This window comes from Dasypus novemcinctus (genome assembly GCF_030445035.2).
Source record: "Dasypus novemcinctus isolate mDasNov1 chromosome 8 unlocalized genomic scaffold, mDasNov1.1.hap2 SUPER_8_unloc_1, whole genome shotgun sequence".
In the NCBI taxonomy this organism is placed as follows: Eukaryota; Metazoa; Chordata; class Mammalia; order Cingulata; family Dasypodidae; genus Dasypus; species Dasypus novemcinctus.
Genome location: NW_026688123.1, coordinates 1802801 through 1874889, shown reverse-complemented (window position 1 = coordinate 1874889; position 72089 = coordinate 1802801). Strand labels below are relative to the sequence as shown.

At 42.0% G+C, this 72089-nt stretch overlaps 1 long non-coding RNA gene and 1 pseudogene across 1 annotated transcript; both read right to left on the bottom strand.

The window, feature by feature from the left end:
- Positions 1-20914: 20914 nt before the first annotated feature.
- On the bottom strand, positions 20915-32163 carry LOC139438466 (uncharacterized). Its single transcript, XR_011648127.1, has 3 exons — positions 32085-32163; positions 29137-29256; positions 20915-21612 (listed from the first exon to the last, which is right to left on the bottom strand). It is a non-coding gene; the product is annotated as an uncharacterized lncRNA (long non-coding RNA).
- On the bottom strand, positions 23010-24043 carry LOC105745330 (nucleophosmin pseudogene; annotated as a pseudogene).
- Positions 32164-72089: the final 39926 nt, after the last annotated feature.

Below are 72089 nucleotides of genomic sequence, written 5' to 3'. Positions count from 1 at the left end.
GACAGGGTCAAGTCCTCATCATTCAGGGCCTTGTTTTCCCTTGAAGAAAATGGGTGATACTGGGTGCTCTCACCAGTGGCTGGTGTCCATGGCTCCTGTTGACTTAAGCAGCACATGGCAGGGGGCCCAGAGGGCAGTGGAGCATGAGGGTGGGGATGGGGTCTTGCTGGAATATTCAGCTGTGCCACACTTCCTCCAACACTGAGGCCAGCAGTAGTGAGACCTCGCACTCCAGTGCCCAGCTCCAGTGTGGATCCGACCTCAGCAGCGGGGATGCAGCTGCCTCCCACCCCATATATGTGGCCAAGGCCTCCAGCCATGATCAGGAAATCCACATGGACCTTGACCCTGAGTCCCCTGATGGCCAGAGAAGAAGGTGCCTGCCCACAGCTCCTCCCTAAGGGCTCCTCTCTAGTCCTCCCAGTGCCCGTGTTCCCTTCTCCACACCCACAAAAGGGGTGGGGGTCCCTCCTTGAGAGAGAGATTCTTAAAGCCCCCTGGAGACTATCGGCAGTCTGGAATTCCTCCAGCTCCAGGGCTTCTCCTGATCTTGCTGTCTCCCGCAGTTTGGGGACTCGACCCCCACTTCATGCCTGGACGTGCCAGGAGTCACCTCAGCCTCCATCAAAACCTCCTCCTCTACAGCTTGCCCCATGCCTGGGGCCACACTCTGCACCTCCAGAGCCTCGTGCCCGGGGCCACTCTACAACAAGCAGGTGGGCGACTCCTGCATCATCCACATCAGCCTGGATGTGTTCAATGGCAACAATTACAAGAGCCTGCTGGTGAGCTGGGCAGGTGCAGTCCCCGGGTCCAGTCACTGGGCCAGGCAGTGAATGGGGAATGGGTATATGTGCACTTCCTGTCCTCTTGGAGCTGCTATACCAGCAGGTTGGGAAGGACAGGCAATCAGATCCAGAAGGAGCAAAGACTGGGTACAAAGGCAGTCAGGGCTAAGCATGGTGGGTGGAGATTTGAAGCTTCCATTCTGAGGTCACACAGCCTGGGATGACCTCACTGGGGCAGCCTCTGAGGGGAAGGATGGGGGGCCAGCCCAGAGAGCCCCAAGCACAGCATGTGCCTGGACCATCTGAGGAGCAGTGAGGAGCACAGAGGTGAAGATGCAGAGGTTAGGGGTGAATGAGGTCAGAGAGGAGATAGGGCAGGGTCACGGGCCCTGTGGGGACAGACAGGGGAAGTCAAGTGACATCAGGCTGTGCAGTGAAGCAGCTGTCCCAGGGTGGTGGTGAGGGGACCTGGTCCTGAATAGATAGCAGATCCCACCATCCACCCTCACCTGCACACATGCTGACCCAGGTGAGGCACATCTGCCTGGGGCTACACTTCTCTGGCCACCTAGCGCTCAGGGGTGGTAAACTGTCACTTGAATGACACTTCATGTGAGACCTGCCTGTGCCCAGGCATTGGGGCCAGGCAGGTGAGGTCTGTCACCTTCTTAGTCTAGATGTCTGCTCCCGGATTCACTCATATTGTCCTTGAGGAGCTTTTCCAGGGTGCATATCCCAGGGGCAGTGAGCGACCTAGGTGTGCTGGGAGGAGGGGCAGCGAGCTGAGCGGGCTGTCCACACCCACCTCCACCATTCTCCTTTACGGGGCCCTGTGTCCTTGGGGCCTTGGACGGCCATAGGAGCTGGACAGGCTGAGGAAGAGGGAGAGGGCCCATCCTCAGAGAAGGAGCTGTGAGATGGGGGGAATTCATATTGGAGATGGGGGCTTGAAGGACTTGAGAAGACTTCCCCATTCCATGGCAGACTCCCAGGGGAGCATGAGAAGTCAGTTCATCCTCCCTTCACCCAGCCCTGCCTGGAGGCTCAGAGCCCTGTGCTTAGTGCTGACTGCCCCAAAGGCCTTCTGGTGGCTGCTCTTGAGGGAGCTGGCTCCAGGGTCAAGTCCTGATGGTCTGTCCTCTGACACTCCCCAGCTGACCTGGCAAGATAGGGCTCCAGCCGTGATCCGCTGGGCCATGGAGAAGCACAACCTGAAGGACAACCCAGAGGATTACAAGCTGGTGCAGCTGATTTCACAGGATCGAACTACATCAGCGGGATCATTGGAGAGGGCAGCAGGGGGGTCGGGGACAACCCCCACACTATATCCCAGCCCCCAGGACTGAGGCCTTCTGCTGCAGTGAACCTGCCAGAAGGGTGGTGGCCAGCATCCTACACACACCTCCACCTGTCCTAGGATGCCCTTAGAGCCCAGAGTGAACTCCCCTTTCAGACGCCATCTCCCAGTCTTGTACCCTCCCTGGACATGGCCCAGGCAGTGAGGAACTAGGAGAGGACTGTCATTTCAGGAGCCAAGAATAAGATCCTCTCCACTTGGCCATTGGCCATAAGGCCAAGTGCACAGGCTCCCCTTGCAGGACGTCCTCTGGCCAGGATATGATGTGTTGTGCATCTGTTAATAGTCATTACTGCTGTCGGCATGGATATTAAAATCCATGCATGTGTGACACTAAAAACAAAGCAAAACCACCTTAATCCCCCTTTGGAGCCTCTGCAGAGCCAAGTCAGTGTTCCCAAGACACACAGAGCCAGGCAGGCTCGGGTCTGAGTCCCTGGGGAGGTCACTGAGGACTTCTCTGCCTGGGTCTCAGTCCCAATGAGAGAAGACAGCAGGCAGTGTGGGAGCAAAGTATGCTCTGTGTCTTATGGGTAACTTCATTTATCTTTGGTGAGCTGACCATTCTTTCTCAAGCATTGAACTTGGGTACCATTCCTTACTCCCTGCAAGTTGTTTTTAAAATTTTCTTTCTTCCATCACCATCATGGTGAGATGGCCAGGGTGAGTGGGACCATGTCCTTCAGAAAAGGAAGACTGAGGCTAGAGGGGTAAGGAGGTAGGAAAAGAGGCCCACATTTGAGCAGGAGCAGGCATTCCAGTCCAGCAGGACCTCACAGCAGGCTTTGGGCCAGAGGACACAGGTGAAAATAGGATCAGGGAGGAAGTCCTTTCTTGCTGTGAGGTACCCCAAGTGGGAGGCCTCACTGACTTGCTGCTCAAGAGGCCTGGACTTGGCCGCTGTTTCCTGGGCTCCACTAGCCTTGGACCAAGGAGGGTAGGACTCAGGGGTGGTGTCTGCCTTCTATAAAGCTTGCTCCAACTCCAAGGTCACCTTCGGTGAAGGCCTCGGGGCATGGGGTACCCAGAATGGGGGGCCCTCTGACAGCGCTAGCTTGAGGTTACCAGGGGTGGAGCCTGGATTCTTTTGAAAAACATCCCTTGGGATCAAAACTTCTTGAGTCTTATCTTTGGGCAGGTGTCAATCAGAGGGGTCCTTGGTGGTCCTGGATCTGGACTGTGTGACTCATGTGTCTGGCTTGGACTGGCCCTCATGGGGACCAGAAGGGGTGGGGTGGTCTGTGGCCCCTAGTAGCACAGCTGACCACCCCTCTGCCCATCTCCACCAGAGCTGCGGATCCCTGACGATGCCAACACCTTTTATGCAATGGCCTCATCAGGAAACTATCATTTCCTCCTGACCAAGCAGAACTTTCCTATGGGGACAAACACCAATAAAGGAGGCTGCTTAACCATACTTCAAAGGATGGAGAAGAGACTCAAGTTACCAAAGAGCAAGTACTAACAGGCTACCAACATCAGGGTCAACCTTGGTCAGGAAGGTTAGCCATCCCAAACCTGAATATGTCAAGCCAGGTGAGCGCTGGTTTGTGGGAGGGTATATTTGAAGGAATGAGAGGATAATTGAATTTTTTGTGTATATAAATCCAAAAAATCACCTATCTTATGGATATAATATTTATTTTTTGAAATAGCAAATTCTATAATTGAATACCATTATTAAATCCTTTTTTCTAATGCAGCCAGGGAGTTGAGTTTTGGTTTTTCTTGTACTGTGGTGGTCTGAATGCACTATCTGCTCTCATGTGGTCCTTCAAGTGAGAAATCCTGCAGGGCGGCAGTGCCTTGTACACAGGAGAAGTGAGCAGGTCCAGGGAACATTTCCTGTTTTACTGAAGCAAACACACAAGCCACATTCCCAGAGTGATTTAGTCAGTGTTTGCTAAGGAAAAAGAACTGACAGGAAACATGTATAAATATTATGAAATTTTTATAAGATTGTCTCACATAACTATGGGATTGCACAAGTCCAAATTCCACAGGGCAGGCTGCAAAACAGGAACTCCCATGATGGCCAGGATGAATTCCCCTGGGGGCACTGGCTGGCTGAACTAGAGATTATAATTCCCTCTTTTGACTGTGGAAATCATCACTTCTCCGAGTAATGCTTTCATCTGATTGGATGAGACATCTCTCATACTCAAGAAAATCTCCTTGCTCAACTATAAATGGAAACAGCCATAAATTCAATCAACTTATTAATGATTTAAGTGCACAAACTGTCCTCACAGTAACAAGCCAGTGTGTGTGTGACCAAACTCACAAGCACCATTCCCAGGCCCATCTGACACCTGAGTGTGAGCACTGCACAGGGCAAGTGTGCACTTCAGCAGTGGCAGCATGGCCAGGAGGTGAGGCTGACCAGCTGACCTCCCTGGCATTAGAGCCACAGGACCTTCCTTAAGGCACAGCAGCCATCTCAGGATGGTCTTACATTGGAAATGGCCATTTCCTGACACAGTACAATGGCTGCCTGTATACAAAAGCATGTACAAAAGTAACACTGTTCTTAAATAACATCTGGTTTTGGGGAAATGTTTAAAAATGGTTCTGAAGTGTTGGGGATGATAAGGAAGCAGGTGGGAGATTCTAGGCAGCAGAAAATGTAAGTGTGAGCTTCCAGGTGGCAGTGAGTGTAGACCCCATGGGAAAGAGTGTGGAGACTGGCAGGTTGGGGCAGGGGTTGGTGGGGGGATAGGGGGTGAGAAGAAGGGTGCAGAAGAATGGCAGCCTGCAGGATTCCTACCAGGTCCTGTGGACTGGAGGCCCTGGAGAAAGAGGAAGCTTTAAGGAAACCAGAGTTTCCATCACCCTCTTGGAATATTCTTCCAAGGTAATAGGTAAGTGGGAGGAAGATACACAGGAAAAGACAAGGCTTAAGTTAAGGAGACCTGGATTCCTTTCTCTGAGTTCATTGTAGAGTAAGGTTAAGGAAAGAGGGGGTGTGTTTCCCATGTGGGTTGAAATGGTGTTTTCTTCTCTGCTCACCATTTTTTTCTTCTTATATTAACTGCTGTCAGTTGAAAAAAGGATCTTTTGTCAGGTTGAAAAAACTATCATTTTTTACCTAAGAGAACATTTGTGCCCAAGGTCAAGTCTCCCTCAGTGTCAGAGGAACAATTAGAGGCAAGAAAATCTTCAGTAAATTTCAGAGTCCTTGACAGAAGGCCAGAGTCCCAAAGTTGTGTTACTGGATTTTGTCCAGGTTCTTGGCTATGCTGCAGAAATGAATTTCAAGAGCATGCCAGGTGAATTATGTCAGGCATTTATTCAAGGAGGGAAGGATGAGAAATGGGAGAAAATAATAGATCATGGGTTCCAGGTAGAGAGGAGGGGGTTGAAAAGTGATAAAGAGGGCTGATTTACAGACTACAATTCTCCATTATAGATTATAAGTACCCAGGTTTACTTCTATGGCCACCATGGCAGAGGAAAAAGAGCAAGAGCAGGGCACAGAGGCAGGAACAGAGGAATGAAGGTAAGCATGAGCTCAGGCCTTGTGCCTGCTTTTCGAGCCATTAATTATTCCACCCCTTGGCTAATGGCAGGGGAGGAGTTCCAGCTGTTTGCTGTTTGATTGATTACTCCCCTAACAATCCCCCATGAGGGTCCAATGATCAAGTCCTTGGGGAATAGCCAGGGCTTCTCCTGGCTTCCAGATGAATTCTTGTTCTGGATGGCAGAATCTCATGAGGGTCTTCCAGCAGCCATCTTGGGGGTTACTGATGCCCCTATGGACTTCTTGCCAGGTTCCAGATCCATCTATTGATTCCCTATCTTACTAGCCACCTACAGTTGGATAGCAACCTGTAAAGACATTTTTCAGCAGAATCATAATGCATTATCAATGACTATTTGAAGACTATATGCACCAATTGGAAAAAATACATTGTTATTAGAACCAACTATTTTACTATGTATTTGTGTACCTTGACTGGTGAAAAATAAGTGCACATCTATAAAGAAGCATGTAGTTATACAAGGGTAAATGGCTTGTATTAGCAAAAGAGAAGATAACTATGTGCATGTCAATAAGGAACATTTTAATAAACAACAGGCATACATTATATGGAATATTATGTGATAATGAAAAATAATGGGAAAATATAATAATGAGATGGAGGTACATTTACCTACCTGAAGATATCTGTAAAAGCTTACATGTTAATAAAATGTGTGGAAGAACAATACCTATGATATATAATATAATGCACACATCTGTGTGTATATATACACATGTGTATATGTGTGTGTGACATGGTGTGTATGAGAGGGGATAGATTTGGCAGGTGGAAAGAGATGGGCAAGGGCAGAGGGTCTGAGCCCAACTGAGCATGTGAATGGCAGTCCTGGAGGAAAGCAGCAGGAGGTGTGCAGGGAAGGGAGAGTGCAGTTCTGAGCACAGGTCAGAAGTGCAGGAACCAAAATGGGGTGGAGGGCAGACAAGGGACCCACAATGCAGGCCTAAGGGGGGCAGGGCCTTGGAGGGAATACCCCAGGGACAAGGTCAAGGAGGGAAGGAGGACAAAAAGGGGAGAATGACTTTATCACAATCTCCCCCTGGTCCCACACTGGACTATATTTTCTAGAGTTTGGTTTGTTCAAAATTGCAAAATGTATTTTCTCAGATATAGAACCACCCCCCACAATTCATACAACAACTCTCCAATGTCACAAATGAGCTGTCATAGTAGTTCCCATGTACTAAGCACCATAGATACAAAATATCACGTGCATTGAAAATAAAAACAGGTAGGCATATTAAAGAGTTATTCACACAAATTAAACAGATGGACCAGTGACTGGACCTCTTGATCAAATCCCATTATTTTATTGATTTATTTATTTTTAAAGATTAGATTACATAAATGTTATATAGAAAATACAGGACATTCCCATTTGCCACTAGAGAAATTCTGTTAATCTTTAACTCCCCCATTCCCTATCCCCAACTTGACCCCTAATATATACTCCATCTTAGAATTATTATAGAATTATTTCATATTCATGAGCTCATATGGTATTGGTCCTTTTGTGTCTGGCTTATTTCACTCAACATGATATCTTTAAGGTTCATCCATTTTGTTGCATGAATGAGAACTCCATTCATTTTACTGGCTGAGTAATATTCCATTGTATGTATGTATCACGTTTTACTTACCCTTTCATTAGTGGATGGACATGTGGGCTGCTCCATCTTTTAGCAATTGTAAATCATGCTGCTATGAACACTGGTGTCCAAATAACTATTTGAGTCCCTGCTTTCAATTCTTTTGGGAATATACCTAGAAATGGGATTGCCAGGTGTTTTATTTATTTTTTTAAAGATTTATTTTATTTATTTCTCTCCCCTCCCCCCAGTTGTCTGTTCTCTGTGTCTATTTTCTATGTGTTCTTGTTTTTGTCCGCTTCTGTTGTTGTCAGTGGCACAGGAATCTGTGTTTCTTTTGGTTGCATCATCTTGTGTGTCAGTTCTGCGTGTGTGTGGAGCCATTCCTGGGCAGGCTGCACTTTCTTTCGCACTGGGCGACTCTCCTTACAGGGTGCACTCCTTGCACATGGGGCTCCCCTATGTGGGGGACACCCCTGCATAGCAGGGCACTCCCTGCATGCATCAGCACTGCACATGGGCCAGCTCCACACGGGTCAAGGAGGCCTGGGGTTTGAACCGCAGATCTCCTATGTGGTAGACGGACACCCTATCCACTGGGCCAAGTCTGCTTCCTGCCAGTTGTTTTAGTTTGCCAAAGCTGCCAATGCAAAAGTACCAGAAACAGGTTGGCTTTGTTAGTGGGGATTTATTAGGGTAAAAGCTTACAGTTCTGCAGCTGTGAAAATGTCCAAGTCAAAGCAGATCCTGGAATCATGCCACCTGCACAATGGCTGCTCTGCCAATCTCTGTCTGCCTTCTTCTCCAGGACCAGCTTATCTTCAGCTTTGAACTGATCCATCAGCCTTGACTCTTGGGTGCTACATTTTCCAGCTTCTCTACTGATTCCAGCCTCTGGAGTCTCTCTCTGCTGCTCTGGGCTTCTCTGTCTTTCTGCAGCTGTAGGCAATTCTGGAGTCCTTTCTCTCACATGGCAGGGGCAAAATGCTGTCTTTCTCTGTGTTTTTCTGTTTCCGTTTGCAGTTCTCAGTTTATATAAGACCCAGCAAGAGGGCAGAGACCTTACCTGAGTAATGCCTCACTCGTAGAGTCCAAAGATCCCAAAGCAGTTCAATCAAGGTTCCTTAACTGAATCTAATAGAAAAGGTCCCATTCCATGCACAAGAATGGGTTAGCTTTGGAGCATCATTTCCTAGGGTCCACAAAAGACTCAAACCAGGACTACATGTAATACAGTAACTTCTGGGGAACCACCAAACTGTTTTCAACAACAGCTGTACCTTTTTACAGCTCCACCAACAATGAATGAATGCTCCTGTTTTCCCACATTCTAACATCTGCTGTTTTCTTTTTTCCCCAATTGTAGCTGTTCTAGTGGTTGTGAATTGGTATCTCATTGAGTTTTGCATCACACAAATGGGTAATGATGGTAGCCATCTGCTCCTGTGTTTATTGGCTATTTGGATACTGTTTTTGGAGAACTGTCTATTCACGTTTTGCCCTGTTTTTGATTGGATTGTTTGTCTTTTTGTTGCTGGGTTGTAGGTTTTTGTTTTTGGTTTTTTTTTCCTCTCCCCATTCTGCCCCCCCCCCCAAGTTTGTCTGCTTTCTGTGTCCATTCGCTGTGTGTTCTTCTGTGACCCCTTCTATCCTTACCAGCAGCACTGGGAATCTGTGTTTCTTTTTGTTGTGTCATCTTGTTGTGTCAGCTCTCCATGTATGCAGCGCCATTCTTGGGCAGGCTGCAGTTTATTTTGTGCTGGGCAGTTCTCCTTATGGGGTGCACTCCTTATGCATGGGGCTCCCCTATGCAGGGGACACCACTGCATGGCAGGGCACTCCTTGTGCACATCAGCACTGCACATGGGCCAGCTGCACATGGGTCAAGGAGGCCGGGGGTTTGAACCTTGGACCCCCCATGTGGTAGGCCAATCCATTGGGCCAAGTCCACTTCCCAGGTTTTTGTTTTAAATTCCAGATATTAAACCCTGTTTTAGTTTCCTTGGCTGCTCAAGCAAATACCATTCAATGGACTGGCTTAAGCAGTGGGAATTTGTTAGCTGCCATACTGAGGCTACAAAATAGTCCAAATCAAGGTGTCATCAAGGTGATTCTTCCCTTTTATTTATTTATTTATTTTTCCAAATTCTACTCAATTTATTCATTTTTCAAAAGATATTATATTAAAAAAATATGAGGTCCCCATTCACCCCCACTGCCCCCACCCCACCACTCCCCCCACAGTAACACTCTCCCCCATCATCATGACACATCCATTGCATCTGGTGAGTATATCTCCGGGCATCACTGCACCCCATGTCCCATGTTCCACACCATAGCCCACACTCTCCCATGTTCCATCCAGTGGGCCATGGGAGGACATACAACGTCTGGCAATTGTCCCTGGAGCACCACCCAGGACAACTCCAAGTCCCAAGAATGCCTCCACATCTCATCTTTTCCTCCCATTCCTCACACCCAGCAGCCACCATGGCCACTTTTTCCACACCAATGCCACATTTTCTCGATTATTAACCACAATAGTTCATGAATAGGATATCATTAAGTCCACTCTGATCCTTACTATATTCCTCCTTCCTGTGGACCTTGACTTAGTTGTGTCCATTCCACATCTATGTCAAGAGGGGGTTTAGATTCCACAAGGATATTGAATGCAATCCTCCTGCTTTCAGTTGTAGGCAGTCTAGGCTAAATGGTGTGGTGGTTGACATTCTTCAACTCCATGTTAGCTGAGTGGGGTAAGTCCAATAAATCAGAGTGTAGGAGCTAAAGTCTGTTGAGGCTCAGGGCCTGGCTATCATATTGTCAGTCCAGAGATTCAAATCCCCTAGATATATTTTAAGCCCCAGCATCAAGTACAATTCCAATAGAGTAGCATGAAAGGCTTGTGAAAAGAGATCCCATCTGAGTCCAGCTCCATCATGCAGAAACACCAGCTCCAAAGAAGGGCCAACTGGCATGGCAGTGAACCCCATCTGCCATGACCATAGAACCTGTGGGTCTCTTTAGCCCTCAAAAGGACCAATATCTGGGGTTGTATCTACTTTATCTGTCTCTGAGACTCTGCTCAGGTATGCATAAAGGCAATCCTTCTGACAACCTCCAGGCTCTTTTTTAGAGACCCATAGCCATATGAACTCATTTGTCCTTTACATTTCCCCCTTACTTTAGGTCAACAGCATTTTTAACTCCTGTTATTATATGTAGACAGGGATATTCTGCTGGTCTGCGTTGAACCTTTAATTCAAGGTCATTTTCTAGTGACGTCATCAGCTGGTACTTGGTAGTGATCCTTTGGTGCCAGGGAGGCTCATCCCCGGGTGTCATGTCCCACACTGGGGATAAGGCATTGCATTTACATGCTGAGTTTGGCTTCGAGCCTGGCCACATTTGAGTAACACGGAGGCTGTCAGGAGGGAACTCTTAGGCACAGTGCTGCTCTAGGCGTAGTTCTTATTTCAGGTGTATAGGCTCACAAGCATAGTCATTAGTATCAGGGGCTCACTTTTGGACCCTCATTCCTTCCTGGTCCTTACCATTGCACCTGGGGGACTGCTGCTGCTCCCCTAGGGACCATGACAGAGCCCCCCCCCCCCCCTGGCCAGGAACCCAGTACCCCCCCAGCTGTTGTTTTTAATTGTTTCCATTATGAGTATATGCAAACATTTCCATGCACTCTGGACACATGCCCTATATAACTCCCTGTCAACCATATATTGCCTGTCAATAACATCCCATACCAGTATTCCTCTGCTGCCATTGTTGAACCACTCTGTGATCCAAAACTTCCTGAAAAGTGAAGCCCAATATAATTCCCTTAATAGCAAAATGGAATATAGCGATGAGTTTAAAGGTTAGATATAGAATACATATTGATTTGGAAAAATTCTACATCCTATCTTTTTCTTTTCTTTTTTCCTAATTATTGAGCTTCTCTTCACAAGAGCCCTAGGTCACAGTAATTCATATATACAATATACAGTACTCCCACATATCCATTATAAAACCTTTTCCCTTCCACAGTGATAATATTTTAACTTATTCATATCATATTTACTGAAACTGATGTACAGATATTGAGACAATAGCTTTCAAACAAGGTGACATTTGTGTTTACATTGTGGTTTATACTTTAGGCTATACAGTTTTCTAAATTTTTTAGTTATCCTATGTTTTACATTATGGTTTACATTATTAGTCTGTTGTCCCCTGTATGTTTTTGGTATAATATTACATGTTTTATATCCATCCTTGTGTACTTTTGTGAAACACTTCTTTTGCCCTCACATTTACTTTGGTTCTATCTATTCAATATCTATTTCCCCCTCCACTTGGGGCCCACAGTGACAGTCAATCTTCATTTCTTGAGGAGCCATGTTCAGAGATACTTGCAATAGTGTTGAGGGCTTGACTTGCTCAACTGCCCTAATGCCCTGGGAGCCACCCTTTCTCTTGAGAGATACAGTTCCCTCTATTTGATGGCATTAGTCCTTCCCAGGATGTGGGTCTACCTTCACTCTCATTATATGTGTCTCTACCCAATGGTATAACCCACTCTGCCAAAATGAGCATTCAGATATTCCCTAGGAGTCTGTCCTGCGTCAGATTGTCCCCTTTGAGTATCTTAAGCAGGTAACTTTCCTAATTATATTTTGATAAGGTTTTCTCAGCATTTTACTTTCAACCAACACCTGACAATCTCCTAAATTCATATGTTGCCCCACCCTCCCCCCAATTTTTTGGGCAATATTATCCCTCTGCCCAATCCTAGCCCCCTTCAAACCCACAAAGCCCCACCCAAAGGTAACCCTATGCCCCCATTTTATCTCTTCCTTGTGCACATACTTACTGCCAGGTTATCATAGATTTCACCCATGTAGATGTCAGCTTACATCTTTCCTCTACCCCCCGATTTCCTGTAAGTCTATCTTCCAGTCTCTAGCTCTTGGAGGCAACTTGCTTATTTTATATCATTGAGGTCATGTAGTATTTGTCCTTTAATGCCTGGGTTGCTTCACTCAACATAAGGTTCTCAAGATTCATCCATGTTATCAGGTGTGTTTGTAGTGTATTTGTTCTTAAAGCCGAGTAGTAGTCCATTGTATGTATATACCACATTTTATTGACCCACTCATCTGTTGATGAGCATTTGGCTTGATTCCAACTTTTGGTGATAGTGAACAATGCTGCTATGAACATTGGTGTGCATATATTGGTTTGTGTCCTTGTTTTCAGTTCTGCTGGGTATATCCCCAGGAATTGTATTGCTGGGTCATATGGCAAATCTATGGTAGGTTTTTTGAGAAACTGCCAAACTGTCCTCCAGAATGGTTGGATCCTTCTGCATTCCCACCAGCAGTGGATGACTGTTCCCATTTCTTCACATCCTCTCCAGCATTTGTATTTTTTTGTTTTTTTCATAGCTGCCAATCTTATGGGAGTAAGATGGTATCTCATGGTAGTTTTGATTTGCATTTCCCTGATAGCTAAAGATTTGGAGCATTTTTTCATGTGCCTTTTAGCCATTTGTATTTCTTCTTTGGAGAAGTGTTTGTTTAAATCTTTTCCCCATTTTTAAATGGGTTATCTTTTTATTTTCAAGATATAGGAGTTCTTTATATATGCAAGTTATAAGTCTCTTATCGGATATATGGTTGCCAAATATTTTCTCCCATTGTGTAGACTCCCTTTTCCCTTTCTTGACAAACTCCTTTGAGGTGCAGAAGACTTTAATTTTGAGGAAGTCCCATTTATCTATTTGTTCTTTTGCTGCTCGTGCTTTTGGTGTGATGTTCATGAAGCCATTTCCTGTTACAAGGTCTTGTAGATGTTTCCCTACACTGCTTTCCAAGGTCTTTATGGTCTTGGCTCTTATATTTAGGTCTTTGATCCATCTTGAGTTGATCTTTGTATAAGGTGTGAGATGGTAATCCTCTTTCATTCTTCTACATATGGATATCCAGTTCTCCAGGCACCATTTGATGAAGAGGCCATTCTCTCCCAGTTGAGATGGTTTGGTGGCTTTATCAAATATTATATGGCTATATATATGAAGTTTTATATCAGAACTTTCAATTCGATTCCATTGGTCTGTGTCTCTCCTTATGCCAATGTCATGCTGTTTTCACTACTGTAGCTTTGTAGTATGATATGAAGTCTGGTAGTGTGATTCCTCCAATTTCATTTTTCTTTTTCATTATGTCTTTGGCTATTCGGGGCCTCTTTCCTTTCCAAATAAATTTCATAGATAGTTTTTCTAGTTCCGTAAAGAAGGCTGTGTTGATTTTTATTGGGATTGCATTGAATGTGTAGATCAGTTTTGGTAGGATAGACATCTTAATAATATTTAGTCTTCTTAACCATGAACAGGGAATATTCTTCCATTTATTTAGGTCTTCTTTGATTTCCTTGAACAGTCTTATATAGTTCTCAGTGTATAAGTTTTTTACATCTTTAGTTAAATTTATTCCTAAATAATTGATTTTTTAATTTACTATTATGAATGGTATTTGTTTCTTGATTTCATCCTGATCTTGCCCATTATTGGTGTACAGAAATGCTATTGATTTTTGCGCATTGATCTTATAACCTGTGACTTTACTAAACTCATTTATGAATTCTAGAAGCTTTGTTGTAGGCCTCTTGGGGTTTTCTATATATAGGATGTCATCTGCAAATAATGAAATTTTGACTTCTTCCTTTCCAATTTGAATGCCTTTTATATCTGGTTCTTGCCTCAGTGCTCAAGCAAGTACTTCTAAGACAATGTTAAATAGAAGGGGAGACAGTGGGCATCCTTGTCTTGTTCCTGACTTTAAAGGGAAGGATTGTAGGATTTCTCCATTGTAAACAATGTTGGCTGTAGGTTTTTCATATATAATCTTAATCATGTTCAAAAAATTTCCTTGTATTCCAATGTTTTGGAGTGTTTTTATCAAGAAAGGGAGCTGTATTTTGTCAAATGCTTTTTCTGCATCTATAGAGATAATTGTGATTTTTTTTCCTTAAATCAGTTTATATGGTGTATTACGTTGATTGATTTTCTTATGTTGAACCATCCTTGCATAATTGGAATGAATCCCACTTGGTTGTGGTGTATAATTCATTTAATGTGTTGTTGAATATGATTAGCAAGTATTTTGTTAAGTACTTTTGCATCTAGTTCCTTAGAGAAATTGGTCTGTAATTTTCCTTTCTTGTGGTGTCTTTGTTTGGCTTTGGTACTAGGGTAATGTTGGCATCATAGAATGAGTTCAGTAATGTTCCTTCTGTTTCAATTTTTTGGAAGAGTTTCAGCAGGATTGGTGTTAGTTCTTTCCAGAATGTTTTGTAGAATTCACCTGTGAAGCTGTCTGGTCCTGGGCTCTTCTTAGCTGGGAGGTTTTTAATGGCTGATTCTATCTCTTTACTTGTGATTGGTTTGTTGAGATCATCAGTTTCTTCTTTCATCAATATAGGCTGCTTATGTGTTTCTAGGAATTTGTCCATTTCCTCTGAATTGTCATTTTTGTTGGAATATAGTTTTTCAAAGTATCCTCTTTTGATAGTCTTTATTTCTGTGGGGTCAGTGGTGATATCTCCTTTCCCATTTCTTATTTTGTGTATTTGCATCTTCTCTCTTTTTTTCTTTGTTAGTCATGCTAAATGTTTGTCAATTTTATTGATCTTCTCAAAAAACCAGCTCTTGGTCTTGTTTATCTTTTCAAGTGCATTCTTATTTTCTATTTCATTTAGTTCTGCTCTTATCTTTGTTCTTTCCTTCCTTCTTCTTTCTGTTGGATTACTTTGTTGTTTTTTTTCTAATTCCCCCAAATTTGCAGTTAGTTCTTCAATTTTTGCTCTTTCTTCCTTTTTGATATATGAATTTATGGCTATAAATTTCCCTCTCAGTACTGCTTTTGCTGAATCCCATAAATTTTGGTATGTTGTGTTATCATTATCATTTGTTTCAAGGTAGTCATTGATTTCTTTTGAGATTTCCTCTTTGACCCACTGTTTTTCTAAGAGTGTGCTGTTTAATTTCCATATCTTGGTGTGAAATCTGGGCCTCTAGCCCTTGCGGATCTCCAGCTTCACTCCACTGTGGTCAGAGATATTACTTTGTATGATTTTGATCTTTCTGAATTCATTAAGCCTTTTTTTGTGGACTTGCATATGGTCTATCTTGGAGAATGATCCATGTGCATTTGAGAAAAATATATATCCTGCTGTGTTTGGGTGTAATGATCTATATATGTTTATTAGATCCAGCTCCTCTAATATACTGTTCAAATATGTTTTTTCTTTAGTGATTCTCTTTTGAGATGTTCTGTCCAGAGTTGATAGTGGTGTATTAAAATCCCCCACTATAATTGTAGATGTATCTATTCTTTCACTTAATTTTTCCAGCGTTTGCCTCACGTATTTAGAGGCGTCTTTGTTAGGAGCATAAATATTTATGATTGTTTGTTTTTCTTGACAGATTGTCCCTTTCACTAACATGTAGTATCCTCCTTTGTCTCTCACAATTGTTTCACATTTAAAGTCTATTTTGTCTGATATTAATATAACTACTCCTGCCTTTTTTTGGTTATTGTTTGCTTGTAAGATTGTTTTCCAACCATTCACTTTCAGCCTCCATGAGTCTCTGGGTCTAAGATGTGTCTCTTGTAGACAGCATATAGATGGGTCATATTTCCTTATCCAATGTCCCAGTCTGAATCTTTTGAAAGGTGAGTTTAATCCATTGACAGTCAGTGTTATTACTTTCAAGAAATTATTTATGTTAGCCATATTTTTTTAAAAATTTTTTTATTTTTTATTGACTTTGTAATAATATTACATTAAAAATATATATGTGAGGTCCCATTCAACCCCATCCCCCCACCCCCCCTCTCCCCCCCCCCAACAACACTCGTTCCCATCATCATGACACATCCATTGGATTTGGTAAGTACATCTTTGGGCCCCTCTGCACCTCATATACATTGGTTCACATCATAGCCCATACTCTCCTCCATTCCATCCAGTGGGCCCTGTGAGGATTTACAATGTCCGGTGATTGCCTCTGAAGTACCATCCAGGGCAGCTCCATGTCCCAAAGACACCTCCACCTCTCATCTCTTCCTGCCTTTCCCCATACCCTTTGTCCACTATGTCCACTTTTCCCATTCCAATGCCACCTCTTCTATGTGGACATTGGATTGGTTGTGTCCATTGCACCTCTATGTCAAGAGGAGGCTCAGATTCCACATGGATGCTGGATGCAATCCTCCCATTTTCAGTTGTAATCACTCTAGGCTCCATGGTGTGGTGGTTGTCCTTCTTCAACTCCATCTTAGCTGAGTGTGGCAAGTCCAATAAATCAGATTGTAGGTGCTGCAGTCTGTTGAGGTTCAGGTCCTGGCTATCACATTGTCAGTCCAGAGATTCAAATCCCCTAAATATATCTTAAACCCCAACATTAACTGCACCTCCAGCACATTGGCATGAAAGTCTTATGAAGGGAGATCCCATCTGAGTCCAGATTCATCACACATAAACACCATTTCCAAAGAGGGGCCATCTGCCCTGGTAGTTAACCCCATCAGCCATGACCATAACTCCCATGGGTCTCTTTAGCCCTCAAAGGAACCAATATCTGGGGGTTGTATCTGCTTTATCTGTCTCTCTGACTCTGCTCAGTTGTGCATGAGGGCAAACCTTCTGCCAGCCTCCAGACTCTTTTTTAGAAACTCGTAGCCATATAAACTCATTTCTCCTTTCCATTTCCCCCTTACTTTAGGTCAAACAGCATTTTAAAGTCATGGTATTTTATGTAGACATGGATATTCTGCTGATCCGCATTGAACCTTCCGTATAAGGTCCTTTTCCAGTTGCATCATCAGTTGGTAGTTGATAGTGGTCCCTCGTTGCCAGGGAGGCTCATCCCCGGGTGTCATGTCCCACGCTGGGGGGAAGGCATTGCATTTACATGCTGAGTTTGGCTTCGAGACTGGCCACATTTGAGTAACATGAAGGCTGACAGGAGGAAATTCCCAGGCACAAAGTTGCTCTAGGCCTTGTTCTTATTTTGGGTTTATCAGCTCACAAGCATAGTCATTAGCATCAGGGGCTCACTGTTGAACCCTCACTCCCTCCCGGTCCCCGCCACTGTACCTGGGAGACTGTCGCTGCTCCCCTAGGGACCACGACAGAGCACCACTGTTAGCCATATTTTGATTAGACTTGTGTTTGTCATATTTTGTTTGTTTTTTTTTTCTTCTCTTTTTGTCTTTTTTGTTGCTCTTACACTCTCCTCCAACTCTGCCTGTCCTGTTTTTTTCCTTTTTTTCCTGCAGAACTCCCTTTAGAATTTCTTGAAGGGGAGGTTTCTTGTTGGCATACTCTTTCAGTTTCTGTTTATCTGTGAATATTTTGAACTCTCCATCATTTTTGAATGCTAATTTAGCTGGATAGAGTATTCTTGGTTGGAAATATTTTTCTTTTAGTACCTTGTCTATATCATACCACTGCCTTCTTGCCTCCATGGTTTCAGATGAAAAATCAGCATTTAATCATATGGAGCTTCCCTTGTATGTGATGGTTTTCTTTTCTCTTGCTGATTTTAGAATTTTCTCTGTCTTGAGCGTTGGATAATTTGACAAGTATATGTCTTGGAGTGGGTCTGTTGGGGTTTATGATGATTGGGGTGTGCTGTGCTTCTTGGATATGTACATCTGTCTCTTTCATTGGGGAAGTTTTCAGCCATTATTTCCTGCAACACTCCTTCTGACCCCTTTCCCTTCTCTTTTCCTTCTGGGATGCCTACAATACGTATGTTTGTGTGTTTTGCATTGCCATTCAGGCCCCTAAGTCCTAGCTGGATTTTTTCTTTTTATCAATCAATTCTACTATATGTTTGATTTCCAATGTACTGTCTTCCACATCACTAATTCTCTGCTCTGCCTCTTCTAATCTGCTGATATTTGCTGCGAGTGTATTTATGATTTCTTGAACTGTGGTGTTCATTCCCATCATATCTGTTATCTTTTTGTGTATGTCTGCAATTTCCCCTCCAAATATTGTCTTCATGTTGTTAATCTCTTTCTTTACTTCATTAAATTTGTCGGTGATATATGTTCTGAGATCTTTAATTACTTGTGCAAAGTCCTGTTCCCCTTCCTGGTTTTTAGTTTGTTCATTGTATTCAGCCATGTTTTCCTGATTACTGGTTTGGTTTGTAGATTTTTGTTGCTGTCTGGTCATCATTTTATCTTGATGGGTTTAATCAGTTCCTTAGCTTCTTTGTCTAGTCTTGGGATTAATTTGCTGTTGTTTTTGCATAAGTGTTATATCTTCTCTTTGTCACTATGTTCTTCTTATTCTAATTTCTTATTGCTGGCTGAGTTCACTTTGAAGGAAAGTATTAGGGCCAGGGAAAGGCAATTGTGTAAGCAAGGAAAAAGTGTAAAGTAGTATTGGTGATAAATGTTAACAGAGCAACAATATGAGATCTGGGAGGATGGATATTAGATTCATGTAAGTTGTGTAGAGTTATAGCAGTAGGTAGAGTACCTATAATGAGGTAGTTGACTGAATATGGGAGGAATATGGTGTGAACTAAAAAAGCTAGTGTTTTCATGAGAGAGGGAAAGAGAAAAGAAAGACAATATTTTCAAGAGTGGATAAAAGACAGAAAACAAAACAAAGGTATTAGAAATTAAAAATTAGATACTTTGGGGATCAAAGAAAGGGAGGTGGAATATAGGAGAGACAGTAAATGATGGAGGATATCAAAATGTAGGGGAAAGGGGATAATGTAGGTAGCCAAAATCAATTCACACAGAAATGAGGCAATGGAGGATGAGTTAACCCAGCAAATGTGAGGTGTTCCCTGCAGCACCTATTGTATAATTAAGATAAAATAAAATAAGAAGAAAATGAGGGACAAGAAAGGGAAAAAAAAAAGAGAAGAAAGAAAGAAAGAAAAAGGGGGTGGGTAAAGGTAGGGGAACAAGTAAGGAAAAGAAAAAAAGATATAGAACAACCACAACAGCAATAACAAAAAAAAAACCCTAAATAACTGAAAAAAAAAGACTTTGGGGGACACAATTGGAGAAAAGACTAGGAGATAATGCAATGTTAGCAATCAGGACAATAAAAAATAAAAAAATAAAATAAAAAACAAAACAAAAAAGAAAAAATGCAAATGTTGAGGGCTAGGACATTCAAGGACCTCAGATGGACCTCATGGAGTGATGGATTCAGGGATGGAAAGTCTGTGATATTGAAGACTCAATAGGTGTGAGTCTCTAGGGTGTGGGCCACCAGGGTTTAGGGGACTCAGACCTGGCAACCTCAAATCTGGTTAACAGGGAGCCTGGGAGCACCGCAGTACAACACAGACTTCAGGGATCCCCGCAGCTGGGTGCCAACCCTATGGGAGAGGTCACAGCCACAAACTTTGACCTATGTTTCTGAACCCCACAATTCACCCACTCACTCGGGTCTCTTCTGTGGCTGTATCACCAATTCGACTTCAGGACACCTTCCACCCTGTAAGCCCCTGGAATGGCTACCTGTGGGCACCTCTACACTGCAGCCAATTTAATGATGCAGAATAGTAGCCAGGCCCAGGGATGGGGCTCCAGCCAGAAATGCTGATAGCAGAGCCCAAACCTGAAATTCCCATGCTTTGCAAAATATTCCCCTAATGAGCTTCCAGACATCTTCCACCCTGCCAGTCCCTGAAACAGCCTCCTGGTGATGTCTCTTTATTATGAACAATTTAAGGCTGCTGCATATTGGCAGCTGGCCCTGGGGGGTGGGGCTCTAGCCAGAAGCACTATTATTTGTGTCCACAATCAAAAATTCCCCACCTCACAATGAAACTCCCATTTGTCTCCCCAAATCGGTCTGCAAAGGCCTCCTGCCCTGTTAGCCCCCCAATAGCCCACTCAGGGCTTATGGATTCTCCAGGAATCGCCACCGCAATGCCGATGCCGCAGCTCCACCCACCCCAGGAGGGAGCATCCCGCATGCAGCTCCCTCCTCCATGTAATAGAGCCTCAATTTTATCTTATACATGAATTTTCTGTTACCTTCCCACCAAATCGATGTCCAGACACCCCCTGTACTGCAAAATCCCAGAAGCACCTGTTCCTGAAGAATTTCCAATGCTGCCCAGTCACTTCTTTGCAGGAGAGATTATCAGGTATGCTCACTCAGCCACCATCTTGCCCCACCTCCTCTTCCCTTTTAATGATGGGAATTCCAGGGTTTGCTGCCATGACTCTTGGTCCTGGGCTTCTCTGTCACATGGCAATATGCATGGACACCTCCTCTGGACTCTCCAGTTCTTTCCAGGTTCCAGAGACCTTCAACTTCTTGGTTCCTGTGACTTTCTATCTACTGAATCTCACTCTGAGTATAAAGGACTCCAGTAATAGAATAAGGCCCATCCTGATTACCTTGGGCCACATCTTACCTGTAGTAACTGCATCAAAATATCCTGCTAATTGGTTCACATTCACAGAAATGGATTCAGTTTAAAAACATGTGTGACTGGGATACACAGCTGAAAACCACCACACTTCACCCTTTGGACCAAAAGACATGTTTTCTCTCCACCATGTGCAAAATATATTCACTCCACCATAACATACCAAAGACTTTAAGTCATTTCAGAATCAATGGAAAGTACAGTCACATGAAAATCGGTTATAAGTGTGGTCTGTCTTGGAGCAAAATTCCCCTTGGTCTGTTAACCTGTGAAATCTAGAAAACAAGTTTTCTTCCAATATTCAATGGAAAGACGAGCATAGGATAGATATAACCATTTTAACAGGGAGAAATTGGAAGGAAACAGACATCACTGCTCCCAAACAATCTGCAATCCAGCAGGGCAACCTCCATTAGCTTTCACAGTCTAAGAGTTTTCTGTAGATCCATGTTCTTCACTCCAGGCCTGGTGGAGTCTCACCCCATTTAAGTGCTTGTATGATGGCCACAGTATCACCCAAAACTAGGGTGAAATCTCCACCCTTTAAGAACATCAGCATATTGGTGAGGCTCTCTACAAACCCTGTGGCACAGTCCCCACAATCTCTGAGCATTGCGGTGGCAGCACTCTACCCGAACAATGGGGCAGAAGTCATGCCACCTCTGAGTGCATGGGAGGGTAACTGCCCCCTCCAAGTGATGGGGTTTATGCACCCTTTTTCAACACATGTGTAGGTCCCCTCTCTTGTCCAGAAGATATATCTTTGGTCCAGACTTGGCTTCCATGTTTCTGCCCATTCTTCCTTCAATTTGTCCATTCGTTGTGCCTTTCTGTTCTTGCTGGAAGTAGTTCACTGAAAAAAATTTCACAAAAATTACTTGTCAGCTTTGCATACAGTTCAATGGATCCAAAACATCAGACAACAGAACTTTCCACAGATCTTTCATGCATAACTACATTTCCAATCTTTACCTCCATTGAAATGGCTGACTGGTTCTATATTCAGTGAAACCATCACATGGAGCTGTTTTCTCTGAGAACGTGCTTTCTGAAAGCTCAAGAAGACCTCTCATAAACTACTTTTGGCCCTATTCATGGAGTATACAATGTCGATAGGCTTAGAAATTTCCAAAACATCAATTTCTGGTTTCTTTGTTCTTATGAATCAATTTCAGCTTATTGATTTCCTCTCACATTTTACTATAAGCTACAATGAAAATCCAGGCTGTGCTTTCCATACTGAGCTTGACAATGTCTTCAGCAAAATAGTCAAGCTCATTGCTTCCAAGTTCTGCCTTCTGTTGACATCAGAACTCAATTTATCCAAGTTCTCTCCATTTGAAAACAAGGAATACCTTTCCTTCAGATTCCAATAATGCATTCATCATTTCCTTCTAAGGCTCTTTGGAAGTGCCTTTAGCATTCTGATTTTTACCAACAGTCATTTGAAAGCAGTCTAGCCTTTTTCTATCAAACACCTTATAATTCTTCCAGCATCTAGTTATTATCCAGTTCCAAAGCTGTTTCTACATTTTGGTATTTGCTTGAGTAGGACTCCACTTTCCTGGTACCAAAATCTGTTTTGGATTTCTTCATTGCTCAAGCAAATACCATGCATTGGGTTGTCTTCAACAATTGGAATTTATTGGCTCTTAGTATTGAGGCTAGGGAAAGTCCAACTCAAGGTGTTATCAAAGCACCCCCTATGCTCTGTAGAGAGATCCAAGAATTTACATTTTGCTGATTTGTGGAACAATGCCCTGTATATTTCTTTTATTTTTAAACATTGCTAAAATACTGAGTTTATATCATACATATATTTTGTGTCCCCACTATATATTTTGTGTCCCCACTACCACTATGTCCTATTAAAACCCTCCATGCATACTTAAAACCAAGAAAAGGGTGCAGTTCCATATTTAAAAACTAAATAGGCATTTTTTTATTTTATTTTTTCATTTTTAAAAAAATATTACATTAAAAAAATATGAGGTCCCCATTCACCCCCACCGCCCCCACCCCACCACTCCCCCCACAGTAACACTCTCCCCCATCATCATGACACATCCATTGCATCTGGTGAGTACATCTCTGGGCATCACTGCACCCCATGGCCTGTGGTCCACAGCATAGCCCACACTCTTAAATAGGCATTTTGAATAACACATTCTTGGAAAGGAATCTGGACAACATTTATCAGACACAGTAGGGAAAGTGCTCACTCTGCATCATAGAAAGGACAGCCAGATATCATCTGTTACAGAAATGAAATAAGACAGACATTTTTAACCAACTGTTTAAGCTATTTTCTGAAAGAGACTTCCTCCACTGCCAGAGATCTTGAATAGCTTCCTGGTCAGTCATCCAGAAGCAGTTCTTCATGTAATTGATGAATTTGACTCCCACTTTGGTAAGAGAACCACCTTTTCCTATCCTTGCTTGCATTTTTGCTTTAATATCTTCTACAGAACTAGATCCGTTCAGTGATTTAGGAACTTTTTCCTGTTTTTGAAGGATTCTTGACCTGATTTTAAAATTTTTAAAGTTTTTTTAATTTTTAAAAATTTATTTATCTCCCCTTCCCTGCCTGCCCCCCCTCCCACCCAGTTGTCTGCTCTCTGTGTCCATTCACTGTGTCCTTTTGATTTTGATATTGATTGTTTTGATTCTTTTCCACCCTGGTTTGACTTTTGTGCATTTTTGGCTGGGGTTTCTCTGATAGTTTTTTTCACTGAAGATGTTCTTCTGTTTCCTCCTCCTCAAAATCATCATTATCATCATGTTAATCACCATCTTCATCTTCATTATCATTGTAATCATCTTTATCAGCAAGTTTTACCTATTTTTGTGGAACCCTGCTATCACTTCCAGAGGCAGATTGCTTTCAAGGTATGCTTAAGAGTTTCACATCTTCTCTTCATCTTCTTTCTCTGCATCTTCCTCCACAGCTACTAAGTGCTGTCCACTAATAGGCACTCACCTGGAACCACACTTCAAACAAAAGACAACAGGTTTTATTTTCATGCCTCCAAGGGAAACCATCAGTTGTACAGAAATGTTACTTTAATTGGACTGCCTTCATAATTCATTGTCTCTGCTTCAACAACATGCAATTCATTCTTTGTACCAGTCCCTAAACTGACCAGTCTTAAAGATAACTGGTGCTCATTTTCATCATTATCCACCCTAAAGCGATAATCTTGGTCAGCCTTTAGTTTCCAATTAAAAAAAAAATAGTTCTGGGGCCTCAGGGAGCTCATGTCCATGTCCATCAAATCTTCCATGGGGTGCTAGCACCCACTTAGGTGGGAGAGAAGTCAGATGGAGATAGTCAACTGTTGTTCCAGAGTTAGGAGGTCCATCCTACAGGATGGAATCACACCCAGGATACAGGTGTTTTTAGGTCTAGTTGATCTTCTGTCTGGTCGTTCTATCTGTTGATGTGAGTGGGTACTATTATTGTAGATACATCCATTTCTCCCTTCAGTTTTGCAAGGGTTTGCCTCAGGTGTCTTGTAGCACCCTTGTTAGGTGTACAGATATTTATGATTACTATTTCTTCCTGGTGGATTATTCCTTTTGGTAATAGGTAATGACCTTCAGCATATTTTATAACATTTGCATTTAAAGTGTGTTTTGTCTAATATTAGTATAGCTACCCCTGCTCTTTTGGCTTTCTGCTTTCATGAAATATCTTTTCCCAACCTTTCACTTTCATCTTATTTGAATCCTTGGGTCTAAAATGAATCTCTTCTAGATAGCATTTGGATGGATTATTTTTTTAATCCATGCTATCAGGCAGTATTCTTTTGATTGGGAAGTTTAATCCACTAACATTTAATATTATTCAAAGGCACCACTTACCTTGACCATTTTGTCCTTTGACTTTCATATGTCATATCTTATTTTAATAATTTTACTCTTTTGATTTCCCTTTCTGATAGTCTTCATTTCTACACTCTCCACCAAGCCTCTATCTCATGTCTTTTTCTTTCAGCCAGCAGAACTCCCTTTATTATTTCTTTTAGAGCCATCCTCTTGTTTAGTAACTCTTTTAGTTTCTTTTTATCTGGGAATATTTTAAACTCACCCTCATTATAGCAGTACAATTTGGCTGGATAAAGAACTCTTGGCTTTCAGTTTTTCAGCATCTTAAATACATTGCACTACTGTCTTTTTGCCTCCATAGTTTCTGATGACAAATCTGTACTCAGTCTTTTTGAATCTCCCTTGTATTTGATGGATCATTTTCTCTTGCTTTAAGAATTCTCTATTTATCTCTTGCATTTTTACATCCTCAATGTATGAGTCTCTAAGTAGATCTGTTTTGAATACATTGTGCTTCTTGGATAAATATATTTCTATCTCATAAGACTTGGGAAATGATTATCCATTATTTCCTCAAATATTCTTTCTTTCCTTTTTCCCTACTCTTCTCTTTCTGAAATTCACATGACACATACATTGGTGCACTTTGTGCTATCATTCAATTCCCTGAGCCCCTGTTCAAATTTTTGCCATCATATTCTCTCTGTTCTTCTGTTCTTTTCAATTTCAGCTATTCTGTCTTTCAATTCATTTATTCTTTCTTCTGGCATTTAAAACACATTGCTTTATGCCTCTAAAGTATTTTTAGTCTCCATTGTGCCTTTCATTCCCATAAACACACTTATGTTTCTATTCAAGCTTTCAAATTCTTTGAGCATACCCAGTGTCTTCTTTTTTTCTCTCTCTTTTTTTCTTTTAAATATTACATTAAAAAATATGAGGACAAATGAGTTTATATAGCTATGAGGCTCCAAAAAAGAGTTGGGAGGTCATCAGAGGGGTGAGGCTTATGCACACCTCAGCAGGGTACCAGAGACAGCCAAGGTAGATGGAAACCCAGGTGCTGGTTCTCCTGAGGGCTGCAGAGACCCACCGGTTCTATGGTTATGGCAGATGGCCCAGTGTCTTCTTAATGTCATTTATCTCTTTACCCACATTTTCCTTCAGCTCCTTAAATTGATTCAGATTCGTTTGAACATCATTTATTAATTGTTTCAAAGCTAGTGTGTAATCTGGTGTTTAGATTTATTCCTTTGACTGGGCCAAATTTTCCTGTTTCTTAGTATGGCTCATAGTTCCTTGCTGATGTCTAGGCATCTAATTATGATGGAGAGTTTACTCTGATGTCCAGTTTCTTTGTCTTGCCTAGGATATAATTGTTGTTTCCAGTCTTTGTGTGATGGCTCCTCTTCGATTCTTGATTCAACTTCTTCTAGCACCTCAAAGGGCTTTGTAAAAGAGTGAAAAGGCAGCCACATCAATGTGAGGAAATATTTGGAAATCATATATCTGATAGGGATTCAATATGCATGTACATAGGGAGGTTCTGCTACTCAACAATAAAAAGACAAATGACCTGATTTTAAAAATGGGCAAAACACTTGAGTAGGCATTTGTATAAAGAAGAAACACAAGTGGCAAAAAGTGTTCAACATCTCTGGCAATTAGGGAAAATCAAATCAAAACTACAATGAGATATTACTTCACACCTATTAGAATGACCACTGTTAATAAGACAGAAAACTATAAGTGTTGGAAAGAATGTGCAGAGGTAGGAATGCTTATTCATTGTTGACAGGACTGTAGAATGGTACAGTCACTATGGAGGACTGTTTGACAGTTCCCAAGGAAGTTGCATATACATTTGCCATATGACCAAGCAATACAACTACTAGGTATATAAATGGAAGATGACTGCAGTGACACAGACTTCTGCAAACTGAGGTTCATAGCAGCCTTATTCATATTGCCAAAATAATGAAGAAACACAGGTGTCCAAAAACTGATAAATGAATAAACAAACTATGGTGCATACATATGGTGGAATATTATACAGCTGTTAAGAATAAATGAAGTCATAAATCATAGGACAACATGATGAACCTGGAGAACATTAAGTTGAGTGAAGCAAGCCAGACACAGAAGGACAAATATTGTATGATTCTGCTATTATGAGCTAAATATATTATATAAACTCATGGATTTAATAATAGAATATAGGTCACTAGAAAATAGAATAAGGTTAGAGAATGGAAAGCTGAGGTTTAGTCTGGGCAGAATTAGTAAAAACATTGTTTGTAAATCTTTGGAAATGAGTAGAAATGGTAAAAGTATGTCCTCCTGTTTGTAACTATAGTGCTCACCTATGGGTATGATAATAGTTGAAAAGGAAAGTCCTAGGGAATATATATGGCTAGAAGGAAAGCTAACTAATGTAACATGGTAATGAATATCATAGTGAAGCAAGATCATGTGAAATATGAGTATGTGTAATATTGCATACATTAAACTATTTTTTGAAACTGAACACAGGTATGTTAATGTTAAAATATTTAACTATCATGCAAAAATACAAACTATGGGCAGTAGTCTACAGTAATACATGAATAATCTTTCACTAATTATAAAAACATGAACTGTACAAAGTGAAAGAAACTAGAGAAAGGTACAACATATTGTTTGACTCCATCAATATAAAATATACATACAAATAGAGAGACAGAAACAGAATACCAACTATGGATAGCAGATGAAGGGTAGATTGAGAAGTGTTTATTAAGGGGTAGAGTTTTTTGTTTATTTGCCTGTTTATTATTATTTTATTATTGGAATAATGCTTTAATAAGAAATGAAGTGATAAATGCACAACTATGTGATCATACCAAATACCACTGACTGTACACTTTGAATGGATTTTATGATTTATGAATATGTATCAATAAAAATGATTTCAAAAGAACTGTGAAGAATTAAAAGGTGCCTGCAGCCTGCACAAAATAGCACTCTGAAAATAAGGGCCCAAGTAGAATACACAATGTTTCCTCTTGATAACTGAGTTTCAGCCCCAGATAAAATAATCCAAAAATGTAAAGAGTTAAAGTTTAAAATAATAAGAAGAAAGAGCTAAAGATTAGGAGTTTCCATGCTCTGAGGAAGAACTAAAGGCATCAGAAATGGAAATCTCCTAATTTTTTGAGTTAGTGCTCTGATTGGTTGGCATCAGATCTTTGACCATAGTATTTGAGAAAAATATAACACCAAGAAAAGAACACATAAATAGCTGAATGTTGGAAGAAGGCATACTTATGCTGGTTCTGCCAAGGGAAAGGAAGCACAACATTTTTTTGACACCTGGAAATACACCCTAGTTATCAATCAACTGATTATTTTTTATTATTTATTATATAACTTGTTCATTAAACTTAACTGGGGTTATGACCTATAAACAGAAATGTGCATAAATCATAAGTCTACAGATCCAGGAATTTCCACAAAGAGAAGAGCCCCATGAAATCACTCCCCAGTCAACAAGGAGACATAGTCAACACCCCAAGACTCTCCCAATCACGAGGCCCCTGTGTCTCCCCAGAGAAAACTGGGATAAGGACTTCCCAAACCTTAGTAGAGTTTTGCCTCTTTTGAATTTGACATAAATAGAAACATAGTGTATGAGAAAAAACCCTGTCCAGGGACCCACTTATGTGGTGCAGACCAGTTCCCAAGGGCTTGGAGTAGAGGACTGGGAAGACAGCAAGAACCCTCTTATTTTTTCCTGGTGTGCACTTTCCTGGCATGACAGCAGATGGCGCTCTTTGACAAGCAAACCTCTCTGCTCAAACAAACTCTGCTCAAGCCCAGTGGAGAATGCATTCAATGAAACCATGAGCTGTCGGGTGGTGCCTAAGCAATGTCTGGGAAAGGTCCCCTCTAGGTGGGCCAAGCCTCACAGTACCAATACACTCATTACTTCTCAGCTGCCCCCTCAGCTTTCCCAGGGAGGAAACAAATCTCTCCCCTCTGTATCAACAGCAGTCAGTCCTGGTCAATAAGGAGGGGCTTTGAGAATTTGGGCTATCTTTAGCTCTCCACCAGCACCCAGGTGGGGACAGTGGCACAGCCATGCCCAGTCTGGACAGGTGGAAAGTGTGGCACCCAGCAGGCCAGATTTGTCAGCCAGAAGTTGGACTAGCAGTAAGCTTGTCCCTGCCCCTCCCCTTTCCTGGGGACATGGACCTGGCAGCCCTCTCATCCATAGCCATCCACCAGGGACAGGAATACCCAGAGCTGTGTGCTCTGTGAGTGGGGTTGGGTACCTCCAGTGGCAGTGGCCTGAGTTACTCAAGGATCCTCTCTGCAGAGTCTCCTTCTCCTCACCCCTCTCTCTTCTGGGGGCTGCCTAGCCCTCTCCTGATCTCCAGATCCCTAGAACTGTTCTTCCAGACAGTTGCTGCCTGTCCTCTCGCCATTTTTCGGGAGAGAAGTGATCCCTGTAACTGTGTGGTCTTCTATATTCTCACATTCAGATGAATGTGTTGAATTCATGACTTACCCCTATTTGGATGATCAGCTCTCACATGTATGAAGCTTTCCATTGATGTCATGGTGGGTGTGTTCTTGAAGATATGCTGCATGGATATCATCTCTTGTTTACCAAGGCCTTCTTCCCTGCCTGAAATAATGACAAAAATTAAATTGGTAGAGGGTGATGGACTAACAGGCAGAGCTGAACTCTCTCACAAAAACAATGGAGAAAGAGCCAAAAGCTGGCTGAGGGAGCTGCTTTGGGGAATCAGCAGACCAAGACAGTGCTACACAAGTGCAACACCAAGGAGGGTGAGGGACAGGGATGAAGAAGCTGAAAAGACAAACATGAAACACCAAGCCCTGTGGTGGCCAGGAAGAGCTCCTACCCCCATGCACAAGATATTGAGCTTTGTTAAAACCCCTAGCTCACTACAGCCAGCTGAGAGGGAACACATCTTCCTCCCTGTCAGCTGTTTCAAGGGAAAAGGGAGAGGAGGTGAGGTGCTCTTCTTCAGTGAATTCTGCCTGCAGAGCCCCCTTTGAACCTCCAATCTGGAGATTCAACACAGGAACACAAGCAAGTTGAGACCGACACTGGAAAGGTGTGAGGACTACCGCCATCTCTTGGTCGGTCTGGAGATTGCATGGATAAACACTTCACACAGTCTGTATCCAACCCCTGGGAGAGAATCTTTGCCCCACTAGTGAGTCTTTGACCCGATTTTGAAAACTTAAGCTGGGCAATTTTAAAGACTGTGTATAAGTTGAACCAACTGTCTAAGAAGTGCTGTTAAAAAAAACCATAAAAACAATAGGCAAGACAGAGAAATCAGCCATTGGAGTAAATTCACCAACATATTCAGATGCCTAGACATCAGCAAAAACATTACAAACCGTACTAGGAAACAGGAAGTGATGGCCCAGCCAAAAGGACAAGTCGGTTATCCTGAAGACATACAGGATTTAAGACAATAAATCTGTCATAATCACACAACTCTTCCAAATCAATTCAAAGAATTTAAGGAAACTATGACTAAAGAAATAAAGGATATTAAGAAGACCTTGGAGGAGTGGAGGTGGCTCAAGTGATTTGGTGCCTCTCTCCCATATGGGAGGTCTCAGGTTCAGATCCATAAAAAAAAAGATAAAGAGACACAGAGAGCACACAATGAGCAGACAGCAAGCATAAACAACAAAGGGAGAGGGAGAAATAAAATCTTTTTAAAAAAGAAGACACTGGGAAAGTATAAAGAATAATTTCAAAGCCTGCTAAGAAAAATAACAGAATGTATGGGAATGAAAGACATGATAGATTAAATTAAAAATACATTACAGGCATATAAAAGCAGATTTGAATTGCTTGAAGACAGATTTCATGATTTTGAAGACAGAACATCTGTACTGGAAAACAGAGGAGAACAGAAAGAGAACAGAGTCAAAAAAGAAAAAAAAAATGGAACAGAGTCTCAGGGAATTGAATGACAACAGGAAACGCTCAAACATTTGTTATTATTGGAGTCCCAGAAGGAAAAGTGACTGGAAAAGGGGCAGAAAGAATATCTGAAGAAATAATGTCCAAAAACTTGCCAAGCCCTATGGAGGACACAAATATCAATGTCCAAAAAGGACAACACACCCCAAAGGGAATAAATCCGAAGAGATCTACCCCGAGACACACACTATTCAGAAAGACAACTATCAAAGCTAAAGAGAGGATTCTGAAAGCAGCAAGAGAAAAGCAAAGCATCCCATGCAAGGGAAACTTGAGAAGATTAAGAGGGGACCTCTCATCAGAAACCAGGGAGGCGAGAAGGAAGGAGTACGATGTATTAAGGTACTGAAGGAGAAAAACTGCCAGCCAAGAACACTGTATCCAGCAAAGCTGTCCTTCAAAAATGACGGTTGGTTCAAAGTCTTCAAAGACAAACAAAAACTCATAGAATATGTTACCAAAAGACCAGATTTTCAAAAGATACTAACGGGGGGTGCTGCAGCCTGAAAGGTAAAAATAAAAGGGCCAGAGTTTGCAGAAGTGTTTATAAATGAAGATTATTAGGAAGGCTAAACTAAAGTATGAGAAGACAGACAACAGAACGATATGAGAGCAGACAGACAAAGAACAAGAGGATGCAGCAAGTCATGCCTGTACAGGAATAGCACTGAATGTTAATGATTGAACTCCCCTAGCAAAAGACATAGACTGACAGAAGGGATTAAAAAGCACGTGAACTCTGCATATGTTGCTACAAGAGACCCAGCTCAAGTGTAAGGGCACCACCAGGTTAAAAGCGAAAGGTTGGAAGAAGGTATTCCATGCAAATAGTAACCAAAGAAGAGCTTCAGTAGACCGGAGCAACGCAATTTAAGAATCTTACAGAATGAGAAACAAGTGCTCAGTGGAACTGGCGCAAGGGCCAGGCGGGGCGGGAGTGTCCGCAATTGTCGGCTGCAGGGAGCCCAGCTCTGGGCGGCTTTGGGCAGGCAAAGGAGTGGAGGGGGGGGGGGAGGGGGGAGAGGAGAGGAGACCCTGCTGCAGCAGAACCGCGCAGAGCCCGCGCACAGTGCCCTGACTTGGCGCCCCGCTGCGGAGCCCCAGCTGCCCGGCACTGCCCGGGACCCCGCGGCGGCCCAGAGGTCTAGGGCGCGCCCTCTGCTCACAGCCCACGGGGTCCCGGGGACCCTGCCACGCGGATCCCACCCAGACGGCCTCCGCCCGGCTTCCGACACCCCACGTGCGCGGGCAAACCCCGGGCTGTGCCCTCAGGACCTCGGCGCAGCCCCCGCCTGCTCAGTCCCCGGACGGCCCCGCGCCCACCCCACCACCACGCACAACCCCACTCCCACCCCGCCCGCCCCGCAGGACCCAGCTTTCCTACCCCCCACCGCCGCGCCCCCCGGCGTCCCTGCGGCGCCTCCTCCCCAGCCCGCGGGCCCGACCCCCCGGGGCGCCGCCCACCTGCAGACCCGACTCACCCCGGCCAGAGGCAGGGGGCGCCCGAGGCAGGCTGCGGCCAGCACCGCGCCTCGGTCCCGCACGCTCGCCCCGGGCCCGCCCCCTCGTCTCCCCGCCCCGCGCCCCCGCGCCCCGGGCCCGCCCCCTCGTCTCCCCGCCCCGCGCCCCGGGCCCGCCCCTCGTCTCCCCGCCCCCGCGCCCCGGGCCCGCCCCTCGTCTCCCCGCCCCCTCGTCTCCCCGCCCCGCGCCCCGGGCCCGCCCCCTCGTCTCCCCGCCCCGCGCCCCGGGCCCGCCCCCTCGTCTCCCCGCCCCTCGTCTCCCCGCCCCCTCGTCTCCCCGCCCCGCGCCCCGGGCCCGCCCCCTCGTCTCCCCGGCCCGGCCCGCACTGCGGGCTGCAGCGCCCAGAGCCCTGAGCGCCGCGGGGCGGGGCAGGTCCGGGGCTGGGGGGCAGGCGGCGCGCCCCCTCCCAGGGGCAGTGGCGGGGCCTCCGCTCCCCCTGAGCTGCTGGGCCAGGTCCTCAGGAGCGGCGCCTGCCTGTCTGGTTCGGTGCAGCGGCAGTGGTGACAGGGACTGTGCGCGACCTCGACCGAAGGGGCCAGCGCACAGCGCGGGGTCCCTCCCCGCCCTCGACCCTCCCCTCTGGAGGAATTGTAGGACGAGTCGACGTTGACCAACAGCGTCGGTGCAGGGAGACGGGTGTGAAAACCCAGCGCCCTCAGGGCTCTGACGGTTCCCTCGTCTTGAACCCACTTTCCCGCGGGAGCTCCGGGACTCGGGGTCCCCCGGCCTGCCGCCAGCCCTCCTCCGTCTCCTGGGCTGTCTTCCTATTTCCCCGAAGTCTTTATGCTGAAGGGCTCCAGACCTCCTCTCTTCTCCAGCTGTGAACCCCACACCCAGGAATGTAAATTCCACCTAAAACCGTCTCTGCGCCAGGAATTCCCAAATTTATACCCACAGCCCAGCGCGCGCCACATTCAGGACAGATGCCCACCAGGGGGCAGGGCGGAGGGCGGGCCACGGAGAGAGGGAGGGAGGGAGAGGGGGAAGGGGGAGAGAGGAAGAGAGGGATGAGGGTGACAGGGGAAGAGGGAGGGGAGAGGGAGAGGGGGAGAGAGGAAGAGAGGAAGACAGGGATGGGGGAGAGGGGGAGAGGGAGAAGGAATGGGAGGAATGAGGAGATAAGGGAGAGGGGGAGAGAGGAAGAGAGGAAGACAGGGATGAGGGCGACGGGGAAGAGGGCGGGGAGAGGGACAGGGGGAGGGGGAGAGAGAGGGGAGAGAGTGGTAGAGGGAGAGAGGGAGAGGGAAAGAGGGAGAAGGGGAGAGAGGAAGAGAGGTGGAAGAGGGAGAGGGGGAGAGAGGGAGAGGGGGGCAGATAGAGAGGGGGAGAGGGGACGATGGGGAGAAAGAGGGAGAAGGGGAGAGGGAAAGCGGGAGAGAGGGGGAGAGGGGGAGAGAGGGAAAGAGAAAGGGAAGGAAAGGGGAAGAGAGGGAGAGAGGGAAGGAAAGGGAGAGGGGGGAGATAGAGAGGGGGAGAGAGACGGAAGGGGGAGAGATGGGGAGTAGGAGGAGGGAGAGGGGGAGAGGGGGAGAGAGGAATAGGGACGAGAGGGAGAGGGGGAGAGAGGGAGAGGGGGGCAGGTAGGGGGAGAGGGGGCAATGGGGAGACGAGAGGGAAAGGGGGAGAGGGAGAGAGGAGAGAGGGAAGGATAAAGGGAAGGAAAGGGGGAGAGAGGGAGAGGGGGAGAGGGAGGGAGAGGGAGAGGGGGATAGAGAGGGGGGAGAGAGAGAGGCAGGGGGGGAGAGAGGGAGAGAGGGAGAGGGGGAGAGAGAGAGGGAGAGGGGGAGAGAGAGAAGGAAGAGAGGGAAAGAGAGAGGGAGAGAGGGAAGGAGAGAGGGAGAGAGGGAAGGAGACAGGGGAGAGAGAGGGACAGAGGAAGGGAGAGAGAGGGAGCGAGCGCGCCAGGCCGGCGTGTCACCCGCCCTCGCAGGCGGCCCCCTCCACCCTGACCAGGCCGGACCAGCTCAGCTCCCCGACAGGAGCAGAGCCGGCAGCTGAGGGGTCCCCCGAGGCCGCCGCGGATCCTGCAGGGCCCGCGCCCGCGTCCCGCCAGCCTCCCGCTGCCAGCCCGAGGGGAGGCGGCCGAGGCAGGCGCTCAGCGGGGCGCTGCACTGCGGGCACCGGGCGGGGGCCCCCGCCCCACACTCCACGGGACTCGGGCACCCCCAATGCGGGTTCCAGTCATCACCTGGAAACTCGCCACCGTTTTTCTTCTGGATTCTGAGGCTTTCCGTTAGCCTCATAGATATTTCTGAGGTGGCGTGGCTCTCAGCCCTTCCAGGACGCGCGGCTCCGTCTGTTTTCTCCCGCGGAGGCCACGGCCCTTTCACTATCACGACTCAGCCCTTTGAAGCGCAAAGGTGTTGAAGGCTGAGGAAGCCCCATTTCTCCTTTTCCCTTCATCCCTCCTGCTCTCAGTGGAACGTTTAGGAAGCCACCACCTCCGCCAAGTCTTGAAGGCATGCCTGTGTTTTCTTGGATGAATTTTATGGTTCTACTCTTATATTTAGGTCTTTGATCCATTGAGTTAGTTTTTGTATAAGGATTGAGATAGGGATCCACTTTCTTTCTTTTGGATATGACTATCAAGTTCTCCCAACACCATTTTTTAATAAACTGCTCTGCCCTAGCTGGGGGGCTTGACTGCCTTGTCAAAAATCACCTGACCTGTGATGCCAGGGTCTGTTTCTGAGCCGTTCATTCAGTTCCATTCAGATATAGATATAATATCTATAGATATAGATAGAATATAATATAATAGATATAGATATAATATAGATATTCAGGTCTATATGAATATCTTTATGCCAGTATCATGTTCTTTTTACCATTGTAGATAGGTGATGTATTTTTAAATTTTAATTATAGGTGGAATATAGCATTTACTCTTTTTCTGATTGTTCCCTTTATTTTTAAAGAAGTTTTAAATTACATAAAAGTTACATACATATAGGGAAATGCCATATACCCCATCCCCTTCTCTTCATATATTATCCCATTAGTAACATCTTTGATGAGTATGCTATATTTGTTACATTTGATGAACAAATATTGAAGCATTGCTACTAAGCATTTCCATTGTATACATTATGGTTTACACTTTGCATTGTACAATTTTACAGGTTTTGACAGTGTATAATGGCCTGTATCTGTCATTGCAAAATCCTGCAGAACAATTCCAATGCTCTAAAAATGCCCTGTGTTCCACCTATTCTTCCTTCCCCCTCCACTCGGAACTTACGGTAACCACTAAGTTTCAATTATGTAAAATAAGGTTCAGAGTTACGTGCATTAATATTGAGGGCCTCATATATTGGTCTGTTTTCTTTTATTAGGCACTGCCTATGGAGAGATTATTGCCCCTCTATTTGAGAACGTAGCAGGACTCCCCGGGATAGGGGTTTATTATTTCTTGTTTACTGTGTGAATCTGTGTGAATCTTCACCCACTCAGGCACACCCTTTCCCATGTATCGCCCACCACTGACACCCAGAACCAATGACCCTCCCCTGCCATGTTTGCCAAAAGAACATTCCCGCCACTTTAGTTTCAAGCACAGACTTACACATCCCCAGAGTTCACCTGTTTCTTCCTCCAGTTCTCCCGCAGTTGCACGGACAGTTCCACCCGGCCCACATCCTGATTGGCCTCACACTCCAGCACTGTCCACCCACCCGTCTGGGCTCCACCTTCACCCATCTAATTCATCACAGGCTCTGCCCAGGGTGAGCATCCACTCACCCAGGACCCTCCCTTCTGTCTCCTGATAACCTCAACTCTATATGCTTAGGTCCTATCAGTGAAGTTAGTGACACGATTCAACCAAGTTTTGTTTTTTTTTAAGATTTATTTATTTATTTATTTCTCTCCCCTTCTCCCCCACCCCGGTTGTCTGTTCTTTGTGTCTATTTGCTGCATCTTCTTTGTCCGCTTCTGTTGTTGTCAGCAGCACGGGAATCTGTGTTTCTTTTCATTGCATCATCTTGTGTCAGCTCTCTTTCACGCTGGGTGGCTCTCCTTACAGGGCGCACTCCTTGCGCGTGGGGCTCCCCTATGCGGCGGACCCCCTGCATAGCAGGGCACTCCTTGCGCGCATCAGCACTGCGCATGGGCCAGCTCCACACGGGTCAAGGAGGCCCGGGGTTTGAACAGCGGACCTCCCATGTGGTGGATGGACGCCCTAACCACTGGGCCAAGTCCGCCACCGCAACCAAGTTTTTATGTTTTTATTCAAGTGTATTTTTAAATTTTTAATTATTCTTTATATTTTCAATTATTAAATGTACAAAATAAAGTTTAAACAAAATAAGGTCTTCAGGACTCGACCATGTTGTCACATGTCAATATTTCATCCCCTCTTAAAGTTGAGTAAAACCGTTGTATGGAAATACCACATTTCGCATATCCATTCACATGTTGATGGCCACTTGGGTTGAGTCCAAGTTTTGGCAATAGTGAATAATACTGCTATGAACACTGGTGTGCATAAATCTGTTCCTGTCCCTACTTTTCTTCTTCTGGGCATATGCCAGAAGTGAGAATGCTGATCGTATGGCAATTGTACAGTTATCTTCCTTAGGGACTGCAACACCATCCTCCACAGAGGCTGCTCCATTCTACAATCCCACCAGCAGGTATGATGGTTACTTTTCCTCTGCGTCCTCTCTAATATTCTTACTTTTCTGATTTTTTTTTCTGTTTTTTAAATCATTCTATTTTGTTTTAGTTTTCTGTTTTTTGATAGTAAGACACTAATCGGTATAAGGTGGTATCTCACTGTAGTTTTGATTAGCATTTCCCTAATTAGCTAATGATGTTGAGCATCTTTTCATGTGCTTTTTAGCCATTTATATGTATCTCCTCTTTGGAAAAGTGTCTATTCAAATGTCTTGCCCATTTTTAAAAAACAGGTTGCCTTTTAATTCTTGAGTTGTAGGATTTTTTATTTATGCTTGATATTAAGCCCTTATTGGAGAAATTGTCCCCAAATATTTTCACCCATGCCATAGGTTGACTTTCCACTTTCTCAACAAACTCTTTTGAAGGGCAGACATTTTTTTATCTTGAGGAGGTCCCATTCATCCCTTTTTCCTTTTGTTGCATGCAATTTGAGTGTAAAGTTCTGGGGATGGGAGACAGGCACCAGAATTTTAAAATCCCAAAAGTATTTCAAACTGTAGAGAGAACTGATATCGACTGACTCAAAGATGAGAGGCCACATGGGAAACATCTACCTCTACAACATGGAGATGGTCACAAATATAAAATTTCCATATATTTTAATTACAGCATTTCCTCTGTAAATTTTTTTAATTTTGAGTTTGTTTGTTTACAATTGTTTAAATGACAGTGGAAGACAGCAGAAAACATGTGTTTTGCTGGTACTGGAAATACAAGTCTTAAAAAATTATAAGCAATTGATTCAATTCACCAAAGGCTAATTTTTCTCATGCTATTCTTTTCACAATTGAATTAAAACATACATTTCTCAATTAAATGTGCAGGATACATACAAACTTTTTTGAATCATACAATATGTTGCACAATATATTTGGTTCATAATAAAGCAAATATAGCCAGATGGCTTCCTTTGCTCAACATAATGTTCTCCAGGTTCATCCATGTTGGCATATGCTTTACTACTTCATTTCTTCTTACAGCTACATAACATTTCTTCATGTGAATACACCACAGGTTGTTTATCCATTCCTCAGATGATGGACACCTGAATTATTTCCATCTTTTGGCAATTGTCAGTAATGGCACTATGAACTTCTGTGTGCAGATTTCTGTTCACATCACTGCTCAATTCTTCTGGATATATATCCAATAGTGGTATTGCAGGGTCAGGTGGCAAGTCTATGTTCAACTTCCTTAGGAACTACCAAACAATCCTCCACACTGACTGTACCATTCCATATTCTCTAAAACAGTGAATAGTATTCTTATCTCTCCACATCCTCTCCAACACTTGTACTTCTCTGTCTTTTTAATAGTGGACATTCTGATAGGTGTGAAACGATATCTCATTGTAGTTTTGACTGGCATTTCCTAATCATAGTGATTATGAGCTTTTCCTTATGTTTTTTTGCTATTTGTGTTTTTTCTTAGAACAAATGTCTATTCAAGACTTTTGCCCATTTTTCATTTCATCTTTTTATTGTTGAGTTGTAACATCTCTTTATATATCCTGGATATTAAAATCTTATGGGACATGTGATTTCCAAATATTTTCTCCCATTGAATTGGCTACCTTTTTATCATTTTGACAAAGTCTGATAAGGTGCAAAAGTGTTTAATTTTGAGGAGGTCCCATTTATTTACTTTCTTTTGTTGCATATGTTTTGGGTGAAAGGGCAAAGAAACCATCAAACACTACAAGATCTTGAAGATGTTTCCCTACATTTTCTTCTAGGAGTTTTAGGGTCTTAGGTTTTATATTTAGGTCTTTGGTTCATTTTGAGTTGACTCTTGTACAGGGAGTGAGATAGGGGTCCTCTTTCATTCTTTTGGTTATGGATATCCTGTTGTCTCAGCACCATTTGTTGAAGAGACTCTTTTGTGCCATTAACATTAACTTGGTAGAATTGTCAAAAATGGTTTATTTCTGGGTTCTCAAATCTATTCCACTGATAGGTGTGTCTGTCTTTATGCCAAGACCATTCTGTTTTGACCATTATAGCTTTGTAATATATTTCAAGGTCAGGCAGTGTAATTCCTCCCATGTTGCTCTTCTGTTTTAGAATGCTTTTGGTCATTCATGTTAACTTTCCCTTCCAAATGAATTTATTAATTGCCTTTTCTCATTCTGTAAAGTACACTGTTGGGATTTTGATAGGTATTGCATGGAAACTGTAGATCAATTTAGGTAAGACTGATATCTTCATGATACATATTCTTCCAATCCTTGAACTCGGAAAGGCTTTCCATTTGTTTAGGTCTTTTAAAATTTCTTTTAGCATTGTTTTGTATTTTTCTGCATATAGGTCCTGTACTTCTTCAGTTAAATTAATTCATAGGTATTTGAGTCATTTTGTTGCTACTGTAAGTGGAATTTTTCACCTGAATTCCTCCTCAGACTGTTCAGTACTCATGTATAAATACATTACTGATTTTTTCATATTGATGTATCCTGTCACTTTGCTGAACTCATTTATTAGCTCAAGAAGCTTTGTCATCGGTACTTCAGAATTTTCTAAATACAGGATCATGTCATCTGCAAACAGTTAGAGTTTAACTTCCTCCATTCCTATTAGGATGTCTTTAATTATTTTTTTCTTTCCTAATTGCCCTAGCTAGAACTTCCTGTACAATAGTAAATAACAATGGTGACAGTGGGCATCCTTGTCTTGTTCCCAATCTTAGAGGAAGCTTTCAACTTTTCCCCATTGAGTATGATGATGGGTCTGGGTTTTTCATATATGCTTTTTAACATATTGAGGAATTTTTCTTTTACTCCTATCTTTTGAGGTGTTTTTATCAAAATAGGATGGTGAATTTTGTCAAATATCTTTTCTGCATCAATTGCCATGATTGTATGCATTTTTCCCTTTGATTTCTTAATGTGGTGTATTATGCTGATTGATTTTCTTATGTCGAACCAGCCTTGCATACCAGGAATAAATCCCACTTGGTTGTGATGTATATGTCTTTTGATAGGCTATTGGATTCTCTTTGCAAGTATTTTGCTGAGAATTTTTACATCTATGTTCATTAGAGAGATTGGTCTCTAGTTTTCTTTCCTTGTAGTAGCTTTATATGGCTTTCTTATTAGGGTGATGTTGGCTTCATAAAATGTGTTAGGTAATTTTCCCTCCTCTTCAATTTTTTGGAAGAGTTTATATAGGATTGGTGTTAATTCTATTTGAAGTACTTGGTAGAATTCATCTGTGAAGCCATCTGGTCCTGGACTTTTCATTGCTGGAAGATTTTTGATGACAGTTTCAATCTTAAATGTGATTGGTTTGTTAAGTTATTGTATTTCTTGTAGTGTCAGTGTAGGTTGTATGTGCATTTCTAAGAATGTGTACATTTCATTTCGGTTGTTTCTTTTGTTGACAAACAGGTTCTCATAATATCCTCTTATAGTCCTTTTTATTTTGGAGGGGTCAGTTGTAAATTTCCCCTTTTCATTTCTGATTATATTTATTTGCATCTCTTCTCTTTTTTTCTTTGTTAGTGTAGCTAAGGGTTTTTCAATTTTATTGGTCCTCTCAAAGAACCATCTTTTGGTTTTGTTCTCAATTTCATTTATTTCTGTTCCAATCTTTATTATTTCTTCCTTTCTGCTTGCTCTAGAATTGGTTTGCTTTTCTTTTTTTTTTTTTTTTTTGTTTCTCTAGTTGTTCAGTTAAATCTTTGAGTTTACCTCTATCTTCTTTTTTAATATAGGCATATAAGGTTATGAATTTCTCTATCAAGACTGCCTTCACTGTATCCCATAAGTTTTAATAAGTTGTGTTCTTATTTAATTTGTCTCAACATATTTACTGATTTCACTTGCAATTTCCTCTTTGACTACTGATTATTTAGGAGTGTATTCTTCAGGCTCCACACATTTGTGAATTTACTTTTTTCATGTCTATTACTGATTCCCAGTTTCATTCCATTATGATCTGAGAAGGTGCATTGTATAATTTCAAACTTTTTATATTTATTGAGAACTGCATTGTGCCCTAACATGTGGTCTATCCTGGAGAAAGATCCATGGGTACTGGAGAAGAAAGTATAATCTACGAGTTTGAGTGCAATGTTCTGTATATGTCTGTTAGGTCTAGCTCATTTATCATATTGTTCAGGCTCTCTGTTTCCTTGTTGACTTTCTATCTATTTGTTCTATCTAATGATGTGAGTGGTGCATTGAAGTATCCAATGATTATTCTAGAGGTGTCTATTTCTCCCTTAAGTTTTGCCAGAGTTGATGAATGCAAAGCTATGTAATTAGGCTGAGAGCCATGAGTTGTACGTTATGGATTGAGCATGTGGAGCAGAGTTAATAAAACTTTAAAAAGAAAGAAATCTAGCATGAATGTCATTCAATTCCTTGCTTAGGTGTTAATAATTTGGAAGATTTTCTTGAATATTCAAATCCAACACTGGTGCCTACACTGGGCTCTATTCAACAAATGGTGCTGGGAAAACAATAGCCAAATCCAAAAGAAAGAAAGATGACCCCTATCTCACACCTTACACAAAAATTAACTCAAAACATATCAAAGGTCTAAATATAAAACCAACAACCATAAAAATCCTAGAAGATGTTTAGAGAAACATCTTCAAGATATTGTCGTGGGTGGTGGTTTCTTAAACCTTACATGCAAAGCACAAGCAACAAAGGAAAATATAGATAAATGGGAACTCTCACAATTAAACACTTTTCTACCTCAAAGGACTTTGTCATAAGGGTGAAAAGGCAGGCAAGTCAATGGGAGAAAATATTTGGCAATCACATATCAAATAAGTATTTAATATCCATGATATATAAAGATTATATAGCTCAACAAAAAAAAGACAAACTACTGGATTTTAAAAATGGGCAAAAGACTTGAAAAAGACAATTTTTCAAAGAGGAAATACAAATGGAGAAAAAACGCATGAAATATTGCTCAATATCATTAGAGATTAGGGAAATTTAAAAAAAAAAACTAAAATGAGAGGGAAGCGCCTGTGGCTCAATCAATTGGGCTCCTGTCTACTATATGGGAGGACCTGGGTTCACATCCTGGGGCCTCCTTGTGAAAGAAGGCTGGCCCACATGCTGCAGAGTGCCATCTGGCCTGCAAGCACCACTGAGTGCCACCCAGCCCACAAATGCTACAGAGTGCTGCCCAGCCTGCAAGTGTTGTGGAGAGCTGATTCAGTAAGGTGATGCAAGAAAAAAAAGGGAGAAAAGCAAAAACATGAAGAACATGCAGCTAATGGACACAGAGTAGACAGCAAGCAAGCAACAAGGGGGGGTAATAAATAAAAATAAATACAGACACAGAAGAAGACACAGTGAATGGACACAGAGACCAGAAAGCATGCAAAAAAAAAAAAAAAGCCACAAAGGGGGGGGATTAAAAAAACAACTAAAATGAGAGGGAATTATGGAAAGATGGTATTAGACTAGGCAGGCAAGACTCAATTCTCTCACAAAAACAATGGAGAAAGGGCCAAAAGCTATCTGAGGGAACTGCTTTGGGGGTCAGCAAACCAGTACAGTGATACACAAATCCCAGGAGGGTAAGGTACAGGAGGAGGAAGAACTGAAAACAACATATGTCAGTTCCCAAAGGCCTACAGTGTCTGGGCTGGGTCCCCTCCCCCATCCCAAAGATATTAAGCTGGGGTAAAACCCCTAGCTCACTGCAGCTGACTGAAAGGGGAACAGACATCTTCCTCCCTTTCAGCTCTTTCAAGGCAAAATGGAGGGGGAGCTGGAGAGGCTTTTCATCAGTGAATTTGGCCAGCAGAGCCCAGTAAGAAAACTCTGGACAGACCTAGACACAGGAAAGCCAAGATCGAAACCTCCATGGAAATGTGTGCTGTTCAGCGCCATCTGCTGACACATCTGAAAATTGCATGGGAAAAGAAGTGTCTGATTCTCCCTGTATCCTCTATATCCTAACCCCTGGAAGAGAATCTGTATCCCATTAGTGAATTCCTGGTCCTATTTTGATAACCTAAGATGAGTGATTTGTTTTGTTTTTTTTTAATGGGAGAACACAAATGTAGTCTCCCACTATCACAAATTAGGCAGGAGATTTTCCCATGCTTGGAGAAATTGCACCTCCAGAGTGGAAAGGATAGGCCTTACCCTGGGGAAAACCACCTTCAGGATCTTTGTTTCTCTCCTGCTGGGTAAGTAGAGAGAAATTTTAAGAATGTAGAATAAGTTGAAACAAATACCAAAGAAGAGTTATGGAAAAAATTAAAAAGCAAAAGAGAATTTGGTCATCAGAGTAAATTCACCAACCTATTCAGATGGCTAGACCTCAGCAAATAATGAAAAGCCATACTAGGACACAGGAAGAGATGGCTCAGCCAAAGAAATAAATGAAATGACCTGAAGAGATATAGAATTTAAGACAATTCATAAGTGATAATCACACAGCTCTCCCAAATCAATCCAAATAACTTAAAGAAAATATGACTAAAGAAATACAGGATATTAAGAAGATACAGACTGAGCATAAAGAACAATTTGAAAGCCTGCAAAAAAAAAGTAACAGAACTTATGGAAATGAAAGACAAGATGGATGAGATTAAAAATACATTAGTGACACATATGAGCAGATTTTAATAACTCTAAGAATTAGTGGTTTCAAAGTCACAGCATCTGAACTGGAAAAGTCAGGAGAACAGAGAGGAAGAGAATGGAAAAAATGAAACTGAGACTCAGGAAATTGAATAGAAATTGGATGGGAAGCAGACTTGGCCCAGTGGATAGGGCATCTGTCTACCATATGGGAGGTCCGTGGTTCAAACCCAAGGCCTCCTTGACCCGTTTGGAGCTGCCCCATGCACAGTGCTGATATGCACAAGGAGTGCCCTGCCATGCAGGGGTGCCCCCCACATAGGGGAGCCCCATGCACAAGGAGTGTGCCCCATAAGGAGAGCAGCCCAGTGTGAAAGAAAATTCAGCCTGCCCAAGAATGGCACCGCATACTGCTGACACAACAAGATGACGGAACAAAAAGAAACACAGATTGCTGAGCCACTGACAACAACAGAAGCAGACAAAAACAAGAACACACAGCAAATTGACACAGAGAACACACAACTGGGGTAGGGGTGAAGGGGAGAGAAATAAATAAAATAAAAAATAAAAATAAATAAAAATAAAAATTGGAAATGTTTATGTACACTGTCAGTGCTCCAGAAGAAGAGACTGGGAATGGGAGAGGAAGACTATTTGAGGAAATAATGATTGAAAACTACCCAACCCTTATGAAAGACATAAATATCAATATCCAAGAAGGACAATGCACCCCAAACACAATAAATCTGAACAGGCCTACCGTGAGATACCTACTACTCAGAATGACAAATATCAGAGATAGGGGATTCTGAAAGTATCAGGAGAAAAGCAAAGCAATACATACAAAGGATACTCAATAAGCTTAAGTGCCAAACGCTCATCAGAAACCATGGAGGAGAGATGAATTCTATATCTGGCAAAATTGTACTTCAAAAATGAGGGTGAGTTCAATGTCTTCACAGACAAATAAAAATTGGTGAAGTATGTTACCAGAAGACCAGAATTATAAGAGATACTAAAGGGAGTACTAAAGCCTGCAAGGAAAAAACATGGGTGAGAACTGGAGAAGTATATAGGAAAGAAGATTATTAAGAAGGGTAAAGTAAAGGGGAAAAAGACAGAGAATAGAATGATATGAGAGAAGTGAAGGACAAAAGGGATGAAGTAATGCCATTATAGTAAGAACATTAAATGTTAATGGCTTAAACTCCACAATCAAAAGACAGAGACTGATAGAATGAATTTTTTAAAAATGAGCCATCTATATGTTTTCTAAAAAAAATATAAGGTCACAAGCAGGTTAAAGGTAAAAAGTTGGAAAAAGATATTTCATGCAAATAGTAACCAAAAGAGACTGGAGTAGTCATATTAGTATTGGAGAAGTAGATTTCAAGTGCAAAACTGCTATTAAGGATGAAGATGGTCATTATATATTTTATTTATTTTGTTTTTTTACATATATTTTTAAAAAGGTAATTCTCCAAGAAGAAATAGCTATACTAAATATTTATGCACCTAACATGAGTGACCAAAGATACATGAGGAACACACTGGTAAAACGGAAGGGAGAAATAGATGCCTCTATAATAATAGTTGGAGGCTTCAATATACTCCTCTCAGTATTGGATAGAACATCAGGACAGAGGGTAAATAAAGTAAGAGAATGAGAATAATATTATAAATGAACTAGACCTAACAAACACCCATGGAGCACTGCACCCCCAAACAGGAGGGTATACTTTACTTTTCAAGTGCTCATTGATCCTTCTCCAAGAGAGAACATTTGCTGGGTCACAAGACAAGTCTCAATAAATTTACAAAGAGTGAAATTATACAAAATACTTTCTCTGATCATAACAGAATGAAGTGGAAATCAGTAATGAATGGAAAAAGCAAAATTCATAAATATATGGAGATTAAACAACAATTTCAAAGAAATTGCAAGAGAATTCAACAAATATTTTGAGATGAATGAAATGAGAACACAACATATCAAAGGTTATAGGACACTGCAAAGACAGTATTAGATTGAAAAAGAAGACAGACCTAAATTGAAGATCTAACTGCATGCCTGTAAGAAATAGGAAAAAAAAAAAAAAAAACCAGCAAACTAACGCCAAACCAAGTCAAAGGAAAGAAATAGTAAAGATCAGAGCAGAAATAAATGAAATCAAGAACAAAGAAACAATATAGGGAGATAACAAAACCAAAAGTTGTTTTTTTGAGGTCGACAAAATCAACAAACCCTTAGCTAGACTGACAAATAATAAGAGAGAAGACACAAATAACTATAAACAAGAAATGGAAGGAGGGGACATTACTACTGATCCTGCAGAAATAAGAGAGATCATAAGAGGATATTATGAACAACTGTATATGAAAAAAACAGACAATGTTGACGAGATGGATAAATTTGTAGAAACATTTGAGTCACCTACATGGACACTGGAAGAAGTAGAAGAGCACAACATAGTGTAAGAGATAGAAACAGTCATCAAAAACCTCCAAAGAATGAAAAGCCCAGGACCAGATGCCTTCGCAGGTGAATTCTACCAACCATTCAAAGATGATCTAATACCAATTTTGCTCAAGCTCTTCAAAAAAAACTTGAGAAGGAAAGAATACTACCAGACTCATTCCATGAAACCATCATCACCCTAATACCAAAACTAGGGAAAGATGCTAAAAAAGTTAAGAAATTCCAGACGGATATCTCTAATGAATAGAAATTTTAAAATCCTGAACAAAATACTTGCAAAAAGAATCCAAAAGCACATTAAAGAATCATACACCATGATCAAGCGAGTGTTACCCCAGGTATGGAAGGGTGCTTCAACAGAGTAAAATCAGTTGGTGTAATAAGCCATATTAATAAGTTGAAGAAGAAAATCACATGATCCTCTTGATTGATGCAGAAAAGGTATTTCACAAAATATAGCACGCTTTCTTGATAAAAACACTCCAAAGATAGGACTAGAAGGAAACTTCCTCAATATGGTAAAGGGCATATACGAAAAACCTACAGCTACCATTGAACTCAATGGAAGGAAAAACCTTCCTGCTTAGTTCTAGAACAAGACTAGGAGGCCTCCTGACACCACTGTTATTCAATATGTGCTATAAAAAGACAAACTAAACAATAAAAAAATGGGCAAATGACTTGAAATGATAATTGTCTGAGGAAGAAATACAAATGGCAAATAAACACATGAAAACATGTTCAACGTCACTAGCAATTAGGGAAATGCAAATTAAAACTACAATGAGATCTAATTTCACACCTATTGGATTGGCTGCCATAAAATGTCAGAAACTGTAAATGTTGGAGAGGATGTGGAGAGACAGTGATGCTTATTCATTGTTGGTGGTAATGTATAATGTTACAGCTACTGTGGAGGACTGTTGGCAGTTCCTAAGGAGGTTGTAAATAGATTTGCAAAGTGACCTGACAATATCATTACTAGCTGTACACCCAGAAGGACTGAGAGCAGAGACAGAGATGTCTGCACACCAAGGTTCACACTGGCACTATGCACAATTGCCAGAGCTGGAAACAACCCATGTACCCATCACCTGATGAATGGACAAACAATCACAGTGTGTGCACATGATGGAATGCTAAGCAGCTGTAAGAAGAAATGAAGTGAAGCATATGACAGACAACATGGATGAATGTCGAGGACATTATTTTGAGTAAAGCATGCCAGACATGATAGGATAAATACTATATGGTTACACTATTATGAACTAAATATATTGTGTAAACTCAAGGAGTTAATAATGAGAATACAGGTCACCAGAAAACAGAATGAAGCGAAAGAATGGAAAGCTGAGGGTTAATCTGTGGCAAGTTGGTAAAAAGGTTGTTTGGAAATCTTAGGAAATGAATAGAAATGGTGAGAGCACATCACAGTGTTTGTAACTAGCAGAGCTATTATATGGGTTTGACAGTGGTTGAAAGGGTAAGTCCAAGGGCATGTACATTACTAGAAGGAAAGTGAAAAACTGTAACATGGGACTGTATAACACAGTAAAACCTCATGTAAAACACAAATACGGGTGATATTGTATATATAAAACTTTTTACAAAATATAAATAAAAATAACCTAGAAAAAATGAAAAAGAATAGCAGCTATGCATGGCAGGGAAAGCAAAAAGAGTAGAGAGGTGCTGAGATTTTTGTTTTCTTTTTATTATTATTCCTATTATTATTGGAATGATGAAACTGCTCTAAAAATGACTGAAGTGATGAATGCAAAACTATGTGTTTACACCAAGTACTACTTATTGAATACATTGGATCGATTTATGCTTTAGGAATATATATCAATAAAAATGATTTCTTAAAAAAACCACAATGGGGGATCACTTCACACCAATTACGATGGATTCTATTAAAAAGTCAGAAATCTGTAAGTGTTGGAGAGGATGTGGAGAGATAGGATCCTTATTCACTGTTGGTGGAACGTAGAATGGTACTACAACTGAGGAGGACTGCCTGACAGTTCCTAAGGAAGTTGAACATAGACTTGTGGTGGGACCTGGCAATACCATTACTAGCTACATACCCAGAAGGACTGAGAGCTGGGACACCAAGAGACATCTACCTGCTGATGTTCTTAGTGGCTTTATTCATTATTGCCAGAAGTTGGAAACAATCTATGTGTCAATCAACTGATGAATGGATAAACTGTGGTGTATATACACGATGGAATATTATGCAGTAGTCAGAAAAAATGAAGTCATGAAGCACATGACAACATGGATGAACCTATAAGACATTATTTTGAGTGAAGCAAGACCCACACAAAAGGACAAATAGTGTATCATTGTGCTATTAAGAAATATAAGGTCCTCGAGATTCATCCATGTTATCCCATGTATTAGTACTGTATTCCTTAGTATTGTATTCCTTCTTATAGCTGAGTGATATTGCATTGTTTGTATATACCACATTTTGTTTATCCATTCATCTGTTGATGGGCATTTGCGCTGATTCCAACTTTTGGCAATAGTGAATAATGCTGCTAGGTATATTGGTGTGCATTTATCTGTTCATGTCCTTGCTTTCAAATGGAATTGCTGGATCATATGCCAGATCTATAGTAGGTTTTGTGAGCAACTGCCAAACTGTCCTCCACAATCACTGCACCATTGTACATTCCCACCAGCAGTGCACCAGTTTTCCCAATCTTCTACATCTTCTCCACCACTTGTAGTCCACTGTTTTTTTAATAGCTGCCAGTCTAATGGGTGTAAGATGATATCTCAATGCAATTTTGATTTACATTTCCCTAATAGCTAGCGATGTTGAGCATCTTTTTATGTTGTTTTTAGCCATTTGTATTTCTTCTTTGGAGAAGTGTCTATACAAATCACTTGCCCATTTTTAAAATGGGTTGTCTTTTTCTTTTCAAGTTGTAGGATTTCTTTATATATGCCGGATATGAGGCTCCTATCAGTATTTAGTAAACAAAATATGTTTACTAGATATTTTCTCTCATTGGGTAGGCTGCCTTATGTTGATTGAAGCAAGCCATATATTTGAAGGACCTCACTGATAAGAACAAAGCAAATTGAGCAGTCTCACAGAATTAGAGTCTGGTAGATAGGTTTATAGGAAATAGAAAGAGAGAAGAAGGTTGTGAGCCAATGCCCATAAGGATAAAATCTACAATAAGGTAGAAGTATGTGCTTGTGCAGTGAAGGGATATGACAGGGGTGTAGTGATACTAATGGGTTGGGTGGTGCAGGTTTGACAAGGGGTAGGGTGGGTAGGGTTGGATGGTCCATGGAACTGGGGAGAGGGTTGGGGGAGGAAGCTGGTGAACACTGGGGATCTGTGGGTACATAGTTGAGACTACAATGTTGGGAAAGCTCTTTTGGCAATAGACAAGGAAGGGTTACTGGTTTAGGGCCTTTGATGGGGAGGCACTCAGGTCAGGGCGCACCTGGGGTAGGCTTCTAGGGAGTGTGCAAGATCCTTTTGCCATAGTGTGTTGTATCAGTGGGTGGAAACTCACATAAAGAGCAGGAAGGAGTTGGACTCCCATCCTAGGGAGTTGCACTATGTTCTCAAATAGAGGGATGGGAGTCTTTTGAGAGCATGGGTGGTGCCTAATAGGGGAGGACAGACCAGTGTGTCAAGCCCTCAGTGTTGCTGCAAACAATTATGAATCTTGTCCTTCAAGGGGTGAACCCTGGTGGTCACTGTGGGCCACAAGGGGAGGGGGATGGAAGAATGGAATAGATGAAATGGGGGTATTTTAAGGGTGATGAAAGTGTTCTAAATGATGGTGCAATGATGGATAAAGGCCATGTTAAATATCATCAAAATTTATAAAAGTGTATGGCCAAAAATGTAAATCATAATGTAAACTATTGACCATGGCTAGTAGCTATCTTCATCAGTTGTAAGAAATGTATCCCACACATAAAAAGGTTATAAATATGGGAAGGGGCAAAACAGGGAGGATGTTGGGTAAATGAAATCCCTGTATTTTTTATATGACTTTACTGTGACCTAAAAATTCTTTGAAGACAAAATTAAAAAAAGTAAGACACTGGGGGAACAAATGGAAGAAAATGTCACTGTACCTATAAGACAACACATCTTAAAGTGATGAAAGGCAAAATGTCAAAAACATATTTTTCTTACATATTTTTCATTATTTGTTAAATCCCAAAGTTTTAATTTTAGTTTTAAAAAAAAGTCTATATTTTATTTCTTATGTTTAAAACTATTATTATTTCATTTTCTTATTCATTGTATTTGGTTACTTTACTGGCTTCATTTTAGAGAAGTTTTGGATCACAGAAGCATTACAACTGTGGCAGGGGAGGATCAGTGGTGCATGGTGTCAGTGATGGGGATACATGGGAGGAGCTTCACTGGGCATAAGTATAAGGCATATAAATGAGTTCAAAGGTTCATGTGGCATTGCCACAGTGGGTGGAGATTCACACAATGACCAAAAGAATATCAAAGGCCCATCCTGGGGAGCTCTGCCACATTCTCTAATAAGTACAGGGGCAATGCCTAGTGGAGGAGGATGGGCCATTGATACTGATGACTATGATTATGAACCTTTGCTCCTGAAATTGAAACTTGGCCTAGTGTTGTAGGATGCCTGAGAGTTACCTACTGGGAGCCTCCTTGTTGCTCCAGTGCAGCCCCTCTCTAAGCCAAAACTCAGCATATAAATGCAACAAAGTCCCCCAAGGGAAATGACTTCTGGGGATGAGACTCCTTGGCACCAAGGGATTACTACCAAGTCCCAACAAGCAGTGAATGAGTCACAATGATGAAAGAGCCTGTTGTTGTGGGAGGTGGGGTGGGGTGTGGGTTATGTGGGAACCTCTTATATTTTAAAAAAGATTTATTTATTTATTTATTTCTCCCCCCCCCCAAGTTGTCTGCTCTCTGTGTCCACCTGCTGAGTCTTCTCCCCTGTCTGCTTCTCTTGTCAGCAGCATGGAATCTGTGTTTCCCTTTATTGCGTCATCCTGTGTGTCATCTGTGTGTGTGTGCAGCAGCATTCCTGGGCAGGCTGCACCCTCTTTCCCACTGGGTGGCTCTCCTTATGGGGTGCACTCCTTGTGCATGGGGCTCCCCTATGCGGGGACACCCCTGCATGGCACGGCACTCCTTGCACATATCAGCACTGCTTGCGCAGATCAGCACTGCACATGGGCCAACTGCACATGGGTCGAGGAGGCCTGGGGTTTGAACCACAGACTTCCCATGTGGTAGACGGATGTCCTAACCACTAGGCCAAGTCCGCCGCCTACATTTTTTAATGTAACATTTTCTGGTGATCTATGTACCTTTAAAAAAAAGACAATTTAATTTTAAAAAATTGAAATTAAAAAATAAAAAAGGCCTTGACCTAATGGAGGAAATAGTAAAGATAAATGAATTTATATGGCTAAGAGACTTCAAAGTGAGTCGGGAGGGAATTCTATAGTAACCTTTATGTATGTCTCAGCAGGATCTCATTGACTGCCAAAGTAGATACTACCCCAAATAGCAGGGCTCCTGAGTGCTCTGGAGACATCTAGACACTATAGTCAGGGCAAATAGCTCAGGAATTTGGTGCCCTTCCAGTGGGCCCTACTTTGGAATTTATGCTCCCCAGTGCAACAGAGTTGGACTCAGTTGTGGTTTCCCTGTAAATGGCTCTTCTGTCCTTCTGTTTGAACTTAAAATTAGTACTAATGTTGGTAGGTGTACCTTTAAGGGACATAAATCTCTGGGCTGTCTATGTGCCAGCTGGACCCTGAATCTTAATGGAGTTGCAACTCCTCTCCAGTTCATTGGACTGACCCAGGACAAGTAACAAGGAGGAGATGAAGGAGAAGCAACATACCAAGGAATCAAGAGTGTCTATAACTGCAAGCAAGAGAGATCCATCCACTGGCTGTATGGGATTGAAGCACCCCCCTCAATAAAAGTGGAGTGGGCATCACCATCCCAGAATCCTCAGGATTGGGAATGAACTATAGACTAAAGTAGACTTATTAGTATTCTACTCTAGACTTCTTGTCATTCTAGCAATGGAGGAAATTTTGATGTGGAGGCAGTGGCCACTGGAGATTCCAAGGGTAGGGAGAGGGAAAAACAGGTGTAATATGAGGGCATCTTCCAGACTTGGGAATCAGCCTGAATAACATGACAATGACAGACACAGGCCATTATATATCTTGCCAGAAGCTACAGAATTGAGTAGGAGAAAGTGTGAACTACAATTCAGACTGTAACCCATGCTTAGTGGCAATGCTCCAAAATGTGTTTTCATTTGCAATGAATGTACCACACTAATGAAAGATGTTGCTGATGTGGGAAAATGTGGGAGGTATGGGGAGCAGGGCATAAGGGAATCCCCTATATATTCTATGTAACATTTATGTAATCTAAGTATCTTTCAAAAAATAAAAAAGAGAAGACACACACAAAATAACTAGACATATAGTGTAAAGTCTTGGAGTTAACAATTAGAATACAGGTCACCAAAAAACAGAAAGAGGGTAGAGAATATAAAAGTTAAGGGTTAAACAGTGTGGAATTGGTATTAAGGCTGTAAATCCTTAGAAGTGAATAGAAATTGTGAAAGCACATCATAGTGTGTGTAACCAGTTGAGCTATTATACACGTATCACAGTGGTTGAAAGGGTAAGTCCAGGGTCATGTATATTACTAGAGGAAAGCTAAAATGTAACACAGGACTTTATAACTAGTGAAACTTTATGTGAAATATGAATATGGGGGATATTGCATATTTTAAACTAACAAAATATAAATACAAATAATTAGAGAGACAGAGATGTAAACAGAGTAGCAGCTACGTATGTCCAGGGAAGTATAGAGAGACTGGGAGGTATTTTTTGTTTGTTGGTTTATTTTGGGGGTTATTATTCTTGGAGTAATTGCTCTATAATAACTGAAGTGATAAAAGCACAACTGTGTGATTACACTAACTACCACTGTTCGTAAACTTTGGATGCATTTATGATTATTACAATCAAAAAATTGATTTGTTAAAAAAACTAATTTTAATCAATACTCTAATCAGTTAAATACATTTCAGCTGAATTTAAGAAAATCAAAGGGTATCACACCCAGAGGAATAGATTAGTTTACAAACATTGTCTTTTCTTTTTGGGGATTTATATATCATCTCAAACTGCCACATACTGATTTAAGAATTTTCTTTCCCATAAATAACAAGGTAGTTATAATTTGGTGAATGAGACTGTTAATTAATTCCAGGGAAGGAGAGCTTAAACAGCTGTTTTCGTTTCTAGCTGTGCAGGCAAGTCAGCGATGTGCTGGGGTGGGGGCATTTCTCAGCTTTGCCTCCCCTCCTTTCCTTTGTGTGCAGAGGCTTCAGGTCTCCATTCTAGAACCCTGGGAGGCAGTAGGTCTGATGAAGCAACCTGAACAGGTCCTGAGACCCAAAGTGGGCCTGGAAAGCCCCAGCAGCTTCTCAGGGTGAGAACTGCCCAGAGGTTGTGTGGTACCTGCTTCCTCCTCGGGGGCAGGGCCCGCTCCCCACTGGACTGCCCTGCCTCTCCAAAGCAAGGCTGTGTGCAGGGAGCTGCAGTGCAGAGCCCTGAACTGAGCATGGACCTCCCCAGGGGACTGGCGAGGAGGGCATCTCTTCCCGGGCCCTTTGGGCACTCTGTCCTAAAGAAGTCATAAAGTGGTCACTGCTGGGGAAAAAAGTATTTGGGTGCAGATCTGGGTTAATGAGTCAGTTTCAAAGCCAAAGCACTCATAGCCATCCAGGCTGACTGAGTCAAACCATTTCAGAGATCACTGAGCAAAGATTGCTGAGGACTGGACAGTGAGAGGGAAAGGCTGACCACAACAGCCAAATCTGAGAACACCAAGAGGTTTCTTTTCTCAGATCAAATAGCACTCATAACAGAACTTAACAAACACCAATCAGAGGGAGTTTTCATCAAGAAGGCATTTTCTCTAGAGAACAGTATATATTCTATTCTTCTTCCATGCTCGTTCGTGGGACATTACATTGATTTTGAGTATTTTTTACATTTTATCAAAATTATTTTCATTCTTTAAATCTAAATCATGAATACACTTTGTGGAGCATCTATTTTAAATGATGGCACCTATTCTTTTGAGAAATATCTTCTAAATATTTTAATAAAATTCAGATTTTTGAAGATTGAAATTTATCAATTAAATATTAGCAATTCCTTAATTTATCTTGTGAGGCTTTTGCTTTTATTGGGATTCTTCTTTCTGGTATTAAATAACTTGCAAAACTTTGGCGCTCCTTATAAAATTTAAATATATTCAGCAATTCTCATACTTTCCAGGATTGTGCCCTTATCTGTGTCTTGTAAAATTTTATCCTATTTAAAGTAATACATACCTGATTAATTTTTATATGGATTTTTCTAATGCGTTGAATAGAGAATCGTCCTCCTTCTCATATTAGAAATATGAATTTCACATCCTGGACTCAGAAAGTTCTTGACCTGAAGACATAATAGTAATAAAAATGAAATCAACACAGTTTGCCAAGCTTAGTTCAAAGCACTCTGTAAGTCTCAACTCGGATTATTGTTCAGAACGTACATGAGGTTAACGGGGATGGGGTGGCGTGGGCGGGATGGGAAGGTCCGTGGGGGGCGCTGTCCGCTCGCGGTCACAGCGCCCGTGGTAGGGGGCGGAGCTGCGGGGGTTCAGCTGTAGCCCGCCGCCCGCAGAGCCCGCAGCCAGGCTGAGGGTCCAGGCTCCTGCGCCCGAGCTCCAGGACCCCGCCCACTGCGCCTGGGGCCAGGCCCGCGGGAGGCCGAGTGGAACCCAGCCGAGCGAGCCCAGTCCAGCGGTACCCAGCCGAGCCCGGAGGAGCCAAGCCCGGCCGAGCCGAAATCAGCCGAGCCGAAACCAACAGAGTGGAGCCCTGCCGAGCACAGCGCAGCCGAACCCGACCGAGAGCGGCCCAGCCCAGCCCGGCCGAGCCAGACGAGACCACACCTGTGGAGCCGAGTTCAGCCGAGCCACTGAGCCGAGCCCAACCGAGATGCCCGCGCGGCACAAGCCGTGCCCAGGCTTTCTGCCAAAGAAGCAAGTGTAGGCAAGCGGGTAATTCTAAATTGGTATAGAGTTTCTATATGGGGTGATGGGGAAACTTGGGTGGCAGATGTAGTGACAAGACTGTGAATGTAAATAACAGCATTGAATTGTATATTGGAAAGTGGTTAAAATGGAACATGTTAGGTTGTGTATATGCTACTAGAAGAAAAGGATTAAAAAATCATAAAATTGTACAACAAAAACTGAATCCTAACACAAACTATGAATTACAATTAAACATATAAATCTCATGACAGGGTTTCATCAATTTTAACAAAATTACCACATTAAAATGCAAAATGTTAAGTATAGGGAAATCTGTGTCTATGAGAGGTACATGGGAATTCTGTGCTTATACATGATGTATCTGTAAAAAAACTTCTCTTATAAAATAAAGTCTATTAAAATACAAAATAACATACACCATTAGTTCAAAGGAAACAAAACAAAAAATTTGGTCATGTCTTTTGCCACAGAAAAACTATTTGACAAAATCCAATAAGCATTTGTGCTTAAAAACAAACAAATAAGCAAACAAAATCAGGAATACATATTTAGCTTTCTACTCATTGGGAAAGACTAAACGGTTTCCCAATTGGATAAAAAAACAAACCAAAGATGATATCTTTCATCACTGCTATTGCACTTTGCCCTGGATTTAATAGCCACAGCAATTAGGTAAGAAAATAGAATAGGCATTCAAACAGGAAAGGAAGAAGTAAAACTACTGCTATTTGCAAATGACGTGATTTATATATATAAAATCCTCAAGAATTCACATAAGATATTGTTAGAGCTAATAAGTATTTTCAGCAAAGTTGAACAAAAGTTTCTTGTATTTTCTATATCACAACAACAAATAATATCAAAAGGATATTTGACAAGCAATTTATTTAACAGCAGCATCAAAAAGAACAAAATACTTAGGAAGAAATTTAACCAAGGAGGTGGAAGATTTGTAACTTGAAAAAACAAACCATTGTTGATATGTATTAAAGAAAGGGGAACTGCGGAAGGCATTTTAGGAAGGTGTATTATTAGTCAGGGTTCTCTAGGGAAACAGAATCAACAAGAGATATCTGTCAATAGTATGGGATTCTATAAGAGTCTCTCCATGCAGCCATGGGATGCACAAGTCCAGGTTCCACAGTCAGGCTGCAACCAGGGGCTCCAATGAAAGTCCAGTGAAGGTTCTTGATGAGTTCTGGGAGGTATTGGCTGTCCAAAGATGAGCTGGGAAATTCTCTCTCAATGCTGGAATCACATCCCCTTTTAAGGCATTCAGCTGATTGGGTTAAGCATCATTCATTGCTGATGGCAATCTCCCTGACTGATGTAATTATAACCAGCTATCTATGATTTACCACTGCAGTAAAGTCAATGGTGATTAAAGTCCATAAATGCCCTTGTATTACACTCAGCCCAGTGCTTGCTTGACCAAACAACTGGGCACATTATCTGGCTGAGTTGACACAATAGCCTAACCATCACAGAAGTTAACATGAATGAAAACTTAATACATAAACATGTGTTAGAAGTAAGAAAAAAACAACAACAACAAAACAAGCTTATTTAACACTATTACTGGTTCATGAGAAGTTATTAAATGGAACAATTATGCCAATTGAAAATGAGATGTACAACATATAGTAAATTTAGAAAATACTTTTGAAGTGTTCATTTTCCTAAATTCAAGAAATAAGTACTAAAATAAATCCTGGACTTGTTAAATATAAAATTTTACACTTAAAATATTGTTTTATTTTAAATTCCACATACTTCTCAATTTTAAGTACTTTTCACTATATTAATGTTCAAGGAATTATTGCACCTTAAAAATTGATGAAAATGTAATATTATTACAAAGTCAATAAAAAATAAAAAAATTAAAAAAAAAAAATTGATGAAAACATGTAAACAGGGCCACCCATGGTCCCTTTCTCCTTGGGCTTCAATATGGCTCATCTGGCACCAGCCTGTCCCCAACTTTCCCAACTGGAAGATCCCAACCTTTTGTATATTTGTGTCACAATTATATAGCTTTCCCACTCTCTCTGAACTTATCAGAATTTTACATGAAAACAACCCTGAATCAGAAAAGATACTACAGCATGCCTTGATTGGAAAGTTGCTTAAGTCTTGCTTAAACATTTCATGAGAAAGTTAAGATTAAACCCCATGGGAACTGCAGAAAATGAAATATTTTGTGCTGCCTATGAACCATCTTCTCAGAGAGCACATGGCAAAGCTCCCTCCTCAGGACAGACACAACAGAAAACCTTTTACTCACTGAGGAAATATCTAAGAATAAATCTAACCAGGGAATAAAGGACTTGTACACAGAAAAACACAAAGCATTGCTAAGAAGAAATCAAAGAAGAACTAAATAAATTGATAGACAGTCTGTGTTCATGCATTAGAAGACAAAATATTGTTAGGGTGTCAGTCATAGAGTAATTTATAGAATCAATACAATCCCTATCAATACCCACAACCTTCTTTTTAACATGGCAATTTTTCTTTTTGGAGTAATGAAACACTTCTAAAGGTTTTTGTGGTGATGAATACATACCGAATATACTAAAATTCATTGATTATACACTTTGAATACATCCTATGGTCAATGAATATATTTCAGTAAAACTGCTTAATAAATAATTGTGCAATAGCCAGAAATAGCAGCTATGTACAGCAGAGGAAGCATAGAGAGATCAAGAGGTGAAGACTTTTCTTCTTTACTTGTTTGTTTTTTGTTTGTTATTATCATTGAAATAATGAAAAAGTTCTAATGATGATTGAGGTGATGAATGAATAACTATGTGCTTATACCATATACCACTGATTATACACTTTGGGTGAATTATATGCTTTATTAATATGTGTCAATAAAATTGATTTGTTTAAAACAAACAAACAAACAGAAAAGAGCATGGTATTCCCAGACCAATAGAGTCAAATTGAGATGTCAGAAAGAAACCCTGATATTTATGGCCAACCTATTTGACAAGGGGGCAAAGACCACTCAATTACTCAATTATGAAACTATAGTGTCTTCAACAAATGGTGCTGGAAAATTGGATCACCATTTGAAAAAAAAAAAAAAAGATGACTGCTACCTCACACCTTATACAAAAATCAACTCAAAATGGATGAAAGACCTAAATGTAAGACTCAGATATATCAAACTCCTGAAAGGAATTGTAGAGAAGCATCTGCAAGACCTTGTGTTAAGCAATGGTTTCTTAGACTTTACGTGTAAAGCACAAGCAACAAAAGAAAAAATAGATAAATTGGGCCTCATAAAAATTTAAATTTTTAGTTCACAAAGGATTTTATCATGGAACTGAAATGACTACAACTTACACAATGGGAAAAAAATATTTGGAAACAACATATTTGATAAAGTTTTAATATTTAGAATTTATAAACAAATCCTTCAACTTAACAAAAGACACCAAAAAATTTTAAAATGGGGAAAAGAATTGACATCTTTCCAAAAAACATATAAAAATGGCTACAAAGCACATAAAAAGATGCTCAACATCATTAAATATAGGGAAATGCAAATGAAAACTACAGTGAGATACATCATCTCACACCTATTAGAATGGCTGCTATTAAAAAAATTTTGAGAGGTTGTAGAGAAATAGGAATACTCATTCATTGATGATGGGATTATAAAATGGTGCAGTCAGTGTGGGGGACAGTTTGACAGTTCCTCATAACATTACATATAGAATTACCATATGATCCCTCAATCTCACTAAGGAAATATCCAAAATATTGGAAAGCAGGGACTCGAAGAGATTTTCACACACTGTTATTCATAGCAGCATTATTCCCAATTGTCAAAAGATGGAAGCAACAGTGTCCATCAACTGATGAATGCATAAACAAAATATATACATACAATGGATCATTTCTTCAAGACTAATTTTTTTTATACCACCCCTTGCCGCTTTTGCCCACTGTCAGCTCTCTGCATACATTAGCTGCTTGTTCTACTGTGTCTGTCTTCGCTTCTTGTTCTCTCTTCTCATCTTCTCTTTAGGAGGCACTGGGTACCAATCCCTGGGCCCTCTGACTTCGGGGAGAGGCACCCAATCACTTGAGCCACCCCAGTTCCCTGGTTTTGTTGTGTCTCTCATTGTCTTTTTCTCTGTGTCTCCTTTTGTTGTTGATGTTGTTTTTGTTGTGTCATCTCTCCACACAGGCCAGGTCCACCATGCAGCACAGCTTACCTCCACCAGGAGGCTCTGGGAACTGAACCCAGGACCTCCCATATATAGATGCGAGACCAATCACTTGAGCCACATCCACTTCCCTACAATGGAATAGTTTTAAGTTGTAAAAATGATTGAAGTTGAGAGAACTAGCAAGATGGCTGTGGAGTAAGGAACTCCTAGAGTCAGCTCCTGCTACAGGGTAGTTAACAAACACCTGGAGCTAGCTGAAGCACCTGTTTGGGGGCTCCAGGAGACCAGAAGAGCATCCTGCCACATCCTTGAAGGACTAGAACGAGGAGACAGCCCATCTTCAGAGAAGATTCCTAAGTAGAGCACCTCATGCCCTGGAGGCCAGTGCCCATCCCCCACTGGTGGCACGAGTCACCTCGGGAGCTGTTCTGTGGCTGGAATTAAAAGCTCTACTTCCCCAAAATGGGAGAGGAAGAGATGGTTGGACACCAATTTCAGCTATGATGAGTAAATTCAGTGAGCTACAGTATGATCCTGAGAACAGCTAAAGCTTGAGCCTGTCCAAGTCAGAAAGAGGCCAGGAGCTGCCATCCTAACTCTGTGCCTGGCATGAGGGGAAGTGGGGCAGACTGAAATCCCAGTGGGGGTGGGGACTGGTTTCTTCCCATCTAGATGATATTGCAGGGCTAGCCTAGGTCCCAGCACTACCTCCAGCAGGGAGGAAGCTGTGGGGACCTGCACCAGACTCTCTGGGAAATTGCTGGCCAAGCCGCAGAGGCTGGTGACTCTCCTAGTCTGGCAGCACAAGCTGCCCCAGGAGCTGTTCTGTGATGGGAATTGGAGGCTCCATTTCCCAGGAACAGGGGAGGAGGAGATGGTTGGCTGTCAATTTTGGCTACTGTTTGGGAGACTTGGCTGGCTAAGAGATAACCCTGGGAACAGGGGGGTGTGAACCAGCCCAAGCCAGAAAGAGGCCGGGTAGCTGCCATTCTGACTCTGCCCCCAGCCTGAGGGGAAGCTGGGGTGACTGAAACTCTCAATGCCAGCAGGAACCAGTTTCTTTCATGCAGATCGGCTGGAAGCCCTAGCCTAGGCTTCAGCCCCACCTCTGGTGGGGAGGAAGATGAGGAGCCCTGCACCATCCTATACAGGTAACTGCAGGGAACTTGGCTGGCATAGACTGAAAATCAGAAATCTACCAGGGCAACTGTGGTCATCTTGGACCTGCACTGCATAGATTGCTGCCCACACCTGCAGCTCCATTCCCACCTGAGGCACGTAAGAAAGGGATGTGAAGCTTCATCAGCCTCTCTGGGCAACTAGTCTAGGCCTGCACTTGGATTATTCCACACAGCTGTACTCTATCCCTACCCCTGGCAAAGGAGAATGTTGGAAGAAGCTTCATGAAGTTCCCTGGAGCAATGAGGGCAACTTGAGCCTCCACAGCTTACAGCACCTATGATATGCTGGTGCCTACTGCACAACCAGCAAGGGAGAAAGAATAGGAAGCCCTAAACTAAAGAGAAAACTGCACCCAGAAAAAATACTCTAGTAAGCCAGATGAAAAGACACCAACAAAAAATTACAACCCACACCAAGAAACAGGAAGCTATGGCCCAGTTAAAGGAACAAGATAAGACTCCAGATGACATAAAGGTGTTGAGATGACTAATCATAGATGTCCAAACAAATCTCCTTAATAAATTCAATGAGATGGCTAAAGAGATTAAGGATATTAAGAAGACATTGGATGAGCACAAAGAAGAATTTGAAAGCATACATAGAAAAATAGCAGATCTTATGGGAATGAAAGGTGCAATAAATGAAAATAAAAGAACACTGGAATCATATAATAGCAGATTTGAGGAGGGAGAGGAAAGGATTTGTGTGCTTGAAGAAATGGCCTCTGAAGGTGAACATATAAAAGGACAGATAAAGAAAAGAATGTAAAAAATTGAACAAGTTCTCAGGGAACTAAATGACAGCAAAAGGCATGCAAATATATGTGTTGTCAGTGTTCGAGAAGGTGAAGAGAAGGGAAAAGGGGCAGAAGGAATATCTGAAGAAATATTGGTAGAAATTTCCCAACCCTACTGAAGGACATAGATATCCCTGTCCAAGAAGCACAATGTACTCCCATCTGAAAAAAATCCAAATAGACCAACTCCAAGACACATACTCATCAGAATGTCAAATGCCAAAGACAAAGAGAGAATTTTGAGAGCAGCAAGAGAACAGCAATGCATAACATATAAGTGTTACCCAATAAGATTAAGTGCTGATTTCTCACTAGAAACCATGGAACAAGAAGAGTGGTCTGATATATTTAAGATACTACAAGAGAAAAACTTCCAGCCAAGAATCTTATATCCAGCAAGACTGTCTTTTAAAAATGAGAAAAGTGAAATTAGAATACTCACAGATAAACAGAAACTGAGAGAATTTCTAAGCAAGAAACCAGATTTTCAGGAAATACTAAAGGGTGTGCTAGAGCCTGAAAAGAAAATACAGGAGAGAGGGGCCTGGAAGAGAGTCTAGAAATGAAGATTATATCAATAAAAGTAACTAAAAGTGACAAAAGAGTGGTAAAAATAAAATATGACAGATAAAACTCAAATAATCAGGAATAAACTTATCCAATGATGTAAAGCACTTATATTCAGAAAACTGCAACTCAATGCTAAAAAAATCAAAATGGTCTAAATAACTGGAAGAACATTCCATGCATATGGATTGGAGGACAAATATCATTAAGATGTCAATTCTACTCAAATTGATACACAGATTTAATGCAATCCCTATAAAAATTCCACCAGCATTAAAGAAAAAAATTGAAAACATGATCATTAAATTTATTTGGAAGGGTAAGGAGTCCTGAATAGCCAGAAACATCAAAAAAAGGAAAAGTGAACCCTCATCTCCAGACTTTAAATCATAATACCCACCTATACTGGTAAAAACAGCATGGTACTGGCCCAAAGACAGACACAATAGACCAATGGAACCAAATTTATGGTTCTGACACAGACCCTCACAGGTATGGTCTAGTGATTTTTGACTAGTCCGTCAAACTCACACAGCTCAGGCAGAACAATCCATTCAACAAATGGTGCTGAAAGAATTGGCTATCCACAGCTGGAAAAAGTAGAGAACCCCTATCTCACACCTTATCCAAAAATTAACTCGAATTGAAAAACTAAAAAGCAAGAATCATAAAACTTCTAGAAGAAATTTTTGGAAAGTATCTTCAAGACGTGGTGGTAGGTGGTAGATTCTTAAAGGAGATAAGAGGAGGACTGAGTAGAGTACTGATATTTAATGCATGTAGAAGTTTCAATTAGCTTTACTGTAAAAGTGTGGAAATGTACAGAGTGTATAGTAACACAGAGTGAGTAACAGCTAGGTTATAAATGGGGATGTGACTGAAAATGGTAGTCTAGTTATGTAAATGCCAGTTGACAGAATGCTAGAGAATAATCTAGGAACTGGATAGCACAGTAAACCAAGAGGTGGATGAGAATTGTGGTTGATGTTACAGATGCAAGAGTGTCCTGTGTTAGCTAGAGGAAATGTATATCACTACTGCAGGGTATTTGAAATGTGGAGAAGCCTGGGAAAAATACAGCTGGAGTGACCTATGGACTGTGGTTAGCAGTAATAATATAATATTCTTGCATCTATATGAAAGATACTGTATTGATACTGAAGCAGTATGGAAAATGTGAGCCAAATGTACACTATGGACATGGTAACAATCAGATGATATTATTTCATCTGAGGCAAATGACACACCACATTGTGGTGTGTTGATGGAGGGGAGTTGTTTGGGAATTCTGCACATGTGCATGATTGTTTTATAAGTTTACAACTTCTGTCATAAAAATATATTTAAAAAATAATAATAGGGTGGGTTGGGGGGAAACACATCAAGTGTAAGATAAGAACTATGATTAGTAGTAAGATTTTAACAATATTCTTTCATAATTTATAACAAATGTCCCATGACAATGTAAGGTGTTGGTGGAAGGTTGATGTATGGGACCCCTGTGTGAAGTTATGCATGTTTGCTTTGTGGGTTCACAACTTTTACTATACACTTTGTTTGTGTATGTTCATATATAAATGATATAAAGATAATAATAGGATTGGTTGGGGGAAATACTTTGTTTAATAGTAATATTTTGACAATGCTCTTTGATCATTAGTTTAAAAGGTTTAACAACAATGCAAGTTATTGGTGGTAGGGTGAGTTATGAGAGTCCTGTACGATGTTATGTATATTTGTTTTGTAAGTTCACAACTATTATTATACACTTATTATTTATCTATGTTTATGTATGAATGGTATAATTCAATATATTAAAAATAATTTTTAAAAAAATGAATTTCTGACACATGCAATAGCATGGATGAACCTTGAATGCATCTTGTTGAGTGAAACAGCCAGACACAAAAGGACAAATATTGTAGGTTCTTACTGGTATGAAATAATCAGAACAAGCAAACTTATAGAGTCAGAATCTAGAATAAGGGATAGGGCAGTGACAGGGAATGGGAAGTCAAGACTAAAAATGTATATTGTTCCTAATTGGAATGGTAGAAATATTTGGTAATACATGGTGCTGAAGGGAGCACTAACTTGTGATCTTAATTAACAGCACTGAAATATGTCTATCTGAATGTGGCTAAAGGGGAATTGTTAGATTGTATCTGTGGTAACAAATTAAAAAAGCAAACATGAAACTGCACTATACATAAAGTGAAGCTTAAGGTAAACCATGGGCTCTAGTTACCAGTACAATTATAAATCTGTTTTCATCAACTGTTACAAATGCTGCATATCAATGCAAGCTGTTAACAACAATAGAATAGTATAATGGAATCCTCTATGTCATGCACAATTGGTCTGTAAACCTACACCTTCTCTAATAAAGTAAAATAATGGTATTGATCTGATAGAAGAAAAAACTCATGCAAAATCAAGTAATTAATTTTAAAATACAGCCATGATATGATTATCAGTCTTAAATCATTAACAATATGAGCAATTGGTGCTGTGCACAACTATCACAAGCTACTTCAGAAAGAAGCAAGAGCCTCCTCATTTTACAATGTTTACTGAGTCCATACACTGTTCCAGATGCAGATATTGTCCTAACCCATGCAGACAGTGGTTGCTCTTTTGCTGGGAACTTGTCCACATTAAGCTTCTGGGTTCTCATTTTAATGATATGTTCTCCTTTATAGGAACCAATTGCATATTTATGCCTTAAAATATTTATATGAACTAGAAAAAGAGCAAACTTATCACAAAGGAAGAAGTAGGAAAGAACAAAGATTAGAGTAGAACAAAATGAAATTGAGAATTAAAAGAAAAAAAAAAGTAGAAAAATTAACAACCCAATGCTGGTTCTTTGAGAAGATTAATAAAATTCATCTTATAGATGAACAAAGAAAAATGAAAGCAAATAAATAAAATAAAAAACAAGAGAGTGACTACCACCACAGATCCCACAGACAGAATTAAAGAGTATCATTAAAGAGGATACTTTGAAACACTGTATGCCAATAAAATGGATAACTTAGATGAAATGCACAATTTTCTAGAAACACACAAACATCCTACACTGATGAAATAATAAATAGAAGAACTCAAGAGGCCTATCAAAAGTAGCAAAATTTAATTAGTTATCAAAAATCACCCAAAATAGATAAGCCCAGAACCAGTGACTTCGTAGGTGAATTCTACCATCATTCCAGGAAAAACTAAAACCTATTCTGCTTAAACTCTTCCCAAAACTTGAAGTGGAAGGAACATTATCTAATTTGTTCTATGATGCCAAAATTACCCTAATACCAAAGCAACATAAAGACACCACAAAGAAAGAAAACTACAGATCAATCTCTCTAATGAACTAAAATCCTCAATAAAACATTAATAATCTTATTCAACAACACATTAACAGACTACACACCATGATAAAGTGGAATCATTTTTTAAGATTTATTTATAACTTATTTTCCTCCCTTCCCCTCCTCCCACCCTGCTGGGGATCTTTTTGTTTTTGTTTTTGCTGTCTGTGTTGTCTTCTCTTCTCATTTTCTGACCTCTAGGATTCACCAGGATTTGATCCTGGAGACCTCTGAGGTGGAGAGAGGTTCCTTGTCAACTGGGCCACCTCAGTTCCTGGTCTCTACTGTGCTTCACCTTGACTCTCCCCTTGTCTCTCTTTTGATGTGTCATCATCTTGCTGTGTGACTCACTTGTGTGGGCTACTGGCTCACCACACAGGCACTCACACTGGCACTGGCTTGCCATGCAGACATGCTTTCTAGTTTTCTTTTTCACCAGGAGGCCCCAGGGATTGAACCCAGGTCCTCCCATATAGTAGGTGGAAATGCTGTCACTTGAACCATATCTGGTTCCCATGATCGACTGCCCCAGCCCGCGGGACAGCAACGAGGGCTCGAAACCTGCCAAGAAAGAATGGTGGGACAAGAGACATGAAGAATGACAGCAAGACAGTGTTCTGATCAAGCTGTGAATTTTATTGAGGGGAACAAAGCATATATACTCTTGGGAAGGGGAGGAGCAGGGAGTGAGGAGGTGGAGGCTAGGGATTGGTTGCTGGGGAGGGAGGCAGACTTTAGTTTCGCCTTGCACCTGCGTACTACCTTATCAGTCTGGGCAGTGGCGGGAAATGGAGAACAAAGGAGCAGGGAGGGAGAAGAACAAGGAAGTGACAGGGCAGATTTGAGTTCTGCCATGATGTGGGACCCGCCATGTTGTGGTGAACTAATTACAGTTTACTCAAATGAGAAAGTTGGCTCCTCTCTGGCAGCCGTGCTGCTGGCTCTGCTGAGTTCAGTGTGTACTTTATTTTGACTGCTCCCAACAATCAAGTGGAGTTTATCCCTGGTATGCAAGGGTGGTTCAACATAAGAAAATCAATCAACCTAATACACCATATTAACAGATCTAAAGAAAAAACTAACATGATCATCTCTATTGTCACAGAAAAAGCATTTAAGTACAGCATCCTTTTTGGATAAAAAGACACTTGGAAATATAGGAATAGAAAGAAACTTCCTCAACATGATAAAGGTCATATATGAAAAGCCCACAGTTAACATCATACTCAATGGTAAAATGACAAAGACCTTTCCTCTAAGATCTGGAACAAAACAAGGATGCTGACTGTCACTGCTCTAATATAACATTTTTATTGGAAGTACTTACAAGCATTTAGCCAAGAAAAAGAAAAAAAAAGTCATCCAAATGGGAAAAGAAGTAAAGCTTTCACTATTTGCAGTACAAAACTGAGAAAAACTACAACAAAGTTTTTTGCACTTATAAATGAGTTCAGCAAAGTGGCAGGATAGAAGACCAAAACATAAAAATCAGTAGCATTTTGTACTGTAAAAATGAGCAATCTAGGAAGTGGATTTGGCTCAACTGATAGAACATCTGTCTACCATATGGGATGTCCAGGGTTCAAACCCAGGGCTTCCTAACCAGTGTGGTGAGCTGTCCCATGTGCAGAGCTGATGTGCACAAATAGTGCCATGCCAGGCAGGGGTGCCCCCCACAGAGGGGAGCCCCACACACAAGGAGTGCACCTGCAAGGAGAGCCACCCCACGTGAAAAAAGCGCAGCCTGCCCAGGAGTGGCACCACACACACACAGAGCTGATTCAGGAAGATGATGCAACAAAAAGAGACACAGACTCTTGGTGCCACTGATAAGAATACAAGCAGGCACAGAAGAACAAACAGCAAATGGACACAAAGAGCAGATGACGGGGGAAGAAGGAGAGAGAAAAATTTTTTTAAAAAGAAGCAATCTGAGGTAGCAGTCAAGAAAGAAAAATCCACTTACAATAGCAACTTAAAGAAGCAAATAGGGAGGAGTGGGGTGGGGAGGTGGGGGGTATATGTGATCCTCATGTTTTTTAATGTAACATTTTTGAGATGTATATATTTTTAAAAATACAGTTTACAAAAATGAGGGTGGGGATGGGGAGTGGGTTATATGGGAACCTCTTATGTTTTTTAATGTAATGTTCCTTGTGATCTATTAACTTTAATTTTAAAATGTGTTAAAATTTTTAAAAAAATAAAAGCAATGGTGGGTAAAATTGTTGGCCTCTTACCATGAATTGAGGTGGATCAACAAACTCTACCAGTCACATTGTACTCTTCACTGCCATACAGCCACACCAAAAAATAAAGTGCCAGTCTCATTCAAGAATGTCCTGGATGAAGCAGAAAAAAATTAATTTTATTAAATCTTGGGAAAAAAAAATAGTTAGCAGTAAACCTAAAAACGTAAAGACCTTGTACAAAGCAATCTCCACAACAGAGTTAAAGGCAGTGGGTGAGCACTGGGGGATGTGCTCAGGAGGGCTGGGCTGGCCCCTTCCTCCAGGGTGGGACTCTGGGCCTTCCCCCTGCAGGACAGGTGGGGAGGAGAGCTCTGGGTGGAGCCCTGGCACCCTGGGGAGAAGGGGAGAAAGAGGTCTCAGGCCAGCCCTTGAGAGCCCATCTCCTCCACAGCCCATTCCCAGCTCTGTTTGCCCACCCAGTCCTCTCCACCCCACAATCATGGTCCCAAAAGGGAGGTGTGGTGAGCGGCCCACTCACCAATCCAGGCAGGGGGCTCAGCTGCATTAGGGCTGAGCAAGGCTTTCTCCCCACCTATCGGGAGATTATCTTCAGTGGGCGGGGACACCCACACATGGTTGTCAGAATAACACAGCATGAGGGAGCTGGGCAGGTGAAGGGAAGACTGGGGGCCAGGACCCAGGAAGAGCCTCAGAAGCTGCTGTTGTCCAGAAGCTAAGAGAGAGGAAGCTCAGACCATGCCTTCAGGGGCTGCAGCCTGGAACACATTCCTGGGGTATTTGGGCTGCTCAAGGCTGTGGGGTGTTCTGTGCTTTGAAAGGCAGAGGGATGGCCATTGTGGGGGTGAATGTTTCTCCTCTTGCAGCTCCAGCACCAGGTCCAGAGCCAGACCTACAACCAGACCTGGAGCTGGACTTCCCTGCAGCACCACCACTGCCACCAGCTCCAGCTCCAGGGGCAGCTTCTGGGTTGAAGGTACCTCAAATTTCAGAGGCATCTCTAGAGTCAGCTGTAGTGCTCACTCCAGCAACTGCTCAAGAGCTCGAGACTGAGGGGGGTTGGCCCCCTCTAAACCAAGCCCTTGCTGGAGAGATGAGAGGGAGACCCTCTTCCAGTGAGGGAGCAGGCCCAGCATGGACCTATTGATAAGCTCAGGCCCTGCAAGTACCAAGGACCACTGCTTCCTGGATTTAGGAAAGAAGACACAGGAATTAGTGGGAATGGAGGATTTGGGGGAGAAGTGGGAGGGCAACTGATTTCTGTATAAAAGTCAAAAGAAATACTACTTGGGTAGGGACATGATGTAGTTTTTTAAATAGCAAGTTCTTGACCAGAATATTACATTAAATTTCTGTTTCTAGAATAGCCTGGACTTGCAGTTTTGTTCTTCATTTCCTGTGTTAATTAAAATGAGATACAGACTCATTCTTTCCTCTTTAAATAGTCTTGAGGGTCATCAGGTTTTAATGTGTGGTAAGTTCAAGGGCATCCATCCTTCTCTGGTGCTGAAGGACACACATGGGTTCCCCTGCAGTAGAGCAATGTGCATTTCACTACCATCAAACTGGGCAAAGAGCAAGACAGCCCATCAGAACCCCCAGGGTGAGGGGTGAAGGGTATCACTGGGCACAGCAACAACCTCTTAAAAGTGGGTGTCTCAAAAGCCCCATGTTCAAGGGCCACATCCTGATGCATGGCAGTGCCTTCTTTCTGTTTGGAGAAAGAGGGAATCTGCTTCTCGTGCTGAGGTTCCTTTTCACCTCCGCTTAGGAACCTGCAGTCTTCATGGTGGACTTGAGCCCATCAACACTACATGAGGGAAATGTACAATGAATAAGACTTTCCACGTGGAGGGACAGGACTGGGGAAGCCTGATCACTGGCACGTGGGCTGTGTGGGCAGGACTGCACACCCTCAGCTCCCTCTGGAGTGAGGAGTCCTTAGGCTGCATCCTCCTGGGATCCTGGCCTCTGACCTCCGAATGTCAACCTGGTTGGGTCGACCCAGGGTAGACATTTGGGCACTTTCACAGCTCCAGCTGGGCCTCCTTTCATGAGCATCCCTGCGCCTGTGAACTGGCATTTGACTGGGGGGGTGCAGGGAATGTGTGTCCTGGACGAATGGGGGCAGTTTCGATGGGGTGATAGAAAAATCTGGTGGTGGATGACAGTGACAATACTGCAAATCAACATCACTGAATTGTATATTTGAAAAAAATAAATGGAAAATTTTAGGTTGTATATGTCTTACCACTATAAAAATTTCAAACATAGAACTGTACAACACAGACAGAACCCTAAAGCATACTACGGACTACACATAACAGTATAATTCTAATAATATTGTTTTTCAGTTATAAGAAAAATACAGCATTAAAGCAAAGAATTAATAATATAGAGAACTGCCTGTGACAGGGTTATATGGAGCTCTGTAGTTTAAGCATGATTTTCCAAGAAACCTTAAACTTCTCTAATAAAATGGAATTAAGGTGCAAAGTAACAAGCAACATTAATTCAACAAGAAATGAATACTGTGGGGAAGTGGATGTGGCTCAAGTGATTGGGCTTCCACCTACCAGATGGGAGGGCCTGGCTTCCATCCCTGGGGCCTCCAGGTAAAAAATAAAAGCATGCCTGTGTGGCGAGCCAGTGTTCATGCAGCGAGCTGAGTGCCCGTGCACCAAGCTGAGTCCCACGTGCCAAGATGAGTACCCGTGTGGTGAATCAAGTGCCTGAGCAGCAAGCTAGTTCCTGTGCAAGTGAGACATGAAGCAAGATGATGACACAACAAAAGAGAAACAAGGGGAAAGTCAAGGTGAGGCATAAGAGAAACCAGGAACTGAGGTGGTGCAAGTGACAGGGAACCTCTCTCCACATCAGAGGTCCCCAGGATCAAATCCCAGTGAGTCCTAGAGGAGAAAAAAGAGAAGAAAAGACAAAAAGAGAAATAGATACAGAAGATCACACAGCAAAGGGACACAGACAGCAAAAGGAGCAGAGCTGGGGAAGGGGAGTAAAAAGAAAAAAAAGAGGATACTGTGATCATGCCATTTGCTGCAGATAAATCATGTGATGCAATCCATTACCTTTTCATGATGAAATACAAAGAAACAAGCCAGCAAAATGAGGACTACATAACTAGCATCATACTCAGTGGTGAAAGACTGTAAGCTTTTGCCAATAATATCAAGGCCAAATCCATGATGTTGTTTTTGCCACTGCTATTCCTCAAATCTAGGGTGTCCTAGCCAGAGCAATTAGGCAAGAAAAGGGAGGTAAAGGCCTCCAAATAGGAAAGGAAGAACAAAAACTGTCTCTATTTAGAAGTGACACAATTTATATATAAAAATCCCTCTAGGACTCACAAAATACTGTTACGGTTAATAAACAATGTCAGAAAGTTGCACAAAAGTCTGTTTGTATTTCTATAACATAGAAACAAACAATCTGAAAAGAAAGTTAATAAAGCAATTTCTTTTACAACAGCATCAGGAAGAATAAAATACTTAAGAAATTGAACCAAGGAGGTGCAAGATTTGTTACCTGAAAACCACAAACCATTGATGAGACACGTTCAAGGAGGGGGACCTGGGGAAGCCATTTTAGGAATTAACAGTATGAAAACCTATGAATGAATCTTTTTTAAAAAAGATTTATTTATTTATTTATTTCTCTCCCCTCCCCCCCAGTTGTCTGTTCTCCGTGTCTATTTGCTGCGTGTTCTTTGTCCGCTTCTCTTGTCAGTGGCACAGGAATCTGTGTTTCTTTTAGTTGCATCATCTTGCTGCGTCAGCTCCCCGTGTATGTGGCACCATTCCTGGGCAGGCTGCACTTTCTTTCATGCAGGGCAGCTCTCCTTGTGGGGTGCACTCCTTGAGCATGAGGCTCCCCTATGTGGGGGACACCCCTGTGTGGCACAGCACTCCTTGCGCACATCAGCACTGTGCATGGGCCAGCTCCACACCAGTCAAGGAGGCCCTGGGTTTGAACCATGGACCTCCCATTTCATAGACGGATGCCCTAACCACTGGGCCAAGTCTGCTTCCCTAATAATGAAGCTTTTGGCTCACTATGGACAGGACAAGAGTTGTCCCATGGCCACCGGAGCCAGTGGGGCCTGCAGAATGAAGTGCTTGTCCACATGGGACAGGGCAACCAGGTCTCGGGGCCCACAGAGAGGACTTCTCCATTGGGTCTGAGGTTCAGTTGGGTCAAAATGACAGCTCAGTTGTCGTAAATGATATTGCAGGGACAGATGTTGAACATTATACATCCTGCCATAACCCACTGAGTGAACTGGGGAGAGTGTAAAGTACAATGTAAACTATAATCCATGCAGGGCAGCAGTGCTCCAAAATGTATCCACCAAGTGCAGTGAATGTGCCACAATGATGAGGGAGGTTGTTGATGTGGGAGGAGTGGGGTGAGGGGGGTGGGGAGTGTATGGGGACCTCTCATATTTTTTTGATGTAACATATTTTTGTGATCTAAGTATCTTAAAAAATACAATAAAAAATTAATGGGGGTGGGGGTGGGAAGTGGGGTATATGGGAACCACTTATGTTTTTTAATGTAACATTTTGTGTGCTGTATTAACTTTAAAAAGTTATGATTAAAAAACAATGGCCCAGGCACCTCTCCTGGCACCCAGGGTTCAGGAGAGGAAGTGCTTGGTGCTCACTGTTCAGTGTGCACATGCAACCCCTTCAGGCTACCAACAGAATCTCTGAAATTAAATTTTTATATTATTCAGTGCTATAAATTTGCAAGTTTGAAGGAAATGGAGCTAACTATC